Source organism: Coffea arabica, chromosome 1e (assembly GCF_036785885.1).
Source record: "Coffea arabica cultivar ET-39 chromosome 1e, Coffea Arabica ET-39 HiFi, whole genome shotgun sequence".
In the NCBI taxonomy this organism is placed as follows: Eukaryota; Viridiplantae; Streptophyta; class Magnoliopsida; order Gentianales; family Rubiaceae; genus Coffea; species Coffea arabica.
The window spans coordinates 11,551,280-11,623,368 of record NC_092311.1 but is presented as its reverse complement, the minus strand read 5'-3'; the positions used below and the strand labels follow the sequence as shown (position 1 = coordinate 11,623,368).

Genomic DNA, 72,089 nt, shown 5'->3' with positions numbered 1-72,089 from the left:
ACAAACACGGGAAATCCGAGGAGAGTGAGATTTAAAGCTGAAATTTGAAAGCTAAGATCTTTGCTGCAGAAATTTTAAGGATGACGAAGGCAGCAAGTTCAAGCCCAAATTTGAAGATGTTGCAGTGATTTTTTTCAAAAATTTTCAACACCAATCTTATTCTTTGATCATTATAGATTACCCAGAAAGCAACACCTGCTCCAGAGAGGCTCTACAGAGATCGAAAGATGACCACGAAACCCCCCTCCCAATAGTCAACCCTAGCTCATGCTCTTCCTAAAACTTTTTCTGCACTTTTTCTTCCATTTCTCCCTCGATTTTCTCTCCTTTTCCTCTGTTTTTTTTCTTTGTTCGCCTCCTCTTCATCACCAATCCCTTTCTTGCGTTTTTGGAGCCTTTTTATAGGCACAAAACTCACCTGCAACCCTAGCATCTAAGGTGCATATTAGCTGCACTTTTCTTGATGGTTTTTGAGCCTTTAGATGGCTTTTGTCTTGGGATTTTCTTTGTGTTTGGATTAAAGCTAGATGGCTTGGTACTGGAGTGATCCAATGGAGCGAAAAAACGGAAGAAAAATGAGTGAAAATGGATCAAAATGGCTGCTGCAATTTTTCTGGTACCATGACTCCGTTCATGGTTTTGTACTATGAAGATGAAGCGCGCCCCCTTTTTTTTTTTTGCAAAAACTGTATTTGATTTTTGTTTTCTTTCCTTTTCTTTTTCCGATTTTTCTAAAAAAAAAAAAAGATTTTTCTCAAGAAATAGAAATGAAACAAAATGAATAAAAATTTAACTAAAATGAATAAAAATAGGAATAGAATGAAGAAAATAAAATGGTAAAATTTTGGTGTTTACACATGTCATAAGCAATCCAAGCAAAAGCAGCCCGACAACAAGATCAAAAGCACCATCTATAATCACCCGCAGTTGAGTATCAGAAGGAGCATTATTATTTGACTCAATTAGCAGATATATATTTTTATTAGTTCCAATAACGCACGACCCCATGGAGATGCTTCTTGCAGAGATATTTTCACCATCTAGAGAAGGATAGGAACCCGGCATTTGATATGAAAAAAAAATAGACTGGTGTTACCACCCCACTGAAGACCTTCCCAAATGAGATTGTTACTAGCCATCTAGACATTCCGTAGAATATAGGCGATAAATTAAATGGTTGAACTGGTGCTGCTTCTCCCCACTGAGCAAGCCATTGCTTAAAAGGTGTAGGTTCCCCAAGGTCAAAATTAAACCCTGACATAGATGCCCGTCAAATGTGTTTAGATGAATCACACGGGAGAAACAAATGATCAGCCATTTTCACATGAATACCACATTTACGACAAAGAGGACTTGCACGACTCCTGCATTTAAACAAGGAAAAATTGGTAGGACACGCATCACGGATGACACGCAAAATAAAGAATTGGATTGGGCCGGTAGAGGAGTGGCCCAAATTCTTTGCAAGATATTCTCCATTTGCATTCGCCCCACTGTCGGACTTACAGCCTGGGGCTGATGAGATAGTTTCATTACCGTTGCATGATAACCAGATTTAACCCTATAGTAACTAAATGTCCCAAAATACCCAACATGGGAGCGGTCCAAGTTACTGGACCTCTTTTAGCATTGTATTAGCCCGATCTCGGCCTAATTGGCCTTATAACTAATTAGTTGGGCTAGTATTGTATAAGGGACAAGTATGGGCTGATTTGAGCCCAGCCCATATTTCTATATGTTTAATGTAAAGAATTATATATAAATTTTTATTAACAAATATTAATATATGTAAATAATTGCTCATTATCTAAAAATTTACTACTATTTCAGAAATGTGTACTAGTAACTATGATTAACCTTGCTCTTAATATATTAAACTTTGATTTTATTTAATTAATTTTTTATAAGTTTATGAAAAATATAATTTTTTAATACAAAGTTACTGAATTTCAGCCAGCTTGTTTAGAAGCCCAAGCCCAATGAAATACATCATGGGCCACAGAATTTGAAATCTTAAAGGACTAGGCCCAAACTCAAATTTTTATAGTTTTAACTAGGCATGAAATTGAGAATTGCATAATCCGGCCCATTAGACCTAATTGACAAGCCTAACAACGTGCATTCTTTTTTTTTTTTTGGGTCAAGAGCCTAATAACATTCATACATTCGTTAAACATTGTCGGAAGATAAAAGATAGCAATGAAAATTATACAAAGTAGAGAATGTGACAACAAGATGAGTTGCATTTCCAGCCAAACTGATATTATTGCAACATATGTTGGGTCGTATCCGAATCAAAATTCGTAATTTTCAACCTAGATCTAACATGTAATGAAAAGCTCTAGATTCGGATTTAGATTTGGATCCAGACAGGTCTCAATGTATAGGCTCGGATTTGGACTCATTCAGATTAGGATCCAGGTCGAGTATTTTCATTTTTTAAAATTAATTAAGTATGATAATTTTATTTACATATAAACTTTATTAGTACAATAGTAAAAATATAATTAAATTAATTCTAACAATCATTTGTTTTATAGACAATCTTTTTAATTTAAAAATAAGTAGATTAGTAACAAATTTTAATGGAATACATAATTTATTATTAAAATAATTATACTAATTGGATCCAGGTTCACCACGGGTCGAAACATGTAAATCCATATCTGGCCTGTTTTGTTTCTATTTAATTTGTATATATTTGATCCAAATTCCACCCTAATTAAATTTGAATAAGAGTGCAAAATCCAAATGTTAAGAATAGTCTTGGACATTGTTGATTATTTTATATATTCTTATTGTTTCCATCATATGTAATTATGCAATTGCTATGTTATTTTTATAGTTTTTTTTGGTAGTAGTTGGAGGTATTATAAGATGTTATCAGTTTTTCTTTTGCATTTTTAAATGCCAATGCTTGCAACCATTATGATCAATTTTTAGTTTTATATGCTTTTCATATTCTGAGAGGTAAAGTTAAATATATTGTAAAAATGTTAAATCAAATTGCAAGTTATGGTTTTCTTTTTTTTTCTTTTGCTTCAATTTTACTTTTCAAATTTATTTTGAAAGTAGAAATATAAATATATTTTAAAAGCGTAAAGCCAAATTGCAAGCTATGGAATTTTTTTTTGCTTCAAATTTTAATTCTTCAATTTGGAGGTTGAATATATATTCAACAACAATATTTTTCCTTCAAAATTTGAAATCATTCAATTCAAAATTAATATGAAAAATGACTAAATTTGGTCTTTTTATACAATTCATTTTTATATTTTACTAGTAAAATTCACTTTATAATAGTGTAACATGGACAATATGTTAAGTTATGTTTTGAATAAATAATAGAGAAATTAGAACTCTCTGACAACAAAGATGGGAAATACCAATTGCAATTGCTACTATTTAAAAAAGAAAATCCCAACACACACATCATGTTATATGCACATGTATATATGCAATTCTTATAAGCATATAAGTGAAAATTATAGATTTTTTATAGCATAATTTATCTCCAATGAAAAATCGTGATATTATTTTATTCTAATTGGCTAGGTAGAAGAAAAAAGGAGGAGTAGGGGAAAGAGAAATGGAAGAGGTTGGGTGTGGGAAAGAGAGGTTGGGGGTGCTATTCCAAGAGTTTCGGTTCCGAATGGCCCCGGGGGGGATGAAGGATAGGAAATTGGGTGGCAAGAATAGGAAGCTAGATACTAGCCATGGGTGAGGGAAAGGGAACACTGGGGAGTTAAAGAGTAGCGGGAAAAGTCAAAAAAGGGAAGGTGAACTACTATAAAACTGGACGGAGAGAGAAGAGAAGAAAGGAGGAGATTGTGGGGATATAACAAGAAGATAATACTGTGGTAAGAGATCTAAAAATCATAGAAGTAGCAGATAACCACTTAGCAGGTAAGAAAGGATAAAAAGGGTGACAGTTTATAACAATTTTGAAAACTTTAAAACAGATCAAAGATTTTTTAAAATCTATATTAAAGTTTATGAAGAGCACTATTCTATAAGCACTATATAATTTTAGGATTACTAGATGGGAGAAAGATGCATGGGTTAGTATATACATTAGTATAGTTTTGAATTGAAATATGCATGGTTTGAATGCTAGTAGATATATAGTTTAGGGTCAAAAGTTTTATATCTTTTCTTTAAATTGCATTGTTATTTTTTTAACTTTTGGTAGAGTTGGTGTTATTATTATTTTTAATCAAAAATAGAGATTTCAAATAAAAATTTTCATGTTAAAAGGTTAGTAGCACTTTGTTTTTTATTTAGTAATTTCATAATTTAGGGTTCACGAATGGTACCATTCCTGATTTTTTAAATCCATGATCAATGAATATTGTTTGCTTTTCATTTTCTATATGGTTTGTCATTTTAGTTAGGATTGCTAAGTTGAAGGGTAAAATATTGTTATTTATTTTTTTTACTTTTAGTAGGTTTGGTGATGTTTCCTCTTTATTTATTTTCACATTAATAGATTTCAAATTAAATTCCTAAGTAACTGGAGACACTTCTTAATTTTTAAATTCAAAAAAAAAATTAAAGGGTGTATAACAATTAAAAAAATTCAAAATTCTATAAAAACAAGTATGAGGTGTTAGATGCATTCTGATTTAACCATCCTAAAAACCCTCCCTGCAATACTAAACCAAAAGCAGCAGCAGCAACCCTTCAAAGGAGGTCAAATAAACTAATGAAAGATCAAGTTAACTAAGAAAAGAATCAAAACAGCCACAAGCCTCAATCCGCAAAAATCGCACGATTTATGTACATGCCATGTCTTAAAGAATTTTGTAGCCAACTTTTCTCTTCCAAATATTAAAAGATATGCGGAAGGAAAATTTCATTAAAAATCTCAGCTGAGAAATTCCCAAAAACTTAGCAAAAGAACGAGATGTGAAGACAAAGGAACTTTTCGTCCATTTTGAATATGAGACCTTTTTAAAGCTTTAATGGCCGTTTTTATTCCCAACGAATCTTCTGTCCCACATCCTATACAACTCTTTGTCTCACTTTTTATTATATTGATATTTTCCCTGTATAAACATCACGTTTTAGTTCTTTTTTGTTTCCTTAAGATCCAATAACTATTAATAGAATAAAAAATAAATACAGGAGGTTCAAAAAAGCAATATATAATAGAAAATTAAAAAATACAGCATAAAATTCATAAAAAATCTCATTTTTTATGCATTTTGGTTTTTTGAGTTTGTTAAATTTTGTGTATTACTCAATTAATAGTTATTGGATCTTAAGGAAACAAAAAAGAACTAAAACGTGATGTTTATACAGGAGAAATATCAATATAATAAAAAGTGGGACAGAGAGTGGTACAGGGTGTGGGACAGAAGATCCGTTGCGGTTTTTATTCTTATCTTGTGTTGTTCTCACAATTTTTGAGCCACGAAAAAAGTTAGTTATGTGTTCAAACTAAAATCCATACATTAAAGAACACTTCAGACCGTGTCTACAAAAATTTTTTAATCAATTTTGCGTATGAAAAACTTAAACCTCGTTTCAAGAAAGCATATATTGTGATCATATAATCATTCATTATAATTCAACTAACTCACTTTGATACTACTAGTACAATGAAACAAACATATGAGCACAAATTTACCACTCCAAAAGGAAAAAAAATCTCCTGCCTTCCTATTCCCTGCAATCTTTTCCTGCTTTCAACTACTCCTTGTACCCAAATAAAAAACAATTAGTAGTTCAAAGAAAGCAAGGGAAACTGGAACAGCGTGCACATAATGCACTTTCGTATCAATAGACTATCATACATACATACATATTCATACAAATATATACATATATACGTACACACATACATATATATATATATATATATATATATATATATATATATAGCTAACGATTGCATTGGGCTTTTTAGAGGCATAACAATTTTATAATCCAAGTTTCTGTAATGACTTGTAGATTGTCTTCCAAAAAAGAAAGAGAAAAAAAAAGGCAGATTGTCTCCCTCTTGACTGTTTCCTAGTACCGTCCGCACTCAAATACAAAAGGAACAACTGGAACTAAAATAGAAAGTAACAGAGACTGGATCCTTCCCTACCAAGTCATCAACATTTCTTTATGCTCCATGTGGCTCTCTACTAGAACTTGCCAATTACTACTGCCCATTAGGGAATCAGAGACAAAATCTTTAGGAAGCAGACAAGGAGAAAAAACTACATTCCTCCAATATGCACAGAATGCCAACTACATAACATATGCTATATTTTCAGTATATAAATTCAATGATCAAGCTATTGGGAGGTAAATTTATGTGAACATGGAATTCCTGACTCGCCTTATTCTTCTATGCCTCTTGTTTCTTGCAAAGGTAAATGCAACCGATTACAGTTCTGAACCTTTTTCTCCTATATATCAGATAGGTAAGTTCAATAGAAGTAGTTTTCCTACCGGGTTTTTATTTGGGGCGTCATCTTCAGCTTATCAGGTAAATTATTTGCTCCTGATTTCTTGGATTTGGTATTGATTATTTTTATTTTTTGGTGGGCGGATTATTCTTCATCTTTGGTTTGACCTTTTTTTTTTTGGGCTTTACTGTTTCTAATAGATTGAAGGTGCATGGAATCTTGACGGCAAAGGACCTAGCATTTGGGATACCTTCACACATAAATTTCCAGGTTTACATTAAATCATTTAAATCAACTTGTCTCAAAATGAATAAATGTTTTGATATCCCGGCAAACTTTCGATATTGATAGCATAACTACATCAACTTAAATACTCAAAAAATGGGTACCTTCTGAACATTATCGTCCAATTTCATCCTGGTTAGTACCCTCAGTTTATGGTATACGATCTAAATCATTGGAAGGCAGAGTACAGTTGTTCTTGATCGAACTTCATGCAAGTCAGTATAGTGGAAAGAGGCCTTATATTGACATTATTTTGCAAACTTATGTGCAATGTCATAAAGATTGAAGTTCTCATGTTAATAATGGTATTTTCTGAAACCACAGAGAAGATAAAGGACCATAACAATGGAGATGTGGCAACAGATTCTTACCATCTCTATAAGGTAATTGGATTTGTTTAACAATTATGCTTCACGCTCTCTTCGATCTCTATTCCCTAAAAAGTATTTCACAGACTAACCTTCCATAAAAGATAAAATGAGACCCTTAAGAGTATGTTTTCTATACATTGTCAGTGTACAATTTTTTTTTTTACATTAATAGGTTTAAATCATGCTTTATAACATGAATTCAAATTTGAATTTTAAATCATGTCCATGTGGCATATATTCATAATTGTTAATGTAAAAAAATCATTATACTGTTAGTGCATGAAAAGTTAATTTAAACTTAAAATTTTTTATTAACAATTTGATCAGCTTTTGTTTCATGCTACAGGAAGATGTTAGGGTTTTGAAGGAAATGAGCATGGACTCTTATCGCTTTTCAATTTCTTGGTCAAGAATCTTACCACGTAAGATGTTACTTTGCATTATTTCTTAAAGGAGTCCAAACTTATTATTTTCCACCGATCTATGTGCCTGGAATAGGATATACTGAAGTAATTGTCGTACTCAAATTTGAGTATAAAATTTCTAGAAATAGAGGTCAAAAGTCTTCTGACAAATTCTTGCATAGACTCTAAAAAAAAACTAATATTTGTTATTTAATTTTTCTGCATTGTGCAGGTGGAAGATTAAGTGGAGGTGTGAACGAGAAAGGAATTCAGTACTACAACAACCTCATAGATTACCTTCTTATGAATGGCATGTTCCCTTCTACGTTCTAAAAATATTTATTAATGATAAATTTGATTTATTGAATTAAATCAATTATCAAAACTTTCTGTCACGCTTGCAGGTATATTGCCAACCGCGACTCTTTTTCACTGGGATCTTCCTCAAGCCTTAGAAGATGAGTATAGCGGATTTTTAAGTCCTTTGATTGTGTAAGTACAGTTGAATATTGTTAACTACTTCTTTATGTCTCTTTTTATCATATTCTATTTCTACGATTGGGTTATCTGACAAACAAATGAGACAGAAGAAGTACACATAAAAATGCAAAAGAAGAAATATCTATGAGCATTCCATCAAATACTTCTGTACAAAAGTGGAGGACTGCAGAAAATTTAGGTTGTGTTTGGATTGCATTTTCCATCATTATTCATGAAAAAATTACTGTAGCGATTTGATAAATGTGAGGAAAAAATGTGATAGGAAAATGTGATCACGGAAAACGACAATATTTTCTGACGAAAACAAGCAATCCAAGCAAGGCTTTAAATGAGATACTTGACTTTAAATTAAAGTATCAACTTGAGAAACTGGGGTTCGTCTACACTTTTTTTTCCAGCAAGCGAAAAGTGAGATTTAAAAAGTGGGGGACGGAAAAAGGCTATTTGAACCCACAAAATCAAAATTCTAGGGAGAAAGCCGTCTACATCTAATTTCATCATTCCGATGATTTGTGTATGTCAGACAATAGAATAAGACAAATTTGCCATTTTGAAAAACACTGAACTTTTACACCTACACCCACACAAAAGCACCTATTTCGTGTTCATGTTACGTATTGCACATTATAGTGGAAAAAAGATTGGCAATACTGATGCATACGCAATCTAACATACTTGTAGGAATGATTTTCATGACTTCGCAAATCTTTGCTTTGAGAGATTCGGTGATCGAGTAAAACAATGGATTACCTTCAATGAGCCAGCTTACTTCAGTCAATTTGGTTATGATATGGGGATACATGCACCATGTCGTTGTTCTTCTTGGATGAACAACAATTGCACTGGTGGAGACTCCAGCACTGAACCATATATCGTTTCGCATCATCAACTTCTGGCTCATGCAGCTGCCGTAAAATTGTACAAGACAAAGTATCAGGTTGCTTACTATTTATTCGTGCTAGAAACAAACACATGATTAATCTGGACTTTTCATCAGTGTAGCACTTATAATTTGAATAAACACAGGAGTATCAAAAGGGAAAAATCGGGATAACGCATGTTGCTTTATGGACGGTGCCGCACTCCCATTCTCTTGATGATCGTCGTGCTTCAATTCGATCTCTCGATTTTTCGCTCGGATGGTGTGTATTCTTTCATGTTATTAAAATCGTGAATAATATTTGATCTTGACGCTCTTTAGAAAATTCTGATATAGACCTGTTCTGTAAATCGAATTCACATGAACTATCTCAGTCGACATAAACTGACCAATTTATGTCACACTTTCTTAAGAATTGAAAGTATGTTATTATAAGCTAGTAATCAAGTATCCATATTACTTCGTTTAAGAACAAAGTCTTGATTCTTGCCCGTATAATTCACACTTCGTCCTTCTCTTTATTTTTTTTTGTTTGTTTGCTTAAAAAATTTTCTTCCTATTGAAAATGCAGGTTTATGGACCCTTTGGTTTTTGGAGATTATCCTTCTTCAATGAGAACTCTGGTTGGTGATCGCCTTCCACAATTCACAAAGGAACAATCTGAGCTCGTGAAGGGATCTTACGACTTCATTGGCTTAAACTACTATACTTCTTTTTATGTGGTTGATACTGGTGTCTCCATTAACATCAGAAACAAAAGTTCTTCGATAGATTCTAGAAGTAGTATCTCAGGTATATACTTTAATCATGTTGAGCTAGCTGTTCTGCCAAAAAAAAAAAAAAAGCTTATGGTTTATAGAATTTTTTTGTTAACCAAATCTATTGGAATCTTCTTTAATCATTGTAGTGGAGCGCAGTGGCAAACTGATTGGTGAACATATTGGTTCAAACTGGATTTATTATTATCCACGAGGACTTTGGAAGATGTTGCTTTACGTAAAGAAAAAGTATCAGAATCCCATCATTTATATTACAGAAAATGGTAATTCATTTATTTGCCAAAAATTTCTACACCTTAATTTCTTATCAATGTTCGTTTATGACAGCCATATATTTGTTTCCCTATATATTTATCAAAAAAGTTTTATAAGTTTGTAATTTTTATTTTTAGGATATGTTTCTAATTTTTATTTCTGACCTTCTATTTATACCCATGCACACTTAGTTCATAAAACTACGTCATTAAACAGTACTCAAATTTTCTGCATTATAGATTTAGCAACAAGACATATGCCAATGAAATACTCTATTTCTCATAAATATATATTTAATGAAGTACAAGGGATATAGGTTGGCTAGCAACCTTTTGAGTTTAATATCTATATTTTAGAGAACTCAACTTGGTAAGACATTTGAATCTCAAGTATTGTTGAGTCTCGATTTGAACTTATCAGAGATCGCAAGCACCGAAGGAGCACTCGAGATGTTGAGCTAAAGCCATTGCCAAAGAACTACAAAGGACACCCTCTCCCCCCACCCACAACCAAACACCCTTTCCTCAGCCAACCCCAGCCCCAAGACAGCTCAAGATAGCACTACTCTCTTTTTAGTCCCTAATTTTCATCTGCTTCTTATTCTGTGGTCATTTAAATTTGTAATTTGGCATTGAGTTCTCCATGACGAATTTAATCGCCTTTTTCATACTTTTATATTGTCCACTGAGACAGAATTCATTAATGTTTCCAAGGAAGTTGATCTTCTTAAACATGTCATTTTAACTGAACCCATGGTAGCTTTAATTTGGCTGGGGATGGAAAAGCATTTGATAGAGATTTTGATACTTTACTGCAGATGAAATAGACCCAATGTAACAATAGAGGACAGACTTTCTCCAAGAAATCTGCTACTGAAACAATGTTAATCCCTTTGTTAATTATTCCTGCATTAATAATGTATTAGCTTCAACAATGTGTGAGCATTGACTTGTATCGTACACTGATCTTGTTAGGTGTTGATGATTCAAACAATTCTACAATGCTACTCAAGGCACTCAATGACCATTTCAGGATCAAGTACTACCATGGCCATCTTTCTTTCCTGCATAAAGCAATCCGGTAAGTATATATCTCTAACTGAAATGAAATAACTGTAAAACTCTTCTAAATTTATATTCACGCGAAGGAAGAGCACTATCTTCTAGGGAAAGTGGATAAAAATGGGACAAAGTTTCTGCACAGGGCACTTTTGGACGTTAATTTCATAACGAATGCACCATTTCAGTAAATTGTTATAAAGCATATTGCATTTTTGTACAAAATCCACTCCTTTTGCGTACATTTACTAGTACATTCAACGAAAGAATTCAAAAAATATAGCCTATGCAATACCTAGACCTGAATTGTGCAGCCTTCGTATCAATAAAAAGGACAAGTTTTTTTTTTTGTTGTCCCCTGCTTCAAGAAAGCCCTTTTCACAATGTCTCGTATCGAAAAATTAGTTCTTGTCTTCCATGTAAATTCTTCGTGTACATATATAAATTGAAACAAGAATTGCCTTAAATCAATGAGTCAATAAAAATTAATCAACTTTAACATCACACGTAAACAACCAATTTGTCTTAAGTAAGTTGGCCATCAAAAAAATTTTAAAATCCCTCTTTTAATTATAGATCGAGAGGTCAAATCTCACAGCGTATGTTTAAAAAAATCCAAAAAAATATGCCAAACTGTTATACGACCTGACATCTCTTTGATCTAGATAGACCCTCTGGGTTGTAGAATAGCATAACAGACATGCATGTTGTTGATTGACAAAAAAAAAAAAAAAAAATCATACATAAATGCTTTTTTCTCTTACAGTGATGGCGTCCAAGTCAAAGGATTTTATGGATGGTCAGTAGTGGATAATTTTGAATGGGCTTCTGGTTTTACGGTTCGTTTTGGACTCAACTATGTGGACTTCGAGAATGGGTTGAAAAGAATTCCCAAGCTCTCGGCAAAGTGGTTCAAAGGATTCCTCGAAAAATATTAGTTTGGTACAGTTGATAACATTCAACACGATGCAGCACTGCAGTCTTGATCATTCGGCAAAATATGCAATAAGATTTATGCAATTCTTGATCATTCGGCAAATTATGCGATAAGTTGTTTTTTTTTTTTATTTGCGATAAGTTGTTTGTTGCATTGAATTTGGAAAATACTGGCTTTTTGTAATTATATTGTTTGTCTTTTGTTGCAAAGATTTGATATTTATCCTTAGCCTTTCTTTTAAGAAGGAAAAAACAAAAAAAAGAAGGACCATACATGAAATAGCAAATTCAGATTGTGAGGTGCCTTCACAAATCTCCCCTGAGGTTTATGATAATTACAACTTAATCCCTTCACATTTCAAAAATTATACATTGCTCCCGTGAATAGTAGTTTCTAAAGTATCCCTTTTGTAAATGGTTCAAAAGATTCATCCAAAAATAATAGTTTGAAATAGCCGCAAACATTGGATACAACGAAAGCTACACTCTTTGATCCATTCGGGATACAATTTATCAAAGTCTTGTAACTCTAGTAATGTCTCATTTGAAACCTGTTTCCAGACTAGAAAAGTCTTTTATGAAGAACAAGAAGGAAATTCATTTGAACAATCTCTAAGTCGTCTCTTTTTTTGTTTTTTTGTTTTTTGAATTTGTAAGGTACTGCATTTCGTACTTATTGATGATATACAAAAACTAACAAAAAAAAAAAACAAGTATACAAAACTGGATCTTGGATGGGAGCAAGAAGAAAGAGTCGTTTGGCTCAAGATTGCCATATTTCAGGCTCCATTTTTTTTTTCTTATTGTTGATTATTTTCATAATTAGTTAATGCAAGACATTAACTATGAAATAAAGCGTTGTTAGAAAAAATTAGCTTCGCCTTCAATGTCTCATGTTAAGAAAGATTTTTTTTTTTTTATGAATTTTGTTCTTCGCAAATATGAAAGATGAATGGCACCATAGCGTCACAACGTGACAACAATAATTTTACAATCCTATCTTGTTTCGCTTTGTACCTTAATTAGCTATTAAAACAGATGGTTTAGTAAAATATGAAATTAATCCAGAAGTGGATCAATAGTTTATTTTTTTTTAAAGAAAAAGTAATACCCTATTTTTCCTTATAAAAAGTAAATTTCATTAATGAAGTTGTTAGAGATCATCATGTACGATTTGTTTTACACCGTAAAATCCTATGGTAGAATGACATACACTAGAAATGGTAGATCTATAGCTTAACAAATACAAAGATTTGAAAATTTATGAATAGTTGTGAAAACTACAAGGTTTGGAAAAAAAAAAAAGTAATACCCTAATGGCGGCTGGTAATTGTGCAAGTCTGTGAGTCTTGCAATTCCTCTCCCCACAATTTTTCCGCCTTCCAATTCCCCTTTTTTCGCCCACAACCCCGTCCCGCGCGGAAAGGGAAAATACAAAAAGGGAAAAGAAAGTGTGAAAGCTAACTTAAAAAGTGAAAACACACTTTACCCCTTAACGTTATCTTTTAGTCGTTTTACCTCCAAGACTAACAGTCAAATTTAACGGAGTTTGTTAATTAAAGTGAAAAGACATGTTTAACCCTTAAAATTATTATCACTTTTGACGGGATTTTTACTATCAATGCAAGTTTAATTCCGAATTTACACCCGTTGGACTGCAAGTATACAGGTCGCAATTGTGGTACAAGATGTGTATCGGGTCGATCCCACGAGGAGCAATTTAAACAATTACTAAGCCCTTGTTTTCTCTATTATTTAGACTTACAATTAATTTGAGCAGAGAAAATATAATGCTGTAATCTACAAACCTGATCTACAAATCTAGTTTAACAAATGCTAAATGCAAATAGCGAAAATTCACTTAAGGAAGATTCTAGGGATGTAGATTCCACTTATGGCAATAAACAACACAAATTAATGGATTTACTTCTTGCTATTATTCTTGTTTAACCAGAGATTCATTTCCAAAATTACCAAGTCTCATTTTCATGATGAAATGGCTTAGAGCAATATAGATTTCCCTATTTTCATGGTGAAATACTACTACTACTCTGTTTTATTTCATGAAATGCTAAATAATCCACCTAAGTGTATCTCTATTCTCATGAACATACAACTCAAGTTCTACTCATGTGTATCCATTGTTATTACCAATCCTCATTGAACAATAACAACTAATAACAAGCTATTGGTGATCAATCAACAACAAGTAATCACAGCTACACAAGTAGACAAGTTAATAAAAGATCTAACAAGTGTACATCACCTTCAATTCATATTATTTAGCCATAAGTTTCATCTACTCCCTAGATATAGAAAATTAGCTACTCATGAATGATTTAACAATCAAACTCACAAGTTTATTAATGCAAAACATCATGAATTACAAGTATAAGAAAGGTAAAAGAAAGCTTAGCCACTTGAAGGTAAAGCTCTCCAATTCCTGCTATGTTCTTGTACAAGATGGTTACAAGTGAAAAACCAAATGCTTCTCTAAGAACTCTTAACTAGAGAGAAAACTTGTTGCAAGAAGGAAAACTAGCTACGTATGGTAATGCCAGGCTTCTCCCCTGTCTTTCTGCATAAAAGGTGGTAGAAATTCCATTCCTCTCACTTCATAATTTCCTCCACTCAGATTTTGTAAAAAGAAGTCAAAGATATGATGTTTCTTTTTGTCCACACTCATTTGGTCTTTTCTTTTGTTGCAGAAGCATGTGCCACCGATTTCTGTCCCTCAAAATAGCTGGAAAAGTTGTGAGAAAGGTAAAGAAAAACGGCTGTGCCACTTGCTGAAGAGAGAGATTGATCCGAGCCTCGGATCCGAGGACTGAAAATTGATCCGAGCTCGGATCAGTAGATCCGAGGACTTCCCATGATGGATCCGAGGTCGGATCGTCCTGACCTCGGATACACTCCGCCAGAAGTACAGACGAGGTCTCGGATCTATCTTGTACACACGGATCCGAGCTCGGATCCGTGTTGAGCAATTTTTCAGTTTTTCACTTCTTCCCATGTTCTACATTTCAGCTCCCAATTTCTTGTGTACTTTGTCCTATGGATAACCCTTACATTTCTTTCAGCTTGTGCATGAATTTCATACATCAATAACCTTCACAATTTCACCAAATTAACGCATTAATCCACTCATTTATCAAGTTTTGAACCTTTAAACAATATTTAAGCAATTATCACCAAAAGAGTCCAAATATGGCTTTAATTTTCTCAAAACATACCAAAAATTCATGCCAAATTTGTACAAAATGTACGCTAAATATTCACTTATCAAATTCCCCCACACTTGAATCATTGCTTGTCCTCAAGCAATTTTACACAAAACTTACTTCAAATATCCAATAGAGATAGAAAAAACAATATGCGTACTCTTGTCAAATTTAATTCCTCAAAAACCTAGAAACCAATTATTATGCCATTTCTCAGATTACACTAAATACTCATAATATTCAATTAAATAAAAATAATTATGCCTAAAATTTGACAAATTCCAATCAATTCTCTCATTCTATCCTAATTCCATAAATAAGTAAATCACATAGTCAATTTTATGGCCTTCCTCATCCCAAAACTTAACAATTTAGAGGGATTTATTCACATTTCATCTTATTTAAATAGTGAAAACGTCTTTTTACGCGAAAATCAACACTTTTAGGTGAAAATTCCCGGTTACTCAACATTTCACTTTTTTAAATTGCTAATCATACTCTTAATTCCAATACCTTTTTACGCGAATGTCGACATTTGTAAATGCGAACCCCCAGTTACTCAGTATGTGAATCATTGGAGTAGAAAATTAATAATATATATATATATATTTTTTTTTTTTCTTTTTCTTTCATTTTTTTTAATAAAAGATCTATTTCTTTTTCCCTCTAAATATAATTAAAGGAAGAATTTGGCCTTGTTTTTGACTATATCAATCACTTAGCTATAAAATTAAGTAAAAATGAGAAATATCATTAATCTTGCAAAATTCTAAGCATAATTTTTTCTCATTTAACCAAATATACTTGTTAAAATGTAAAAAATCCTAATTGCATAATAATTCATTCCAAGTCAAATAAGAACTAAACTTTTCCACAATACACATAGCATTTTATCCAATGGAAGAATTAAACACTTAAAATTTTAACCTTTTGGCCATTTAATTGGAAGAATTGCAATGAAATATTGGAAATTATTTTAGAAAAATTTTGACAGAGTTTCCCCATAAAAATAGATGAAACTCCCTGCCAACGACCTCAATTTCACAAAAATTATCCTCATGACAATATCTCCAAATATAATTCCAACATTTTTAAGCTATAAACAACTAAAATCATGCATTTCAAGACACAATCACCCATAAGATAAAGTAATCCCTCCCCCACACTTAAAATCTACAATGTCCTCATTGTAGAGGAAGATAAAAGAACTGAAACTTCCCTCAAATAGGTGGTGATGCAATTTGAAGCCCTTAATCATCACGATCATCCATTTTCTGTCCAAAATGAGACAACAAGGGTACCAAATACCATAAGTAGCACAAGATGATTCAACTAAAAGAAAAATAAAATCTACAAGTGTGTCTTGACAAAAGAAAAGAAAAATAAATAAAGACAGAAAAGATCAAATCCGCTAAGTAGCGTCATGGCTGCTCGGAACGAGGGTCTACTGCCTCCTCGGCTCCATGAGGACCCTGTGAGGTACCAATATGGCCCTCCTCCTGATGAGGTGTCAGAGTAGGGGACCGTCGGATATGGAAATGATCCTCGATCGCACGAAGACGGCGATCATGTCGGTCGAGGCGCTCAGTCATCATCCGCTCCGTCTGGTCAATGCACTCGACGACTCGCGTCTCCATACAGCACATGGCATTGAGGAGCTCTTGCCACTTGGAGCGCGGTTGAGGAGGTGGTCGCGGAACCGGAGGAGGAAGAGTCTGCTGTGCCTCCGTCTCTTGAGTTTCCGCTTGTGGTTCAGTGTGAGGCGGAGGCTGAGTGGAAGTCGATGCTTCTCCTGTGTCCCGGACCAAAGCAGCTCCAAAATCCGTAGAAATACCCAAGGATTTGAGTATAGAAGCGTTTACCTCTTCGGCCGTCCTAGTTACCACCGCTCTCTCGGTTCCAAGAGGAACCTTGAGCTTCTCAAAAACGAGGGATAACAGTCAAGGGAATCCGAAGCAAGTCTCGCCGGCCCTCATGCGAGCTGTGGTCCGCATATAGCTGATGATAATGCTGGGTAGAGGAATACCGGTCAACTGTGCACCCACACCATGCATCATCTTGTCCAAGAAGTAGAGATCACTGTTGAGGAGCTCCCGTTTTCCACTTCTTTTTGGTACCACATTGAAGGCAAAGAGGTAGAAAATCAAGTGGTACCTATGCTCGAAGGAATCGGCGTAAACTGTAAGCTTCTTCGCAGTTCCTCTCTCTCGATACTGGCCCTTTAGGCGTCCAACCGCCTCTCCCACCTGCCAAGGGTCTCGAGCCGTGAACTCCTTGGTCAATTTGACATCTTCGCCTGCGTCTTTGAGTTGGACGAAGCGTCTCAGTGTATCTCGATTGAGAGCCACTCTCCTGCCTCGAACCCATGAGACGATGAGGTTGCCACTGTGGCTCTGTTTGTTTTCTACATTAGCGTAGAACTCCCGGACCAAATTGGGATAGTAGTGTTTGGGCAACTGAAAGATGTTCTCCCATCCAAGCCTCTTAAATGCTGTAGAAATGTGATAATATGCGTCCACCTCCGGTGCCAAATGCTTTTCTATTATGATCTCCTTGTCCAGTCCGGCTTCATACCACTGTTGGTTTTCAAGCGATGTGAATCGTGTGGTATCGTAGTCCGGAGGTGGCTCGGCACGGCTAGTAGACGCGGTCTTCCGGCGAGAGCGAGGTGGCGGCTCCGGCGAAGGAGATTCTTCCTCAGGTGACTCCTCATGCAAAGAGGGTGTGTGTTCCTCACTTGAGGAAGGAGTAGGAGTACGAATGCGAGCCCTCCTTGTGCGAGTCATAGTTCCTATACAAAAATAAGATGAACGTTCATTAGAAATCATAGAAACTTGCTCACATATGTGCAATGAGAATTTAAGAAAATTTCGGCAGAGTTTCCCCTTGAAAAAGGGTTAAACTCCCTGCCAAAATGTACCCAAATTTAAACAAATAACTTCCTAACAATTCTCAAATCCAATTCCCACATTTAGAAAGGATATTACCAATAAGGAAATCATTTCATGCATATTAAGTGCAAACAATTGAAAATTATATCCATTTGCAAGAATGAACACTCAAACACTTGAGAATATCTCCAATCCAATTCATAACACTCATAACACTCATAACACTCAATTTACATACACATGAGTTCCAATTCATCCAAACAAATACTAATTATCTCAAGTAAAAGTGGTTCAATGTGATAGCATATTGCTCTAATGATAGCATATCATTTTCAATTGGTATAACAGTGATGTATACTCCTCGGAACAAGTTCATATATTCAATGAGAGCAAAATTCAAGAGTATAAATCACTAAAATGCTCAAGCCCAAAAATTGAGAAAAATTCTTAAAAATATCACCAAATTCACAGTTTTCTCAAAAATGAGCATGAAAATAGTTGTAACAATCTAATTAAGCACAATGTAGCACAATTGTATCAAGAAATTCCAACAAATATGTATTTATCATAATATTCCCACAAACTAGAAATATGTAGAATAATAAATTATAAAATGTCAAAGAAATTCGCAAATTGTTACCTCAAATGTGTAGGAAGATGATAGAGGATGATAATGATGAAGAATGAGGAACAAACAAGTCCAATTTCTCTCAGAAATCAAAGAATTTCCGTGCGGCCCAAAATCCCCTTTTTAAGATCAAAATCCACTTTTGATGATGTGTCGTGGTGAAATAGTTTAGGGTTTCTGATCATACAAGGGTTGTGGAGGTGTTTATGATGAAAGATTGGAGATTTGATGGTTAAAATGGAAAATTGGAGGGAAGAGGTAGGGTTTCAGTGAGAAGAGGGAAGAAGAATTTTGAAAAGGTGCAGAAACGAAACCTCGTTTCTGCTATATCCGCGAACGGATCCGAGGTCGGATCGTTTCTGGAGGGCCTCGGATTCGACAGGGCTCGGATCAGTCCTAACAGAAACACAGACGACCCCTCGGATTTGTCTGGGTTGGAATGGATCCGAGCTCGGATCAATGGATCCGCGGTCGGATTGGTCTGGGATTTTAGGATCCGAGCTCGGATCTTTTTTTCTCTGCACTAATTGCAGAAACTGCAATTTTTCAAACTTTTTCTCCCTTTTCCGACCAATTCCAAATCACACATTGGACAAACTTTTTATCAATTCTAACCTCCCACACACATGTAATATACCATAAACACAATATCCAACCTCTCAAAACACATCAAACACATTTTCATTGAAAATCGAGGTGTGAGGTTCTTTGATCATTTTTGCATTTTTACATCAAAATGGCACTTTTGGACATTAACTATACATCAAATGAGTCGATGAGCCTTTATAACCATGATATCACCAAAACTCACTTAAATATACTTGAAATGCACAATGTATGTATATGCATGGAGATTTTAAGCACTTAAAACAAAATTTGGTAAGAAAGACTCCCTTTTCACACATGTTCTTCAAGTGCACCTCCAAGATGGATGATAAAACTCCCGTACCTCCTACAAACAAGTGAAATACATCTAATTAGTCAATTAAATTACACCAAAATGTAAGAAACACAAAAACACACAAATACACTATTATTATTGGGTTGCCTCCCAAAAGCGCTTTTGTTTATAGTCGTTGGCTCGACTCTCCTATAACTTCTTTAACTCTCCATTGCATTTCCTAAGGAGTAAATTACTCCTTTAGGAACTTTTTCTCCGGCCAAATAGAGCTTCAATCTTTGGCCATTTACTTTGAATGGAGCGCCATTTTCTCCTTTTATTTCCACTGCTCCATAAGGAAACACTTGAGTAACTTCAAATGGTCCCGACCACCTTGACTTCAATTTTCCTGGAAATAACCTCAAGCGTGAGTTGAACAGAAGTACATTTTGTCCTACCTGAAATTGTTTAGGAATAATATGCTTGTCATGCCAATATTTGATTTTTTCTTTATAAATTTTGGCATTTTCATATGCATGTAGTCGGTGTTCCTCCAATTCATTTAGCTCAAGTAATCGCTTTCACCTGCAAGATTAAAATCCATGTTAATAGATTTAATTGCCCAATAAGCTTTGTGCTCAATCTCTACAGGTAAGTGACAAGCTTTTCCATAGACTAAACGATACGGCGACATCCCTAGGGGTGTCTTAAATGCCGTTCGGTAAGCCCATAGTGTATCATCTAACTTTGTAGCCCAATCCTTGCGTGATTTATTCACAGTTTTCTCCAAAATGAGCTTTATCTCTCTATTAGCTAGCTTTGCTTGCCCATTAGCTTGAGGATGATATGGAAGTGATGTCTTGTGCCTACAACCATATTTAAACAATAAGGAATCCAATTGTTTGTCACAAAAATGTTTCCCTTCATCACTTACTATGGCCTTGGGTATACCAAATCTACTGAAAATATTCTTTTTAAGGAATCTAAGTACAATCTTAGAGTCATTAGTAGGTGAAGCGATTGCTTCTACCCATTTAGAAACATAATCCACTGCTACTAAGATGTACTTATTATTAAAAGAACTAGGAAATGGTCCCATAAAATCAATACCCCATACATCAAATAACTCAACTTCCAAAAATGTAGTTAGGGGCATTTCATTTTTTCGAGATATATTTCCAGTTCTTTGGCATGCATCACAATTTTTAACATATTCCCTAGCATCTCGGTACATAGTTGGCCAATAGAACCCTGATTGCCATACCCTTGCCACGGTCTTGGAAGTACTGAAATGACCACCTGTTTCAAGGTTATGACAATGATATAAAACATTATGTACCTCATCTTCGGGAATACATCTACGTATCATACCATCGGCACAATGTTTATATAGCAATGGTTCCTCCCAAAAGTAACTTTTGACATCATGTAAGAATTTCTTCTTTTGATGATAATTAAACCCCTTTGTAATCTCTCCACTGACCAAATAGTTAGCAAAATCTGCATACCATGGAGAATTTCTAAGTGTTAGGACAAACTCATCCGGAAAATTCTCTTGAATTGGAACCTGATCTTTGATTGGAATATATTCCAAACGTGATAAATGATCTGCAACTAGATTCTCCGATCCCTTTTTGTCTTTTATCTCCACATCAAATTCCTGCAATAAAAGAATCCACCGAATTAGTCTAGGTTTTGCATCCTTCTTATGCAGCAAATATTTAAGAGCTGAATGGTCTGTATATATAATAACTTTAGATCCTACTAAATAGGATCTAAATTTGTCCAAAGCAAATATCACTGCCAATAGCTCTTTTTCTGTCGTTGCATAATTGAGTTGTGCCTCATTTAGCAACTTGCTAGCATAGTAAATGACGTGCAATCGTCCTTCTTTCTTTTGTCCCAAAACTGCTCCAACCGCATAGTCACTTGCATCACACATCAATTCAAATGGTAGTGACCAATCGGGTGAAGTTATAATTGGGGCCGAAATCAATTCCTTCTTCAACCTTTCAAATGCAACCAAACAATTGTCATCAAATTGAAAAGGAGTATCTTTACATAATAAATCACATAATGGCTTGACTATTTTAGAAAAATCTTTAATAAAACGTCTATAAAAGCCAGCATGTCCTAAAAAGCTCCTTATCCCCTTGACATTGCTTGGGGGTGGCAATTTTTCTATAACTTCTATTTTGGCTTTATCCACCTCAATTCCCATGGAGGAAATCTTGTGTCCTAAGACAATTCCTTCTTTTACCATAAAATAACATTTCTCCCAATTTAGTACAAGATTTGTTTCCTCGCATCTCTGCAAAATCAATTCCAAATTATGAAGGCAATGATCAAAAGATGAACCATACACAGAAAAATCATCCATAAATATCTCCATAATTTTCTCAATATAATCAGAAAAAATAGCCATCATGCATCGTTGAAAAGTTGCAGGAGCATTGCATAAACCAAATGGCATTCTTCTAAAGGCAAAAGTGCCATAAGGACATGTAAATGTGGTCTTCTCCTGATCCTCTGGAGCTATAACTATTTGATTATATCCTGAAAAATCATCAAGAAAACAATAAAATTCATATCCAGCTATTCGCTCCAATAATTGATCAAGAAATGGTAGGGGAAAATGATCTTTTCTTGTTACCGTATTTAACTTACGATAATCAATGCACACTCTCCACCCTACCACAAGTCTAGATGGAATCAATTCATCATTTTTACCCACGATTGTAGTTATTCCACCTTTCTTTGGTACCACATGAATTGGACTAATCCAAACACTATCGGAGATAGGAAAGACTATACCTGCATCAAGCCACTTAAGAATTTCATTTCTTACCACCTCTTTCATGTTTGGATTGAGTCTTCTTTGTGTTTCCACCACTGATTTGCAATTGTCCTCCAATAAAATGCGATGCATGCATATAGAAGGACTTATACCATTAATATCTGAAATTGTCCATCCAATTGCCTTCTTACGCCTTCTTAAAACTCTTAACAACTTTGCATACTGCTCATCATCAAGGTCAGCACTAACAATTACAGGTAAAGTGCTATTTTCTCCAAGAAATTCATACCTTAGATGAGTTGGAAGTGGCTTAAGCTCTAACCTTGGAGGTTCAATTTCTGAAGGTTGTGAAAACCCTTTTTCTTGGCCAAGACTTTCATACAAATTACTCCTTTTATAAGGTGCTTGAAAATCCAAGTACTTGGCCAATTCTTCAATTTCTTCACAAACATCTTCTTGCTTACCTAAACTCATTAAACAATGCTCAAGAGGATCTAAGTCAAAGTTGACTTGACTCATCTCTTGGGTTAGTTTATCAATTGTGCCAATAGAATAAGAATGATCGGTAAAAGAAGGGTATTTTTCCATTTCATTCAAATTAAATTCTACTTCTTCTTCCCCTACTTGAAACTTAAGCTTGCCATTTTTGACATCAATAATAGTACCTGCAGTAGCTAGAAATGGTCTACCTAGAATAATTGGCATAGATATATCTTCTTCCATATCTAATACCACAAAATCCACTGGAATGATAAATTTTTGAACTTTTATCAATACATTCTCCAACACTCCCAATGGATATCAATAGACCGATCCGCTAGTTGCAAAGTAATATTTGTGCGTTTAAGCTCATGCAAACCCAATTGTCTAGCCACCGTTAAAGGTATTAATGATACACTAGCACCAAGATCACACAATGCCTTAGAAAAATCAACGTTACCTATGGTGCAAGGTATAGAAAAACTCCATGGATCCTTCAACTTTGGTGGTAGCTTATTTTGAATAATTGCACTACATTCCTCCGTTAATGCTATTGTTTCGCAGTCTTCCAACTTTCTTTTTCTAGTCATGACTTCCTTGAGAAATTTCGCATAAGACGGAATCTGCAAAATAGCATCGGCAAAAGGAATGTTAATGTGCAATTGTTTGAAAAGTTTAACAAATTTTTCAAAATCTTTATCAAACTTATTTTGCTTTAATCTTTGTGGAAATGGAACCGCAGGGGGTATTGGAATGGTAGCGGAAGATGATGGTTGATTTTCTCTTGATTCCTCCCGGCTATTTTCTTCCACTATCGCCTCTTGGTTCCTCTGCTTTTCTTCTTGTTTTTCATTCTCATCTTTCTCAACTTCCATCACTGGAGGATCTTCTAATTGCTTACCACTACGAAGAGCAATGGCTTTCACATGCTCCTTAGGATTGGCCTCTGTTTTGCTAGGTAATTCGCCTTGATTTCGATTATTCAACGAACTAGCAATTTGACCAATTTGGACCTCTACATTCCTGTATATTGTAGTGAGTTGGTCCAACCTTCCTTCTACTCGCTCAAATCTGTCTGAAGTAACTTTTGCGAGCTTTTCCACTGCTATCTCCCAACCAGGTTTAGTTTCAGTTTGTTGTTGCCTTGATTGAAATCCCGGTGGATTGGTTGGCCTTGGTTGATTTCCTTGATCTTTCCATCCAAAGTTTGGATGATTTCTCCACCCCGGATTGTAAGTATTCGAGTAGGGATTATTTGGAGGATTTCGGTTGTAATTATTGACAAATTGTACCTGCTCAGAATCAACACACTCATTAATATCATGTTCACCTCCACAGAAAGAGCAACAAGCTACGTGAGCATTAGATGAACTTAGGCTAACTCCACCTTGTCTACTCAATAACTTCATCACGTTATTCATTTGGGCACTCAACATATTGAGAGTGTCCATTTCGATCATACCTGCGTGACGTCTCGTATTACCTCTTTCATTGGCCCATTGGTAGTTATTTGCGGCCATTTCTTCTATCAAATTCTGAGGTTCTTGGGGTGATTTACCCATTAAAGCTCCACCTGCGGCTGCATCAATCATAGTTTTAGTGGAGAAAGATAAACCATTATAAAAGGTTTGTATAATCAGCCATTCGGGTAGTCCATGGTGTGGACATTTCCGTAACAATTCTCTAAACCTTTCCCATGCTTCATATAATGATTCTCCTTCCATTTGACTAAAACCAGTGATATCCATTCTTAGCTTAGCAGTCTTACCGGGTGGAAAATACTTATTCAAAAATGCCCTTGATAAATCATCCCATGTGGTAAAAGTGTTAGGAGCATGAGAATGTAACCACATTTTTGCCTTATCCCTTAATGAAAATGGGAACAACCGTAACCTAATAGCATCATCACTAACTCCATTCATTTTAATGGTATCACATATTTCTAAGAATGTAGCTAAGTGTGTATTAGGATCTTCTACTGCATTACCTCCAAATTGAGATAGTTAAACCATTTGGATAAGTGATGGTTTAATCTCAAAGTTGTTAGCATTTACCGAAGGCCTTGCTATGCTAGTTTGTGAACCTTGTGTTCCCGGTAAAGCAAAATCTCGTAGAACTCGCCTATTTGCTTCATTTTCAGCCATTTCTTCTTCAAATGGTAGTTCTATCAAAATTTCCTCTATCGGTTGCCAAATCTCTTGTTCCTCTTGCTGTTGTGTGTGCCTCCTTTGTCTACGTAGTGTCCTCTCAATTTCTGGATCGAAAGGTGCGACTTCTCGAGACTCCCGGTGCATACACTACAAACAGAAATAAGGGATATTATGCAACTTCAATGGTAAAAAAAACTGATTACAATATAAGATTAAATATAATCTAAAAAATAAAGCTGTCTAAATTAATAAAGATGATTAGGCTCTAATATTGCCGCTCCCCGGCAACGGCGCCAAAAACTTGACGGGATTTTTACTATCAATGCAAGTTTAATTCCGAATTTACACCCGTTGGACTGCAAGTATACAGGTCGCAATTGTGGTACAAGATGTGTATCGGGTCGATCCCACGAGGAGCAATTTAAACAATTACTAAGCCCTTGTTTTCTCTATTATTTAGACTTACAATTAATTTGAGCAGAGAAAATATAATGCTGTAATCTACAAACCTGATCTACAAATCTAGTTTAACAAATGCTAAATGCAAATAGCGAAAATTCACTTAAGGAAGATTCTAGGGATGTAGATTCCACTTATGGCAATAAACAACACAAATTAATGGATTTACTTCTTGCTATTATTCTTGTTTAACCAGAGATTCATTTCCAAAATTACCAAGTCTCATTTTCATGATGAAATGGCTTAGAGCAATATAGATTTCCCTATTTTCATGGTGAAATACTACTACTACTCTGTTTTATTTCATGAAATGCTAAATAATCCACCTAAGTGTATCTCTATTCTCATGAACATACAACTCAAGTTCTACTCATGTGTATCCATTGTTATTACCAATCCTCATTGAACAATAACAACTAATAACAAGCTATTGGTGATCAATCAACAACAAGTAATCACAGCTACACAAGTAGACAAGTTAATAAAAGATCTAACAAGTGTACATCACCTTCAATTCATATTATTTAGCCATAAGTTTCATCTACTCCCTAGATATAGAAAATTAGCTACTCATGAATGATTTAACAATCAAACTCACAAGTTTATTAATGCAAAACATCATGAAGTACAAGTATAAGAAAGGTAAAAGAAAGCTTAGCCACTTGAAGGTAAAGCTCTCCAATTCCTGCTATGTTCTTGTACAAGATGGTTACAAGTGAAAAACCAAATGCTTCTCTAAGAACTCTTAACTAGAGAGAAAACTTGTTGCAAGAAGGAAAACTAGCTACGTATGGTAATGCCAGGCTTCTCCCCTGTTTTTCTGCATAAAAGGTGGTAGAAATTCCATTCCTCTCACATCATAATTTCCTCCACTCAGATTTTGTAAAAAGAAGTCAAAGATATGATGTTTCCTTTTGTCCACACTCATTTGGTCTTTTCTTTTTTTGTAGAAGCATGTGCCACCGATTTCTGTCCCTCAAAATAGCTGGAAAAGTTGTGAGAAAGGTAAAGAAAAACGGTTGTGCCACTTGCTGAAGAGAGAGATAGATCCGAGCCTCGGATCCGAGGACTGAAAATTGATCCGAGCTCGGATCAGTGGATCCGAGGACTTCCCATGATGGATCCGAGGTCGGATCGTCCTGACCACGGATACACTCCGCCAGAAGTACAGACGAGGTCTCGGATCTATCTTGTACACACGGATCCGAGCTCGGATCCGTGTTGAGCAATTTTCCAGTTTTTCACTTCTTCCCATGTTCTACATTTCAGCTCCCAATTTCTTGTGTACTTTGTCCTATGGATAACCCTTACATTTCTTTCAGCTTGTGCATGAATTTCATACATCAATAACCTTCACAATTTCACCAAATTAACGCATTAATCCACTCATTTATCAAGTTTTGAACCTTTAAACAATATTTAAGCAATTATCACCAAAAGAGTCCAAATATGGCTTTAATTTTCTCAAAACATACCAAAAATTCATGCCAAATTTGTACAAAATGTACGCTAAATATTCACTTATCAACTTTACTCCCATAAAATATAGTCTCATTATCAATTTACCCCCTAGAGTTATTTTTTAGGCAATTTATCCTACCATTAAACCAATTTAGCCAGCTAAAAAATTTTAGAAGAAAATATCCTCCTCTTTGCATAATAAAAATAATAAAAAATTTAGAGTGACTCTTCTCTTTTTTAGTATAAAAAAAAGTTAAAGTATTAATTTCTTTCTTCTTGACAATCTTATTAATATTGAAAAAAGATAGAAAGATGGAAAGGGGGAGGGGGAGAGAGAGAGTTCAATTATTTTAATTTTTTTTTTACCACCAAATGTCAATTCTAATCCCGACAACCTTAAAATAATACAATAATGTTAGACTTTTCTTTTTTTGTAAAATCTAATTTTTTGTCTCCTTTTTTCCTATCTCCTTTTCTTTTCCTAGTATTAATAAGTGTGAAAAAAGAAATTTGGGAAAACCCTTTTATTTTTAAGTTTTTCGATCTCTTAAAGTGAAAAAAAAAGGAAGAATAACCATTCCAACTTTTTTATTTTTAATTATATATAAAAAAGGGTAAATATATTTAAAAATTTTTGACCATACTAGTTAGATTAATGATGAGGTAAAATACCTAGATAATAATATTAGAAAATAATATTAGAAACTAAAGTGATTGTATCACTATAATTCAAACGAATAAAATGATAATAACAATGTAGTAATGCTATAAAATAAAAGTGTATTTTTGTCCAAAATTTCTTAACATATTGAGTTAAATTACTTATGGGGTAAAGTGACTAAAAGATAATGTTAGGGTATAAACTGATAGTACTGATATAATTTAATGGGGTAAAGTGATAATAACCCTAGATTACCATTTACTGCCAGCAGGTTCTTTTTCTCTTTGTTTCGTTCACTTGGAACGATAAAGAAAGACAATGGGTGGAACGGATCGAAATCTTCTAAATTTAGAATTTCTTGAGAAATCAATATGGAATTCAGTCTCTTAATATTTTTTTTGCACACATGACGTGACTCCTTGACTCAATAAAAAAGAGAGACCAGAACTAATTTGTGAACTTATTGGGAAAAACTTGAAATAAGAGTGAATGCATCTGATGAGGAGCTCCCCTTTGCAGAAAAAAATGTTTCTCTCTAGGGTTTCTCTCTAATTGGAGGCGCCGCCAACGTTTGTGCGACCGCAAGTTCTCCATGGACGCCCTTCAGCCTAGGGCTGGAGGGCACCCCCCCTTCACCATCGGCAAAGTTGTTTGCCTCCCTTTTTGCAAAAGAATCTTCATCTCCAATTGATCTCAAGAAGCTGGTAGCGCATAGAGGTGAGCCTGCGATTTTCTTTTCACGCGAAGATATTGTAAAGCTGGCTGCTCCATATAAATTTGCGGTAGTTGGTAAATTTTCTCACGGTAGGCCGAAACTGGATGAGGTTCGCAGATTCTTCTCCAAGTTGGATTTGAAAAATTCTGTCACCATTGGGCACTTAGATGCTTGACATGTTCTACTGAGATTCACTCTTGAAGCCGATTTCTTGCGTGTTTGGACTCGGGGGCTGTGGCAAATTGGGAGGTTTCCAATGCTAGTGTTTCGCTGGTCGCCAGATTTTTATGTCCATCGGGAGTCCTCTCTAGTTCCAATATGGATTGCTCTTCCATGTTTACCAATACATTTTTTTGATAAACACAGTCTGCTCTCAATTGCAACTGTGGTTGGACGGCCGTTGTATGTCGATGCAGCTACTTCATCACTGATTCGCCCCAGCGTGGCTCGGGTGTGTGTGGAGATCGATCTCTTGCAGCCTCTGATTCACTGATTTACCCAAGTTATTTCAAAGAAAGCGAGGAAGCAACTCTCAAAAACAGGTAAAATAATGCAAACATGTCAAGATGTTAAACCAAATTCCCATGCTCACTCACAATCCCACAAATGTGGGGCACCCTCATGTGGATGATTTCGTTCGATTCATGTGCTATGTGTTTATATTCGCAGATTTTTCCATATGTGCGTATTATTGTTGATCCTTAGTTTTCCCTCTTTACTTAACAGAGGTCAGGTTTGGCCCCCCTCTAATTCGCTGTACTATTTTTGGTTATAAATAAATTAAGGGAAAAAAAAAGAGTGAATGCATCTCCCAAGCGATTTGTGAACTTGAGGTATGGGTGAACAGAGTCCTGAAACCCTTGAAACCGGTAAACGAAGGAATAAGACATGGGGTAAATGGTTGATTAATAAATACAAGACTTACCTCTGATATCATGATAAAGAAGTAGATATTCTATTTCAAAACCAATTGAATTCATGGAGTGGCCCTGTTGACAATCCATATATTCCTTATATATAGACTTACCACTGTTAGTTATCGCATAAATTTCTTATGCATGTGAAACCTACTTTCATAGTAAATCAACTATACCTCTAACTAATCCATACCTATTCTCGTGATTATAAAATTAGTTACAAATTTATGAACTTCTATGAAATTACTATAAAACAAACCATAAAAGTGCACTCCCACTTTCGTGAGTATGTTCCTTACGTTTAGCACATTTTTGAACTAACATTGAATTATAACTTTTATTAATAATCCAATATTTTCAAATAATCACAACTAATGGCTAGTTAATTATGATTGTAGGAACAAAAGGGCTAAATAACTAACTCAAAGTAATAGCATCAACCTCCCAAGCAAATCTCACAAACAAATCATACCAAGTTCATCCAACCCCAAGGCATGAAACTTTAGCTAAATATAAAGGAAATGAAAATACAACCCAATGTTGTATTATAACTAATAAAGAAATCAAATACAAGAGTTAAAATGTTAGGATAGATCAAACCCTTGTCACTAGAGCTCAACTTCTCCATCTTCAACCTCAATCCTCATTCAAGCTACCTAATACAAAGATAGGATGATTAATCTACTCTGACACTAACCTAGTCCAATCTAAGATCTACATTTTTATGTTGATTATTCTCCTTGTTTTCCTCTCTTTTTTTTCCAGAAATTTCGTTCATATCGTCCCTTATTTATAGGAAAGAGGAAAGACTTCAATTATTGCGCAAGTTGTAGCTTTTCTCAGACTCGAATCTGGCTAACAATCCATGTATGGATTGTTCACCAAATTGCTTCCATGTTTTTGCCTTGAAAAATGCTCAAGCATAGCCTTCAAATGGGATCTGCGAGGGGATCCGTGGACTTTAGGTCTGCGAATCTATCCACAGATTCCCCATTTTGCTTTGTTCTTCATTAGTCTTTTACTCTCTGCCTGCAATCTATCTAGGAATTCAGACCCAAATTGATATGAACATTTCTCTATAGAGAAGGCTAAATTAGCTCTTGTACAAAATATATAAATCTTTGAGATAGCTTTCTAATGGCTCAAGAATCAAGTCATTTTAAGATCTGAGGACTGAATTATGGCAAAAAAAAAAAAAAACTAATGACTGGTCAAATAGCATTGTGGGAGAAAAATACTTCAGTAATTTGGACTTGTGGCTAAGAAAATGTGAGAATTGGATCTTGGTGTCTCATAAGAATTGTAGCCCTTCCTCTTTGCTTTAAAATGGTTTAAAAATCATCTCAATCCAAGTTTTGTAACTCAAGTTATAGCCAATGTACCAAAATATCATTGCTGCCAATGCTTTTCTTCTTGTTTCTTAATTGCATTTCATCCCTTGGTCCTTCATGTCACATCACTACAAGAAAATTTCCCTATTATAGCATACTTGTTAGGGCACTATTAAGTAAATGCCTCAAATAAACACTTATTAAGGCATTAGGTAGTTTTTGCCATACTAACACTTATTAATTAAATAAAAAAAGATAATGTATAAGGGACAAATCTTATAAGAAAAAATGAAAATAAAAGAATATAAAGAAAATATTTGTAGAGGCATTTTAGAGATGTGCCTCAACAACTAATAGAAGGAAAAACAATCCCAAATTATCCATGAAAAGAAGCGGCAAATTGTTTCATGAGAAAACAGAAAAATGCTCCAAATTGGCGCCTAAGAGCACCGGCAAAATTGTCCCAATTCCCAAATCCCCAAATCCCAAATCCCAAATCACAAATGCCGGTCTTTCTCCCTCACTCTCCCTCTCGGTCCTCTACCAATCTACCATCTCCAAAACTTTCATTTTTCATTGACCCATCTCTTTCCCGCACTCACTCTCTCTCGGTCCTCTTCCCTCAAATTTTCCCAAAAATCATTGCCGGCTCTCACTAGCTCTCTATCCTCCCAATCTCTTTTCTTTTGATTTCTCAAATTCATGTTGATTATGGTGGATCCTAACTCAATCTCATGAAGTTGTTCCTGATTTTGTGGATTGCATGTTGTCTCGATTGAAGGATTGTAGGACTATCATCACTCACTCTATTGTGTTTGAAATTAGAGGTATGTTTATATACTCATTAATTCTAAAATTATTGATTTTGGGAATCTTCAATGCATATCGGCTTGTTTTGAATTTGTCTTCCACTTACATGTATATTTCCATTTGCATATGAGATATGGTACAGCTCTCTTTTTTTTTTGGTTAAATTTGGGTCCTGCTCTTTAATAAGTTATGCCCGCTGTTAAAACTTAAAAGTGCCAGTTTGCAGTGTGGAAATTGAAAAATGTTTGATAGTCTTCCCTTCTTCAGTTGGCCTTATTGTTTGATATGTTCAGAATTACTGTATTCTCAAGTTGTATTGAAAGATTTTAGAACGTAATGCGCTGGGATTAAAATTTAAAAAAAAAAAGATATGGCAAATAACACTCCACTGAGTTTGATGAATGGATGGATGGATGGATGAAACAAAAGCCATCCGTTCTTTTTGGAAAAAAAAACAAGCAGACAAGTTACTTGTGGTCCTTTGTTTTGCTGTGAAGGTAGCTCTTACACAGCGGTTTCAGGGTTGGGATCTTTCTATATTTTACACATATTTCTAAAGCAAAATACGTATACTTTTGTACTAAAAACCAGTCAACTTTTTTAAATTATAATTTTGGAATGACAGCCAGTATATTCTATTCTATTCTTTTTTTTTTTATGAAAGAAACAAACACAAAAAAAAAAGAATTCTGTTGCAATCAGACTTGACTTCACAAAAACTCGGTATTTCTTGACCAAAGTGTATAAGAGTGGACATCTTTATTTATTTTTTAGTAGGAAAGTTATGGGATTTATGAAATAGGGAAGAAGAAGAAAGATTTGATCTCAGAATCTCTAATTCTTTGAGTCTTTAACATTAGTCATCAGATCAAGACCTTCTAGGCACTTAAGGTGAATGTCACTTAAAGAAAATCTACGCCCATTTTCTAATCTGTTAGATCAATGAGCGAATATATTTCTTGAGCAAATGTATAAGAAGTGGGCGTCATAAATAAAATTTTGCCTTCATTTTCTTTTCTTTTGCTTTTGCCATATTTAAGAAGTGTTGGCAATTAAATCAATACCATATAAATAATTAGTCAGTGGAGTGGTATTTGATTATTTGGATGTTGTGTTATATTTGACTTTATTTTTATTGGGATTTCTTTTTTCTGATGCAAATGCGGGTTCCTGGAATTTCAGTCTCATGTCATTCCACGACTCATTTATTTATTCCAGAGTTCTTTTTAAACAAAATGTTAAAATACCGGGAAGAAATCATTTGCCCAGATTCGAGCAAACATGGTAAACATTTCTGGCTATTCTATTATGCTTTATTTAATATTATTTCAATTTGTTTAAACAAAAAATTCTTTTTGATACAGAAGAAAAAATTAGGCCGCAATCCTTCACGAGTTGAAATGTTCAATCACTGCTACACTGATAACAAAGGAAACCCATCTAGTAGTGCAGCAGCTAATATTATGGTAAGTAAAATCTTTCATTATGCTGTTTACTTGCTTTAAAATATATTAGAAAGATCTATCCATTACTTTCTAATCTATATTAGGATTGTACAAATATAATCATTGTCTTACTCTTTACACTTTTGCAGCTTGCAATGAATGAAAAGGTTAGTCAATTGCCTCCTGATACTGAAGATCCTATTGGAAAAAATGATGTATTTGCACAAGTAGTTGGGCAAGACAAGCATGGGCATGTACGGATGTATGGTTTTGGTATATGTCCAACTGATGTGTGGGGTGATGAACCTAGTTGAAGTGGATCTCAGCGACTAGTGTTGGATCAAAAACATGAAATATTAGAGATGAAGGCAAAATTTGCTCAGCAAGAGGAACAAATTAAAGATCAAGCAAGAGAACTTGCTAACCTGAAAGCTTATTTAGAGCAACAAAATGGTCATAACTTGCTGAATCAATCAAGAATCACTTCAACATCATCTAATCATATCTCAACCTCAAGTTCCAGTCTTAGACCTCTTAAAGTAAGTTTTTTAATATATTTGTTCGGTAATGCCAGTCCTCTTTGCTTGATAATGATCTGATATTTAGGCATGTTGTGGTATTACAATATGAAAGCAATTTTAGTTTATTTATTTTTATTTTTATCTCATGTTACTCTTTGCATGAATGACCAAAGATTACTAAGATGATGCTGACCAAAGATTTCATTTCTCTGTGCTGTGTTTATTACTTGAACTGTAATGTTGAAGCTTTTAATTTCTCCAATCTGACTGAAGCGTAGAGTTGATGGAAATATGCTAACTGAGTATCCCAAAGGCTATTCGATAGACATTTAATATGCGCTGCTGGCTGTATCAACATTAGTAACACTTTTGCTGTTTTGCTTGAAAGGGATTTCCTTGAAATGGTCCGACCATGTAGATATGTTTTGCTATTACAGTTTGAAAGCAATTTTAGTTTAGTTATTTTTATATTTGTTACATGTTACTCTTGAGTAGTTGTGGACTTTTGTAGAAGTATGGACTGGAATTTTGATGTGACTACTTTGCATATGGTTAGTTTTCTGATGTTTCGAGTTTTGCATTTTCATGTAGGAGGGAGACTGGATTTCTCTTTTTAGCTTAGATGAGCCAACAAAAGTTGTGGCAATTGGACGGCTTCAATCCCTTGATCCTTCTACAATAGTTGGAGGCCAACCACTAGGTTCGAATTGGTGTGAAGTGCTAGTTCAAGTTGTGGTTGAACGTGATGAGCATTTGATTAGGCCTTATGTGCCTTTGCAGACAATTGCTGATTCAATTGGTGCTCCTATAGCTTGGCCAACAAAACTAGTATGTTTTTCCTTTTCTAGCTTTCAAATTATGTTAACTGTTAATATCTCATATGTTTGTTTCATTCGATAATTACGATAGATTTTAATACATAATATACTTATGCTATAGGTAAAAATTTGCGAAGATTGATGTGCTGAAATTCAAAAGTGGACAAGGTGTTGCAGCATATGGATACTTATCCACTTATATGGAAGTGCTCTAACTGTAAAAGGACAAAGTGTTGCTGCACATATTACAAGAAGTTGGTCTACTAGCGGTTTAGTTGATTTTAATTTATCTGGTGCTATTTAGGTGAAATCGTGGCAAACAATTAGTAGGACATTCTAGCTGTTTGATGAATGTTAAAACAAATATTATGTTTTTTTTTTTTTTGCAAGGATGAAAGTTTAATTGGTTGGTTGGAAAACTACCAGGAGTTATAAGTACTTTAATTGTAATCATTGGTTATGGTGACAATTTGAAAGTGGATTTTCAATCAAATATTGCTGGTTTTGGTCATTGAATGTGAGATGTCCAATATGAATGTACGATTATATTGACACAATAGGAATGTTATATTCACAGCAGTACCTGTGGCTGGGCATAAAAAAGAAAAAAAAATCCAGTCTATTGAGGCACTTGAAAGTGTCACGATAAGGGTTTTTCGTAGTAGAAATTTTCTTGTTACATAGCAGGTTTTTGAGGCATTTTAAAACACTTTTAAAGGTTGATATAGAGGCATTTGCCAGTATCTACATTAAGCTATATAGTGGCATACTTGCATGCCTCAATAACAACCATTTTAAGGCATTTTTAAGTGTCAACTTAAAGTTAAGATGGCATTGTTTTGTGCCTCTAAAAAGTTGAGTTCTTGAAAGTTAAATCCCAATTAAGGCATTTTTTGGTGTAACCATTATAACCTTGTGTTGGCACTTCTAAATGTCTGAATTGTTTCTTGTGTCGTGGCACTTAATTGTGCCTTAAAAAGCTTTTGTGACATAGGTTTTACATGGCACACTAAGTATGTGCCTCAATATATTAAGTGCCTCAATAAAGCGTGACTTGTGACATTTTGATGTGCCTCTATAAGCAGTTTTTCTTATAGTGCATGATTTCCACTTCAAATTATCAGCAATCATGCAAGTATTTTCTCACTTCCCTTCAATTGATGATTTTATTTTCAAAACCTATAAAAACATGAAATTTTTGCACTTAAGTCCATAGAAATGCAAGTTTTCTCACTTAACCACAAAATGCAAAACTTAACTGAAAATCTAGTTATTCAACTGGAACTTAAATGAAAACACACATAAATACACATAAATAACCATACACAAATATGCAAAACAAGCACTTATCATGTTTAAATATTAGTATTGAAGTAGGTTTCACCATATATTTTTCTACATATGGACTTGAAGTCCTTTAGTTGTAGTTGAGGAAAATTAGTGAATTGATTGAAAAAAACTTTCTTTCCTCCCGTACCTTCCTTCTAGTTTCAACGTGTGATTTATCAGATCATCGGAAGTCTTGCAACTTTGAGAGTTTATCATATATATTTTGAGTTCCTTCTTGTTTCTTAATTTGGCAAATTTTGATATGATATTAATACTTCAACTTCGTGATTTTTTATTCTAACAAGTAGTATTAAAACCATAAGTTTAAGAAATTGACTTTGGGGCATCGAGAGTGCCGTGTTTGTGGTAGAGCATTTAAAAATTGAAGAATTAGACCACAAGAATTGGTCTCGGGTACTCATTCATTGGTTGACAATTAGGGAAAAATTGAATCTAATTGGACAAAGGCCTAAGAAAGGGACCTTGTCAAAATTGTGGGTGTTGATAGTGATAAGATAATCCTATCAAATAATTATGTTGGTGTTGTGCAACACTAGAGAAAAAGATCTTGCCAAATTATTGATTGTAGTGGTCTTTTCTGTAGTGGAGAGGCTGAAGCCAGGAAGGCCAAGAAATTTAAGTAGGGAAGAAAAAAATATTTGTGAAGGTATGTAAATTATTTTCAAGTTGCAATAATGAATAGAAAATTTGTCAATGGTAAAAAATTTAAAATTTTGCAACATTGACTACTAATGAAGAAAGATTAGAATGGGTTGCAATAATGGAGAAATATTTCAAAAGGTGTAAAATGGTTGATATTGTCAAAATAAATTTTAATAATGGTTTGTTAAAAGCAAATGAGAAAAAGAAAGCAAAATTGTTCTTCAAGATTATGCAGAAATCTATATGACTGGAGAATATTATATGAGAGTTTTTTTATTAATTCTCAACCACCTTAGTGATTTTGGTTAGATCTTTTTTATATTTCGGTAGGGTTTGCATATGAGTCTGATTATGAGTCAAAATTTGATTTGATATGGGAAGTTGCTTTGTAGGAAGATGTATTTGTTGATGATGGAGAAATTTGTAAAATTTTTGATATGGTTGAAGATTTTAGTTGCATCTTTTATTTAAGTGATTGATGAAGAAGTATATGTTGGTGAAAGTTTTGATTTGAATGGAAATGTGTATGAAAATATCAGTGGAGTGGATAAATCTATTGAAAATTTTTGTAGTAAAAATTATTTTTAAAAAGAAAATATGATGCCAAGATTTTTGTAACTTGTGTGGATAATTATCAGGACTACAGTGGCCCTAATAGTGAATGGGTGAACATTGAGGAATTTTTATCAAGTAGAATTAGATGCTGAATTGTGTGCAAAATACAAGCATGTCCCGCTCCTGCTAGCGAAGATAAAAATAAATATTAAATTGGTGTTGCAAGTAAGTTGTACTACTATAGAGGCTGTAATGGCAATTGAAACTCATGATAGCATTAGAGATGATAACATTCGAAAACTTGTTTTAAGGGAGGTAATGTTGAAAAAAATTTAAACAAAGGTCATTTTAGTTGATTTAGAATTAGATTTAATATTTGGTAACTAGATTATAATTGATTGATGTCAAAGTTAGTTTAGGAAATATAATTGAGTTGTATATAATTAGATATTAGTATTGGAGTAGGTTTCACGATTATATTTTTCTATATAAGGACTTCACTACAAGAAAATTGTTCATCAGTGACAACACAAAGTCATCACAGAACATACAAATATCGTCACAAATACCTTTTATTGACGACTTTTTAATCGTCACAAAGTCGTCACTAAATCCCCGTCGGTAAAAGTAAACAGTGACGACCTAAAATGTCGTCACTAAATAGTTCTCATTAGTGACGACTTTAAGTAGAGCATTTTTGACAAAAGATCAAGTCGTCAATAAAACACTTCCAGATTGTCGTCACTAATGACAACTATTTAGTGACGACCTAAAATGTCGTCACTAAATAGTTGTCATTAGTGACAACAATCCGGAAGTATTTTATTGACGAATTGACCTTTTGTCAAAAATGCTCTACTTAAGATCGTCACTAAAAAGCACCGAAAGCCATTGTATATAACTATTTTACTGACAACAATTGTCGTCACAAATTTAGCTTAGATTTAGTGACAGTCTCTGTTATGACAAGGAGTTTTTATTTTCTATTTTATGACAACTTTTTTTTGTCATTAGATAATTTCTCAATAGCTTAATAGTCATAATTTGGCCTGTAATCATTGCTAAATCATTGATTTTAAACAAACCATACAAATAAACATGAACGATTGATAACCAAAAGTATTTGCATTAGATTACATGGTAATAATATAGCATTCTCAAATGCCAAATTCAAGTGTACATTACCCAACTAATGCCTACAAAAATAACATTTGTCCAAAATATCACTTGTACATAAGGTACATTTACAAAAGCAATCACAGTTTAAGAAATTGAAGAACATTTAAATGAACCACTCCATGAGCAAAAGGCAATTTTGTCTTCAACATTCTTCAACCATAACCATAGATATCTTCCAAAAGCTAGTATGAATAGCATTTATCTGTCATAAAAGAGTAAAAGAAGTAGGTAAGGGGAGGAGTACAATAATAAAGAACAAGTAATGAGACTTAGATTATTAAGACAAAAATTACAATTCATTAAGAACCTCATATAATTTGGGCCCACATATTACAACACCAGCAAGAAGTTAGAAATCACAGTCCAATCTATACAAATACTAGGGTCTGCTTCCCACGCAAGGCGTGGGAGCTTGAGACCTGTTAGTAAGGTTCCCTCCCATGCAAAAGCAGTATATATTAGTTGATAAGAGCAGTTAAGTATTGATTGAAAATATCCTTGGTTAACACGCAAAAGCAATATACATTATTAGTTTATAAGAGCAGCTATGTACTGATACAAAAAATGGAGTAACGGCAGTTGATTCTGTAGTGAATATTTTCTCCTGAATGATAGCCTTTGGCTAACATTTTCTATTGAATAATAACTACAGTAGCGCGATGCGAAGGCACGTTAAAAGGCATAAATCAATATATCATGATGCATGCTTTATAGAGGGTTATAGAAACCTAAAAAGCAAAGGATAGCAATAAAGAATAATTAGGTTCTGTCTTCTTTAAAAATTGTTAAATCAATATAACTAAGGCTTTTGCTAAATTTTTACCACATCTTGACATCATCTCTCTTCTAATATACCACAGTACAGATTATCCAAATGTGAATGTTGAAGATCTTGCAATTCTTCGAAACTAATATTTGTTGCACTTAGTAAAATGCTACCAAAATCCTGCAACACAGCTCTTGAAAGAGGGGAAAGAGGAGAAACAAAGTCCGCCTGATATTTGAAGTTAACCAGAAGTTGTAGCGTCAAAGCCCAAAGTGCCCTCAGAAATGTTTATGTGATACCCATTGAAGCAAACCATTATAACAGCAGGGTAATTAAAGCAAAGTCCATGTCCCATGGAATGAATTAAAAAGAACTAAAAGAAAGACACTTACCATGTCATCCTTCGCAAGGAATGCAGTTCCGATGAAGTATACGCAACAAATCAAAGCAGCAGTGACAAAGAGGCTGCATAAATATGATCTAGCTTTTGGATCTGGCATGAGTGAAACCTGAAAAGGCAACAAATTAACTATCAGTACCCTAGAGACAGAAAGGTATCATTTCCATTTAGAGTTAATAAGAAGGTATCGAATTGTAACATCATATACAATTTCTTCAGCTATAACAAAAGTTATCATTGTCAACCCTCCCAAGTAAACTTCAGAGAGTCCAAAAAACCACTCTGGCTCCAAAATTGTTAAGGCCAATAAAAAGTTTCTGAAATCCTCAAAGACAAAGGGGACCATCAAACAAGCATTCAGAAAATGACAATTTTACAATATACTTACAGATGTAGCAATACGTCCCACATTACCAAAGGCAGCATGGCCAATATCCGGGTAAGTCTCGAGCCCAGGTTGACTGTCCAAACAGGAATGCAGGAGAATCCCAGTGTAGTAAGAAACAACAGCAAAGATAAACAGAATTGAGAGCCCAACCCATCCACCTTCTTTGACAGCACAAGTAGTTGAAAGAATTCCAACACCACAAAGAACATTTATGCCTGTGAAAAGTAAATGTACATAATTTTTATGTGTCTTCATTCACCATGAGCACATTAGCAGCTAAATGCAAAGGCAAAATCAGAATTGTCAAGGCCTTCAAACGGTTCTAGATGTTTCATGATAGTTTCTGATTTGATATTTTATTTCATTTTGCAAGGAACTGCAAGGACGAACTTCCTTACATCAGTGAAAAGGGAAAAGGATCAAATGTATAGGTAGAATATATATCTACAGATAGAAGAAAAGGATTTAGAATATTATGCAAGCCATCAAAGTTCTCAGTGAGTGAATAGATTATAGCAAATTTAGGCTTTTCTTTTTAATTTACAGTAAAGCGAGCAAGTTCATATTCCTACATCTAGAAGTTGAATAAGGACAGATTACTGAAGTACGAATCATCAACATTCACGTCAACATACAAGTTAATTATGCAGTTCCTCTGATAAATGCTTCTTTAATATTCCTGCATTTCTATGTAGATTGATGGATGTTCAATCAAATAAACCTACCATTCACCACAGCTTGTCCATATGAACTCTGGCTAGGAAGAGAAACCTCATGTGAGACCTTGGATGATTTCTTGTCAGCAGTTGCTTTTCTTAAGGAAGGCCTCCCTTGAATGGAGGGCAGCAGAGAATGTGAACTACGCCTTTCTGGTGGCCGACGTGCATCTGCTACTGGTGGTAATAGAGGTTTTGCGAAGAAGGGAGTACTTCAGGAGTGTATCTTCTTGTTAATGAATAAGAGATACATGAGCTGCCTAAACATGATAACGTAGGCGTCCCCAGGAAGTTAAGACTTGGAGATGGTACACTACTGTATAAATCGATGGACTGCCTGATACAAGGATATGAGATACCAAGCATTATCAACCAGAGTTTGAACACAGTCCAAGTGAGATGACTAATGTAACCATTTCTCAAATATATAATCCAGTTATGCAAGTTTAAAACAAATTAACAAAGAACCATTGGAATTGATTCTAAATCTTAAAAGCTAAGAGCGAAATTATTTGCAGCTGGTAGAATTGCACATGAGGGAGTGATGGTTGTACTTTTGATCAAACCAGTATTTTTTATCCTCTCCAAAAACAACTGAAAACCGATGCAAATAAGAAACGCTGGTACATGATTGGAGGAGGAGAGTGGATCTCTGGCACTTATTTCAATCAAAATATCTAGCAGACTGTCTAAAAGTTGGTATAGTTCTGGCCAGATGTTATGACACACAAGTTATGGAAATTGGTTCAGTCTTCCAGAATCAGCCGTTCGATGAAAGGTAATATCCAAAATATGGTTTCTACCATTGATAAATGTAGCAAGGACAAATACAACTCCTTCACTTCCAAAGATGGTTCACAGGGATTAACCACCAATCCCTCATGACGAAGGAAAATCTTTTCAATAGAGGCAGTACTCAGCAATATAAGTGCATCCTACCAAGTTCCGCTAAGCTGAAGAAGGATCCAGGGAAGACATAAAATGCTCTGGCCTTTTGATAACATTACATAGCCTACCTTAAGCCCATAGCTATCCTTTACTGATGTTACTGGATCCATTCAAACTCATAAACTATTGATATTCATGGCCGAAACAGAATGAAAAAACTTGAAGAAGCTTCAAAATATGAATGATGAAAGCATTTCAATCCCATTTCTAAATATCTCTCCTAGCCAAAAATGAATAGGTAAAGCTAAATATCTGGTACCATATAAATATAACAGCATTCAAGAAACCAAGTGCTTCACTGCTAAATACAGAATCTGCACAACAAGAACAGAACAAACATAGAGAACACCATAGCTAGATGTAGAAAGAAACAAATATAGATATGTGCGATAAGATGATACTACCTGTAACTTTGAGGCCAAGAGGTGGTGATAGATTTGCTCTCCGGCCTTTCGTCCTCATTATCATTAGAATAACTGCTAGAATCAGAATTATTTCCATCTTCACTATTTTCTTTCTCCAGTGCCTAAAATCATTGCCAGCTGCAAAAAAGCTAAGCTCTTGAGAAGCCTAAAATCAGAACAAAATCCGCTTAGCATCAGAGGCAGCAACTAAAGTACAGAACAAAAGAGAGGGTTGCCCCTCTAGAATTCAACACTTCTATCTGTAACATTATTCAGCAATATAGCAGGTTGTTTACAGAATTTGGAATATTAAACATCTTTTATTGCTAATAACAACAAAGAAAACAAGATTGAGGCAACATTGGGAACATCTTATGTTTCACTTCTCATGGCTATATACTCTCATTCACGGAAAGAAAACAAGATTGACCAAGAAAACCGAAAAGTAGCATGTCGAATTCTCTCCAGCGGTGGATTTGCATATTTACCTTATATATGAAGCTTCATATTAACATACGAATGATGTTGAAAACTCAAAAACAGTGAATAGTATGTTATGCTCTTTCTTGATAAATAGCTAGAGAAAAAAAACTATTTTCCCAATTGTTTTGTCAAATAAAATCAAATTTCTCGACACAAGGGGACATTGATTCCATATTTGGAAAAATATATGCTTTGGACTGGCCAGAGTCTCTCTCAAATTAAAAAAACATAAAATCTCCTCTTTTGGTTCAAGATTTCCGTTCGGGCATTTTATCAAACACTAAATGGGCGTGAAAAACTTCAGCATATTGTGCTCAATTGAGGTTATGACTAGCCCAAAATTTGTTATAAACACGAGATAAATCAGTCCAATCGACACCTAGAGCCTGTATATTCTAAAACCATAAACAATCAACAAGAAAATTGTACTAACAGAGACACGGAAAACATGCTTTGGGAGCTCAGACGTTTGTGCTTGAATGGGAACTGAAGTTCAAAGAGGGAAGACGACTTACAAGGCTTTCTTGGTGAAATTCGCAGGCGGCAATGGATATCCGATGGGTGGTGACGGCTCGGTGAGTTGGAAATCTCCGCTGCTGTTGCTGCTCAAGCCATCCACGGAAGAGGAGCAGGTGGAGAAGAATTTGATGAGAGTCTCGACGTCGTAGCTGTTCTTGCCCTTTTCACCGAGAACAGAAAGGTTGCTGAGGATGAGTTTTTTTTTGGGCTTGGCGCGGATAGAGACGGCGGTAAAGGGGAAGGGCTGTGGTGGAGGCGTTGGCAGAAAAGGCTTGTATTAGAAGTGGGGAGGAGCAGAATGGGAAATGAGGGGTTTTTGTGGAGGATTCGTTTGGGGAAATTGGGGGGAATTTGAGGACGGAGGGTGGAAAGAGAGTGGTGGCAGCCGGCAGCCGGTTGAGGTGGTGGGAAATTTGGCAGTGGTGATTGGAAAAATTTTTATCGGATGATTGAAGCTGAAACCCCCATTTCCCTTTTGTGTGTTTTTTTCGTTGCTTGTTTCCTCCATTTTTTGCTCAGCCCGCCGCCTGGTTCCTCTTTTCCCTCTGCTTTTCCTTTTTATCCCTCGCGCTCTTCTTCTTTTTTCTTTCTTTCCCAGTTCGCCGAAGCTTTCATGCCCAAAACCTAGCCGCCCCTCTCTGTTTTTCTCCCTCTGCTCCCTTTGCTTAGCTTTCTTTCCCCTTTTTTTTTTTTGTGTCCGAAGCCTCTCCTTGCTCTCTTTCTCCTATGGCCCTAAAAACTCCATCTTTTCCTTTTTTCCTTTTTTCATTTTTTTCCCCCAAAAATTCCTTAAACTTACCAAGTGTCCCTAACATAAAAGAGACACTTGTCCAAATGCATGCCTCCCCACTTGTCACTTTCACTCTTTTTTTTTTCTTTTCTCTTTTTCTCCTTTTTTTCTTTGTTTTCTGAAATTTAGTATGAAGACAAAAAATAAAATAAACCAGAACAAAAATAAAAAAAATAAAATAAAAAATAAAAAAACCCTAGAATTGAAACAAATAAACCTATTAAATTAATTAAACAAATAAAGTTAAAAAATCAAAAATTTGGTGTCTACAATGTAATTGAAAATAATAAAACTCAAATTATATGAAATATTATATGGGGTTTGTTTGGATAGTGTGTTATTTGAAATATTATTTGGAATAATTACTGTAGCATTTTTTGTGATGTGATGTATGTGAGATAAAAAGGTGGTTGGAAATATAAAAAGGTGGGTTGGAAAATGTGTTTATGATGCAAGCGAAATATTATTTGGGATAATCATTTTCCCAACATTTGAGACCAATCATCATGCTTTTTTTTATTTTTAATTTGGTTTGAAGCATAGATTTTATTGCTATAGTATTATTCTTTATTTTTTAGTACAAAAACACAAATTTTCATCAATATAGGTGGCAAAATTTGTTAATTACATATAAGTGAAAATATACTTTTATAATTTGCAAATATTTTAGCCCTGCAATTTTTTATAATTGCAGCACTAAAATACATCATTAATTGAAAATAACGAAAGTCAAATTCTATGGTTATAACAGACTTTCATTAAAAATAATCAAATGCTATTAATAAGACATTATTGTTAAGTCAAAATCAAAGAAAATTTAGTGATGACATAATGTTATCACTAATTTATTCAAGATTATAATGACAAGGAAAGTCGTCACTAATTAAATTGCTAGTTTTTAATATTGTCAATTGCTAGTTTTTAATACTTTTGTGAAAATATTGATAATGGTTGAGAAAATTTTGTTACATTACTGCAAGTGATAAATGTACTTTTGTTCTTTTTCAAACATTTATTTTAATGTTTAATTTTGTTTAAAACTATTGTACTAGTATAGATTTGCAAGACAAAACTTAAGTTCTCAATAGTTAAAAAATTCATTATAGAGAAAACACAAAGTAGTAGTTGCAAAAAGTGTATAAATTACAGATATTTTAATGTGTATAAATTACAGTTTATTTTAATGTTTAATTTTGTTTGAAACTATTTTACTAGTATAGATTTGCAAGACATAGATTTATGGGTAATTTCTTTTTTTTTTTGCTTTCACATATTTAATTTATGTTAAATACAAAACCTACCAGTTTCCCTTTCATAAAAATATTAGTGCAACACTTTTTGAATTTTACTTACAAACATTTATGTATTTAACATAAATTAAATGATTTAGAGTGAAATGCCCATAAAGAGCAGAATATTTGTTCATGTAATGGAAGAAACCCACAAAGAGTTGGTACTTTATGGGCCATTTCTTTTTTTAAAAAAATTTAATTTATGTTGAAAAGATAACCTGTCAGTTTTCGTTTTGTAAGAAATCAGTGTAACACTTTTTGAATTTTACTTACAAACATTTATAAATTTATCATAAATTATATGTTTGAGAGTAAAATGCCGAATAGATAATGCTCATTTGCCCATAAACTACACTCCCTGAAGGCTATTTTGTTAATTACTTTGTAGTACTTTGTTATTCCTTTGCTAATACTACTTGGCATGTAGTACAAAGGATAAATCTGGCATAAATTTCTTATTCCATTGATAAAAAGACCTGCCTGCCTTATAACTATTATAATGAAAGATATATCTTTAGAGTTTATAACAAATTATTACTTAAGTTTGAGAAAATTATAAAATATTTATGCATAGTTTATCAAGATACCATTCGCAATTTCCTAATAAAAAAATAGGGGCTAAATTGTAAAAGTTAGGGTGCCATAATAGAAATAATAAAATTGGTGTATTACATATGGGGGTTAAATTGCAAAAGTTAGAGTGCCATAGTAGAATTAATGAAATTGGTGAATTACATATGGGGCTAAATTACAAAAGTTAGGGAGTAATAATAGAATTAAAGAAATCGGTGTACTACATATGGGGCTAAATTGTAAAAGTTAAGGTATTATAATGGAATTAATGGAATTTTTTACAACATTTAGGGCTAAATCGCAAAAGTTAGGGTGGCACAGTAGAATTAATGAAAGTGACTTAGAAATAAGTACTTTAAACAGTGACGATTAATTCTTGTCACTAAATCCGAATTGGTAGAGTGACAGTGACGATATTAGAAGTTGTCACTATATAGATCATTTTAGTGACAACGTTTTTCAAGGTCGTCACTGAAGACTTAGTTGCTTTAAGCAATTATGACAACTTTCCTTGTCGTCACTAAACACCCACGTTTTGTGACAACTTTTGTCGTCACTAGAAAATGTTGTCACTAATGACCATATTTCTTGCAGTGTAGTTTGTGACGAAAATAACGGGTCGTCACTAAACATTTAGTTACTTTGATGCAATTGTGACAACTTTAGGTATCGCGACTAAAGAAGCTCCTTTTGTGACGACTTATTGTCATCACTACAAAATGTTGTCACTAATAACTTTTTTTTTAAGTGATCAGTGACGACAACAAAAAATGGTCTGTAAATAGGCCAAGCAATAGTGATGATGTTCTTAATGTCGTCACTATTGTGTGTTCTAAACACTCCCGCGCTCTTGCTAAATCTTGGCGGGAATTTACTAGTGACGACTTTTCTAAGTCGTCACAAATGAGTTGGCTCCCATTAGAGGTTTGTGACGAGTTAGAAAGTTGTCAATAAAGGATCTCCTTTTGTGACAACTTTTTTTCGTCACAGAGAAAAGTTGTCACTGATGACCAATTTTCTTGTAGTTGAGCAAAAATAGTAAAATGATTGAAAAATGTTTACTTTCCTCCCGTACCTTCCTTCTAGTTTCAATGTGTGATTCATCAGATCAGCCGAAGTCTCACAGCTTTGAGAGTTTATCAAATATATTTTGAGTTTGGTGGAGCTCTGGGGCATGTTGTATGGACTTCAGTTAGCATGGACAGAAGGGTACAGGAGTGTGGTATTGGAGTCGGATTCTTTGATTGGTATTCTTCAGTTAATCAAAGAAGGTTCAGAAGATGGTCCATATGGCAACATTATCTACAGGATTAGACAATGGATGAGGAAGGAGTGGCAGTGCAAGCTCAACCGCACTTGGAGAGAAGGGAATGGATGCGCAGATAGCTTGGCAAAGTGGAGTCACCAGCAAGAACTTGGACTAACAGTACTAGATAGGGCACCTGATGTTGTTAAGAGGTGCTTGAATGAGGATGTAAGGGGAGTTGCATCTCTCGCTATATTACTCTGTAAATGGCCTGTTGGCCTCCATTGCACCAAAAAATATATCTATAAATATATATATATATAGACACATATATATAATTTTTTTTTGAGTGCTTTCTTATTTCTTAGTTTGACAAATTTTGATATGATATTATTACTTTCACTGCATGATTTTTTTATGCTAATAGGCCCAATATCTTAACAATTTGGGTGGAATTCTTCACGAAATCAACGAAGCTGGATATTTATTTGTTTTAACACGGAAAACATATACATAAACTCTTTTAAGTTTCTGCAAAGAAATCTAGATTGGCCCCTCTTGACTTCTTCCAGGCCTCCGGCCCTGCACGTAATTTATAATATTAGAACAACTAAAAGTGACAGAATTTGACTTCTTCCAAGTCATCACCAATTCCCTTAATGCTGCTCCATGTGGCTGTCTACAAGAATTTGCCGAAAATCCGGCACAAAAACCATAGGGATCAGACAATGCCAGCTTCATATGCTGTGTGTATAAACCCATGATCAAGCGATGCAAAGGTAGATTCACTGTTGATCATGGAATTTCTGATATGGCTTATTCTCCTATGCCTCCTGTTTCTTGCAGAGGTGCATGCCATCGATCGCAGTGCTGAACCTTTTTCTCCAACATATCGGATACATCAGTTCAATAGGAGTACTTTTCCTACAGGGTTCTTATTTGGGGCCTCGTCTTCTGCTTATCAGGTGCATAATACACACCTAATTCTTTTGCTTTGTTACTGAACTATTCTTCATCTTTAGTTTGGTATTTTTTTCCCCTTTACCGAATTATCTTCTCCAACAGATTGAAGGCGCATGGAATGTTGATGGCAAAGGACCGAGTATATGGGATACCTTCACACATAAATATCCAGGTTTATATTAATCTTTTTTTTTTTGGGTGTCAAAAAGTTTACAAGAATCATTCAACTCAATTTGTCTCAAAGTGAAATAAGAGTTTTGATGTATCCAGAAATGGTCAGAGTCTTTTCTGAAAAATGGATAGGAATATACACATTTAGGCATGTGGATTTTTTCTTGTTTATTTTATTTGACAAGAATGGTTACTTAGGCATTTTCATTCATTTCCGCAATTTGCAATGGCATAAAATTTGAAGTTCTACAGTTATTAAAGCATTCTTTTCTAGAACAACAGAGAAGATACAGGACCATAGTAATGGAGATGTGGCCACGGACTCTTACCATCTTTATAAGGTAATTGGAATTGCTTAAACAACAATTGCTTTAATCTTTCATTAGTCTGTATTTCCTCAAAGGCAATTCAAAAACTATCCCTCGCCAAAACAAAAAATAAAACACACACACACACACACACATACATACATACATATATACATACATATATATACATACACACACATACATATACATATATATATATATATATACACACACACATATATGTGTGTGTACACACACTCAAATCCACCAAGACATTAACAATATTATGTTTAATGTTACAGGAAGATGTTAGACTCTTGAAGGAAATGAACATGGACACTTATCGGTTCTCAATTTCTTGGCCAAGAGTCTTGCCACGTAAGATGTCACTTCCAATCTTCTCTAATCTCTACTGACCAAAATTTATCTTTAGGGGTGCCTAAAAATTATTTTTCCGTTAAATCAATGCACCAAAAAGAATTCCAGATATGGAAAAGAAGAGTTGCAGAGACTTGTAAACAAGTTAACAGCCTAATTTTTGTTATCCAATTTTTCTTCATTGTGCAGGTGGAAAATTAAGTGGAGGTGTAAATGAGAAAGGAATTCAATATTACAACAATCTCATAGATTACCTTCTTATTAACGGCAAGTTTCCTTGATTTAAAAATATATATTAAAGATAAATTTGTGAAGAATTTTTTTCTCTCCTCTGATTTATCATTTGAATGCACACATTCACATTTATTGTACTCTTGCATTTAGATATTTTCTCAATTCAATTATACTGAAACAAAAAAATAAACACTCTTAACTAGTTCCCACTAACACTCATTAGCCGAACCTATTTGTTAATTAATTGAATTGAATTGAATATCAAAATTTTACAACATGCCCGCAGATATATTGCCGACTGTCACTCTTTTCCATTGGGATCTTCCTCAAGCCTTAGAGGATGAGTATGGCGGTTTTTTAAATCCTCGAATTGTGTAAGTATAATTTAAATAATCAACTACTATTATCTATATGTCTAATTTGTTTAACCGTCTTTAACATTTTGGGACTTCCCCAAATCAATTCCACAATTTCAAACACTAAGTGCTTATCATGCTGTCTTTCAAACTCTACCTATATACTCGAACTAGCAAACTTTTTGTCATATCCCAAAAAAAAAAAACCGTTTGTCAAATTCATTTGGATGACAAATATATCTAAGATTTGAATTACTAGCCGTGCCCAATCCTACGGTGACAGATTATTATTTCATGAAATTTTCTGCTAACACCTCTGTCTTAGCCTGTGAAAGTTTGTACCCTGGAACAAGAAAATAACATGAATTTGTGATTTTAACAGTCAACCTACTATAACTTTTACTTAAAAAGAAAAGAAAGAAAAAAAAAAGTTAGTTTGTCGCCAAAGAATTCGCCATCATTGATGCACATGTTATCTTGCGTACTCGTAGGAACGATTTTCATGACTTCGCGAATCTTTGCTTCGAGAGATTTGGCGATCGAGTAAAACATTGGATTACCTTCAATGAGCCATCCATGTACAGTATATATGGTTATGATTATGGGCAGAGTGCACCAGGTCGCTGCTCTTCTTGGAGGAACAGCAATTGTACAAGTGGAGACTCAAGCACTGAACCATATATTGTTTCACATCATCAGCTTCTAGCTCATGCATATGCCGTAAAGTTGTACAAGACCAAGTTTCAGGTTGCATGTTTACCATTTCTTCGTACCAAAAATAAATAATTACGAGATTGTTCAGTTTCCATCGTAACTCCTACAATTTGAATGGACTTAGGGATATCAAAAGGGAAAAATCGGGATCACGCATGCTGTCATATGGTTGGTTCCATACTCCCATTCGCTTGATGATCATCGTGCTACTGTTCGAGGCCTCGATTTTTCATTTGGATGGTAGGTGTTCGATCTTCTTGTATTGACTAGGAAAAATATGGGACCTTGATTATGTTTCGAAAATTCAGATAAAAATTTGTTCTATGTGCAACATGTCTCGTTCCACGTAGACTGGGCTTGTATCAAAACCTCATTGTGTTTCAGATAGAGGACATAATATTTTAGTTGGCAAAATCATGGATAAAATAGTCAGTAGTAATCTCCTCTTATTAACTGCGAATGTGTTACTATAATCCTGGAATCAAGCATCTAAGTTCATGAGCAAGGTTTTGATTCATGCCCATCTAGATTTATGCTTCGTATTTTCCTTCTATTTGAAAAAAAAAAAAAAATCTACCTATTGGCTCTACAGGTTTATGGACCCTTTGGTTTTTGGAGATTATCCTTCTTCAATGAGAACTCTGGTTGGTGATCGTCTTCCAAAATTTACAAAGGAACAGTCTGAGCTCTTGAAAGGATCTTATGATTTCATTGGCTTAAACTACTATAGTTCTCTATATGTTGTCGATGCTAGTTTCCCCATTCACATCAAAAACAAAAGTTATACGACAGATTCTAAAACTAATACCTCAGGTATATTCTATTCTCATTTTGAACTGCTTTCTTGAAGGAACAAAAAAAGTATAGTATTGACCAAATGCATCCGAAACTTTTTTTAATCATTGTAGTGGAACGCAATGGCAAGCTGCCTGGTGAACAAATTGGATCAGGCAGGGTTGTTTATTATCCCAGAGGACTTTGGAAGATGCTGCTATACGTAAAGAGAAAGTATCAGAATCCCATTATTTACATTACAGAAAACGGTAATCCACTTACAGAATATGTGCCAACCATTTCTACACCATAATTTCTTATCAACAATAGTTTACAGTAGTCATAGGTTCGTCAACTAATTTTCAACTTTTTTGGAGTTTTGGGTTTGATATTTATTATAGCCTCTATCATATTTTGTTGAACATTGGGTGTTCTTGTGAGTAGAACTGTCTTGAATCCAACCCGTAGGTCTGTTTTTCTTTTTCTTTTTTTTTTTAGGCAAACCCTAGGTCTGTTAAGTACAGTTTAGCTTTTAAGCTCAAGCTTGAACATATAAACTCAAAACTTAGCTAAAGTAAAATTCTCTTGTAATCATTAGACATGACTTCGGCTAGAAAATTGAGCGTCCTTACCTTTTTTTATTATATATATATTTATAGGTTTCTAGTTGTTTATATGTGAGAGTGTGTGTGTGTGTGTGTCATAAGCTACAAAGGAATAAAAGGTTATTGACCTGTTGAGCTTAAATTAAAGAGATACTTTCACAAACCTTCCCTGAGATTTATGAAAACTACAATTAGCTCCCTTCATATTTCAAAAATTACACATACCTCCCCTGAATAGTAGCTTTGAGTTTCATTTGGATGATGTGTACACAAAAAATCATACTAATGTCCCAAAATTTTCTTAAGGAGTTTATTTTAAATTACACCATTCAATAAATATAATCATTTTTTCCCTCCTAGTCTCAAACATCTTGCTTTGCCTAATGTTTAAATCACTTCATATTCCTTTAACCCAATTTAACATTGTACAATTGTTTTATAATTGTTTATTAAACTTTGGTAGAAGGAAAGGATGAGAATGAATGAATGAGAAAAATGAAAGATGGGTGTATTAAGGGCGTGATAACACCAAAATGTGTGGTATATGAAAATTGGTATTTTGGAGAAGAATGAAAAACTTGAATGGACGAAATAGATGAGTCAAAATTGTTGAAAATAAATGTCAGTGCTGATGATAAGGCTATTTAGTGAAGAGAAATACATGTCAGTGTTGTCATAGCCATTTTTAATTTTTTTTAGTATATTTTTAATGTTTTTCCACTTAAAAAATTGGCCTATATTTTTACTTAGGAGGAATATCATTCTTTTATGAAGGCTGTTATAGTCTTTTTGAGTTATGAAGGAAGGTAAGTGTTATTTTTAAAATTAGAAGGGTGCTAAATGGAATGTTAGAAACGATGGGGGAGGATTCTGAAATTATCCCTAAATTAAATAGCTATAATCACAATCTGATTTGACAAGACATCGAATCTTAAGTGTCGTTTGATCTGGATTTGATGTTCGCCAATTAAAAGCCCCAAACAAGCCCATAGGAATTTGTGCTGAAGTTATTTGCTGAAGGTTCACTTGGATCTGGGCCCTGCTAAAGAATTTTAACTAGGGCAAACTACACTTTATCCCTATGTAATTTAGCGATTTTTACATAATTTTCTATGGTTTCAAAAGTCATACATAATTCTTTCATGGTTTGGATTAAAATGTCAAAATGATGGAAATGATCATTCGTAACGGAACTTTTAAAAATGTCGAAATTATCTGTATAAATACATGGCACACTAACCCCGTATGATTTTATGTTTTACCATATAACTCCCTTATGGTTTAATACTTTATCATATAACTCCTTTATGATTTTCAAAATATACATATAACCCTCTTTGGTTAATTAATAATTTTCAACTTTACATAAGAGTATTTTTGACATTTTAAGTGACTCCATTACGAATGATCATTTCCATCACTTTGACATTTTAATCCAAACCATGAGGGGGTTATGTATAGTTTTTGAAATTATAGAAGGGTTATATAAAAAAATACTAAATCCCAGGGGGGTAAAGTGTAATTTGCCCTTTTAACTATTTGTAGTCTCTCATCTGAACTATTTTCTACTGTACATCTTATTGACATATATTTGGGCAAATAGAGCCAGAAATCACTAAACTTTTTCAGAAAGTTGATCGTCTTAAACATGTTGTCTTCATTGAACTGAAGGCAACTGTAATTTGGGTCGGCATCCTACAACCATTTCTGAAACTTTTTGATTGGTGAAATAAAACAATTAAGTGTACTAACTTCAAGCATGTATGAGCACTAATGTTGTATGCATCCACTACTAATCTTGTTCTTAGGTATTGATCAGAGAAACAATTATACAATGCCATCGGAGGCAATCAATGACAATTTCAGGATCAAATACTACCATGGCCATCTTTCTTTCCTACGCAAGGCAATCCGGTAAAGTATACATTTCAAACTGAAATGCCTGAGAAATTCTTCCCAATTTGATATTGACCCAAAGGAAGAGCACTATTTTCTATGGAAAGTAGATAAAAATAAAGGTTTGGGAAAAATATTATCTGCAAAGGACCGTTTGGACGATAATTTATAAAGAATGCCCAATTTAAGTTAATTGTTGTAAAGCATATTTGGTTTTTGTACAAAATTCACGTTTTTTGTGTACATTTACTAGTACATTCAATGAAAGAATCAACCAAATAATCTAAGAACAGCTAGAGCTGAATTGTGCAGTTTTTCCTTTCAATAAAAAATAGTATTCGTTTTTTTTTCCCTTTTTTGGTATTACTCCAAATGTCTGGTAGTACCTTTGAGCCATGCCAAATTCGGAGTCAAGCCGGATTGGATCCACGAGGGCAGTATATATATATATATATATATATATATTTTTCATGAAAGCCATTTTCACAACCTCTCTTATTAACCCTTTTCTTGAAAGTAAACTCTTCATTTATGAATGTACACTCATGAGTCAGTCGATATTCAATCAATTTTAACATCATCATGTGGATGCTCTATTCTTTACAGTGCTGGAGTCCAAGTGAAAGGATTTTATGGATGGTCAATATTGGATAATTTTGAATGGGGTTTTGGTTTTACGGTTCGTTTTGGACTCAACTATGTGGATTTTGAAAATGGGTTGAAAAGAACTCCAAAGCTCTCCGCAAAGTGGTTCAAAAGGTTCCTCCAAAAATAATAATTTGATTTGGCAAAATATTCGATATGATCTATGTAATTCTTGTACTGTAATAATGTTTCATCTCTTACTTGTTCCGAGAGAAGGAATAATTTTTGTTTTAATGAAGATCAAGAAGGAAATTTTATGTTTACAGTCTCTAAGTTGTTTGTTTGAATTTGGAAGATACTAGCATTTGGAATTTATTGATCGTCTTTTGTTGCATGATTGATATTTATCCTCCCTATTTCCTTTACAGAAGAAACAGAAAATCGGGATTATACACGCGATTGTTATGTGCCAACTTTTGTAATAACAATTTTTGGTGAAAGATTATAAGTAGAGGTGGCAAAATGGGGGTATGGGCGGGATTTACTTGGATTTGAGATGCGACCGAGTAATATAGGTTTAGGACCAATCTTACCCATATGCATTTTGGAACTAATTTGGGCGGGATCACTTTGGTATAGGTTTAAATTGATCTCCCCAATATCCAAATCTATTTGCTGTATTTTTTTCCTTTAATTCTTTTTTATTTTTTTTTATATAACTTTAATATTTTTTATTTATTATATTTCTTCTCATCTTATTGTGAATTTATATTTTCTTGAATTCTTTTTTCCCTCAAATTTTCTTTTATTTATTTTTTATGCATATATATATATATTAATCTTTGATTTCCAATGTTGTTAAATGTTAGTTGAGGAAAAAAACAGTCCTATAAAAACTTAAAAGTACTAATACAAATAAATGGCGTTTGGAACTACGAGCCATCACAAAACTACCAAGACTTGACAAAAGCATTTCTAATATGATGATATATTAATTACTTTCATATTACTCCCAACATTCATTTTGATTAGTATTCTACTAGAAAAGGAGTTCAAAACCATTTACAAGCCTAAAAGAGCCTCCACCAGCCTTGTTTAGGCCTTTTTCGGCCTGACTGTGTAACCATTGAGTTCCCGTCTTAAAATAAAATGTTTCTTTCGACATTTTTCAAAAAGCATTCTGAATTGGGACTGGCGATAGAATTTTTACGAAAAAAGAGAAAAAAATTAAAAAAACTGATTTCTAAGGAACAAAAGAGTTCAAGAAAGTAGACGGGATTTTAATCATAATTACAAGGAAAAAACTGAAGGACCTATCTGAAAGAATAAAAATGGTTCACTTGAATCATTAAAAGATATATAACAATTGATAGGGTAAATTTTTGGTGAGATCTTTGGGCCCCAATGGTACCCAAGTATTTCCCAAAACTTCCCATCAATTGATGGGTACAAATGAGATTAGTACTATTTAAAACCCAATTTTAAAATTAGAATACCCATCCTACCCAAAGTCCCTTTGGGCATAGATGACTCATTGAGATTTAGGACAAATTGCCATCTCTAACAATTAGTGATGAGATTTTTACTTCACACCAAATTTTAAAAAGGTAAATAACCCATTATCTACAAGTGTACAGATTATTTGTCGAGTATAACGGATATTAGGTGTCGATCTCAATGGAAAGATTGTCAACTACCGATAGTATTCGAACTTCTTTATTATTTAGACTATCACAAGTAGAGTACATAAATCTATACTACTAAAAAACAAAGAGATTCCTAGAGTCAATGAATTCCTAAATACTCTTGTAAGTGAATATTACTGGTTCATTGAGTTTATTATCTTGGCTAAGTCATGACTAATTTCCTAATGTACATGATACTCACTTTCACTAGTGCCCCAACTATACCTATAACTATCCCTCACCTATATTTAGTGGTGAAAAAACTAGCTATAGATTCATTCAATTCTTTGAAATTACATGGTTAAATCCACAAAGTTGTTTCCCTACTTTCATGAGAATGCTCCCTAGATTCAACACTTCCATAAACTAGTGTTAAATCACAACTTTCATTGATGATACAATACCTTTAGATATTCATAATTAATGATAAGTTAATCATGATTGAAACAACAAAAGTGCTAAATATGTGAGGACTCGAAAATTTTGTGTAAATTTCATACTTTTATTTTAATTATATATATATATATAACTTATTATTAACGAATTTAAGTGTTTAATTGTTTTACCACTTGAGAGGTGAATAATAGGAGTTTGTAATGTGAGAATCCAAAATTTATATAAATACTCTTCACCTGTTACTTAAAAATTCGAACGTGTTATGTTACTTATCTATCGATTTAATTACGTGTTTAATTGCTTTTGTGTAACTTATGTGTTCAAGTGTGTTTTAATCCACTGCAAGATTAAATCCTAGGGATATAATACTAATTCAAACAAATTAATGGGGCAATAGTGTGACCACTAAAAATTATTTGGCCATAGTTGAATAATGTCTTGACACAAAATACATGCATTTGACAAATGTCAAGATTCTTGCCAAGTGTTAAAATTATTGCCAAATGACCAAATTGCTATGTGAATATACCTAAACTACCATGCAAGATATGTCAAGACAAAACCTCCCAAACACCAATTTTAGTTCATTCTTGTCTCGATCACTTCTAAAACTGAGAGAGAAAGAGAGAGTTGAGAGACCAAGAGAAAACGTGAAGCTTCCATCCTTCTTCAACTGTGGAACACCAGCCAAGAAACAAGAAACAACTTCAACTCATTTAGCTAAGGGAATCAAGAGAGAGAGACCAGAAAATTTTCCAGCCCAAAACCATGAAGAAATAAGAGGTAATTTACTAAGTTCTTCGTCTTTTTCCTTCTACTTTTAGTTAGTTGTGTCTTAGATTGAATTAGAACCAAGAAAAGAGGTTTAGTTGGAGAAATTTCATCCAAAAGCTGGAAATTTCTGGACAACTTGCTGCTTGAAAACTGAGAGGGAAAGGGGTGAAGCTGATTCTGCATTTCCAGCTTTTATTGGCAGGGGAAAAGAGTTAAAATTTGCTAACCACACCCTCCATTCTCTCCATATACCTAGGTACTTGTTGCATGTTGAATTTGAGTGAAGAAAAGAGGAGTTTTGCTAGAGAAAACCTTACTTGAAGACTGATTTCTTGCTAGAAATTTCCAGCTTTGGCAGAGGGGAAAAGAGAGCTTAGTTTCACAGCTTTTCATTCTAAATTTTGGAGGAATTTTACTAGGAGTTCATGATATATGTCTTATCTATTTCTTTATATGATATATAGAATGTTTTACCATTGAATCTAGTGGAAAGTTGGTGACTTTGGATGAAAGCTTGAAGAAACTTGCTAGAATTTTCTGTTGGAACTCGTGGGAGAGAAGTTGGGATTTTTCTAACTTTATATCTAAAACTTTGGTTGTAAATTGACATATCGTGACTCCATATACCTTCTAACACTTCAATCTTAGCAAGCATGTGAGTTTTTATGGTGAAAATCTTGACTTTTGTGACTGGAATTCTTGTTTGGAGGATTGCATGGCTGCTGGAAAATTTCTAGCTTAGCCGATGATGAATCTTCTAGTTTTGAATGGGTGTTTTGGAGGAAATTGGCTGGAAAATCATGTTATGTGCTCTGTATATGCTGTATTTGTGGTTGCATGCAAGTTTCTTGGTAAAAATTGGATTTGCAGGGGCTGAAATGATCATACAAAGACTGCAAGGCTGTGAGATAGTTTGATAGTTTGTCCAGTTAAGCTAGCTGAACTTTTGGTTTTAAAAACTGAAATTTATTGGAGAGTTTTGTTGAATTTCAAAATTTCATGACCTCATTTTAGTATATAAGTGAATGCATGTCGAATTTGGTTATGTTTGATACATTGAATGAAAATTTGGTGAAGACATATGGCTGGAAATCCCAACTTTGAACCCGAGAATGCTGTTGTGTTTTCTCAAGGTTAGATTTCATCTTGTAACCTGAAATTTATGCATATATTGATCAAAAACAACCTAATCCTTTGTTTTACTCTGTATATTGTGGTTGTCCTGATTTAGGAGGAAATAACTGAATCTTAGAGAAAGAAATGGGAGCCGGTCTAGCATGCGAAACTGTTTTGACAGATTTGAGTTGACTGGATGATTTCGGTTGAATTACTGAGTTTTTCTGGAAATTTTAGTTAAGTCTTAACAAAAAATAATCTATAACAGAATGATAGTGAAATGTACCTTGAATTTGAGGAAGTTTAACCAAGAATATAGCAAATTAAAGGAAGAAACTTGACTACCCATTGTTGCAAAACTGTTTCGAACCATTCTAAAACAAGTGTTTAGATTTTAACTTTGAATTCTAAAATGGAACTTGAACCAAAATTGATCAAAACCTCTTCAAACTATCTTATAACAGTTTTACTGTGAAAAATTCATCCAAAAATAGGATGAAATAAAGAAAGTTCATAGGAATACTAAGCTGCCAATCTCTAGGAAATTTATCAACTTTGAATTTTGATTTCTAAAATGACCCTTAAGACCTAGATTCCAACTTTTATAAGAAAGTGTAAGTTGTAGCTACCACTTAATCACCTTAACTTACTATATTTCGATGAAACATAGAATTTTAAGATTTAAGTGGGTTAAGTTACCTAAACTTTGGAAATATAAGGTTACTAGAACAAGATAAGTATTAAGATTACCTCAAAACTCTATGCATACATTTAAACATCTTGGATCATACATATAGGTATATATACACTTTTAGCCAATTGTATCATATTAAGTTGAGTTTAGTTAAAAGAATCAAGTAAGCCTAAAAAGCTAGAATAATCACTTAGACCCTTAATATCATCAAGTATTACACTTAATCATCACTTTACGAAATTTAACAAATAATCTAATAAATTTACAAATATCCCGAAGGCTGAGGGTGAACCGGAGGACGGACCGAGCACCGAGGAGTGAACTGTAACTACTTTGAGTGAGTGTTCTACATTTGTTTGTAGTGATTGAATAATTGATGAGTGATAAATGTTAAGTGCCTAGTTGACTGATACTTGTTGGATTATTGACGTTTGAATAGTTTAGAGTGAAAAATTGGTTGAAAAGCGAGTGTGTATTCTATTGCACTCGACCTAACTGCTCTTGGAAGCTATTAATTGTTTAACTGCTACTATTAACTATGCATGACTGTTTTGGGCCCAAACCCTATCGATGGTTGGCCTATTCGAGCCAACAATGAGTTTGGTCGAGTAGGTCGATAGTCCTTGGGTATTGTTTATTGGTATACTCGAGTATAACCCACTAAAGTGATCATCGAACATTGGAAGAAAGGAGAATGTTGGTTACTGTTTAACATGGGAAATGACATTGAATTACTAAATGGAGCTAAGTGCTACGTCTGAAAATGGACGAGAGCCACCTCTAGAGTCCGTATCAGTACCGTATCCTTTCATATTAACTGTGTTACTTGTTTTAGAATATTAATTGTTGTAATGTGTTGTTTTGTTGGGTTGTGAGCTATGTGATTCTATTGGACTACTGGATGTACTTGGAACCTCACTGGGTATTAGCTCAACCCCTTTAGTTGTTTTCCTTACAGGAGTGGAGGACGCCGGGGGGGGGAAGAGAAGAGGCCGGTAGTATAAGTTGGAGACTTGAATTTGTGCTTAAATGAATTTTGTAATTAACGTTAAAGCTTTGCACACTTTCTTTTGAGGGATGTACATATTAAATAGTTTAAGACAGCTTTTGTTTTGATGGAATACGTACTTGAGAGTGAATGGTTTATTAATAGTTTGGTCTATATAAATGTTATCTCTCATATGAGTGAGTCCTGACGCGAGTGATAAGTGTTTATTATTAGTATTATTAAGTAGTATTTTGTGCTTATTTTTTTATACAACTTATGATGATTTAAGTTGTAATTGCTCCCTAAGTTTCTAAAATTTTGTGAATTTCATTTGGGCAACCTAATGTGCAAATATTGGTTATATTTACAGGAATTGAGAAGAGTTATTAAATGTTGGATCAAGTAGTACACACTTCAAATCTATTAGAGCTTGATTTAACGATAATTTGGAAAGAAAGTTGGTTATTCAAGGCAATCATTCTTGGAGCAATGCATGAACTCAACGGAAGACATCTTGTTTTGAGTCTTAGAATTGAATTGGAGTAGAAAAGAAGCAAGAAAACGTATTTGAAGACAATATGCGACCTTAGAAAACACGGGTGAAAGTCGCATATTGTGCACAAATTTTCTGCAACTTGCTCTATTTTCGTATTACTTTCCAACTCAATTCCAGCTCAGAATTTCGACTGCACATGTTCAAGAAACCCTAGGGGAGTGGAATGGAAGCTTCATGTCTTGTCATTGGACATTTTTTGACTCTCTTAACATTATATATGTAAGAATCATTAGACAAGAGAGGAGTTAGTCATTAGGAAGAGTTCTTATCAAATTTTAGCATTTAGAGTTTAGTTTTAGTCTTTTCTTGTTCTTCCTAACAAGAAAATTGTGAAAACAATTGGAGATTTCATTATACAACTCATTTTTGTTGAAGAAATAGAAGATCATTGGGAGCTTGTTCATTATCGTGACTAAGCTTTCTTATCTATCTTTTTACTTGTGATTCAATATGTGTTAATGCAATGAAATTATATTCTTTCTAGTTATATATCAAATGAGTAGCTAAATTTCTAAATCTAGGGAGTAGATGAAACTTGTGGCTACTTGATATGAGTTGAATATGATTTACACTTGTTACATGTATTAACTTGCTCATTTATGCATGCTTATTACTTATTGTTGCTTGATCACCAATAGCAAGTCTTTAATTGTTATTAAGTAATGAAAGTTTGTAATAATGATGGAACAACATAAATGGAGCTTAAGTAGTGGGCTCATAAGAATAGAGATATACTTATGTGGATTAACTTTGCATTTCATGAAGAACACACGAGTAGATCTAGTTATTCACTATGAAAATAGGAAAAACTAGTCTAGTCTAGGCCATTTCATTATGAGAGTGAATTTTGGTAACATTGGAAATGAATCTCTAGTTGAACAAAAGTAGTAACAAGAGATAAATCTATTCACTTGTATCTTTTATGCTATAAGTGGACTCTACATCTCTAGAATCAAGTATTTAGTGAAATTTCTCCATTGTGTCTTGCAAGCTAATTAGTTAGGTAACTTAAGTTGTAAGTAATTGTCATTTCTCTTACTTTTATTGATAGTTGGTCTAAATAATAATGTAAGTAAGGTCTTAGTACTTATATAAGTTGTTCCTCATGAGATCGACCTGATATATGTTCTAAACTATTATTTGACCTGTATACTTCTAGGGTATATTTTAGAATTATACTTGTACTCATATCTAGAACCTGTCAAGTGTTTGGTGCTGTTGTCGGGGAGCAGCAATATTAGGACCAAACAAACTTTATTAATTTAGATATTTTCTTTTAATTATAGTTAAAATTTTAGTGTTTCATTTTTATAGATTTTTTGGTTGCTATTTAGTGTAAAACTACCACTTTTTTAATTCCCTTTTTATTTGTAGTGCATGCATCGAGTTTTATGGGTAGTCGCACTTTTGATCTGAAAATTGAAAGAACACTACGTAGACAAAGAAAGTGCACACCACAACAACAACAAGAAGAAATTCAACACATAGAGGGAATCGCTATAGAGTTGTCTTTTGAACAAGAAATGGAGAAAAACGAAGCAAATAAGCGAGCTCTTAGAGATTTTGCTCTACCAGGGATACAAGGATCACAAACGAGCATAGTACGGTTGACGGTAAACACTAACAATTTTGAGATTAAACCATTACTCATTCAAATGGTTCAACAATCTCAATTTGGAGGTAATGCCGTAGAGGATCCAAATACACATTTAACCATATTTTTGGAGATATGTAATACTATTAAAATAAATGGAGTTAGTGAAGATGTTATAAGGCTAAGGTTGTTCCCATTTTCCTTAAGAGATAAAGCCAAAGTTTGGCTACACTCTCATGCTTCTAATACTTTCACTACTTGGGATGATTCATCTAGGGCATTCTTGAATAAATATTTTCTACCGGATAAAACGGCTAATTTTAGAATGAATATAACTAGTTTTAGCCAACAAAAGGATGAATCATTATATGAAACGCGAAAAAAATTTAGAGATTTGCTTCAGAAATGTCCACACCATGGACTTTCCGATTGGCTCATTATACAAACTTTTCTATAATGGTTTATCTTTCTCTATTAAACCTACTATTGATGCAGCTGCAGGTGGAGATTTAATGGATAAATCACCCCAAGAAACTCAAAACTTGATAGAGGAGATGGCGACAAACAACTATCAATAGGCTAATGAATGAGGTAATTCTAGGCGCCAAGCAAGTATGATCGAAATGGACACTTTTAACATGCTAAGTGCCCAAATGAACAATGTGATTAAATTGTTAAATAGACAAGCCGGTGTTGGTCTGAGTTCTTCATCTAATGTACATGTGGATTGTTGTTCTACATGTAGAGGTGACCATGATATTAATGAGTGTGTTGATTTTGGGCAGGTTCAATTTGTTAACAATTTCAATAGAAATGCTCAAAATAACCCCTACTCGAACACATACAATCCGAGGTGGAGAAATCATCCAAATTTTGGATAGAAAGATCAAAACAACCCTCAACGGTCAACTAACCTGCTGGGATTCCACCCAAGGCAAACACAAGCGAATACTAAACCAAGTTGAGAGATTGCGGTGAAAAAACTTGCCAAGGGCACTTTGGAGAGATTGAGCGAATAGAGGGGAGATTGGACCATTGATCAGGATGTATAGAAATGTAGAGGTCCAAATTGGTCAAATTGCCAATTTGATCAATAATAGAAATCAAGGAGAATTGCCTAGTAAAATGAAGGTGAATCCGAGAGAGCATTTAAAGTCATTAATTTTCATAGTGGTAAACAACTAGAGGATCCTCCGATGGTTGAAAGTAGGAGCAAAAGTGAGAGTGAAAAACAAGAAGATAAGAGAGTGGACCAAGAGGTAAGTGTGGGGGAATGTAGTAAAGATAAACTAAAAGAAGATCAACCTTCATCCTCCACTACCATTCCAATACCTCCGGCGTTCCATCTCTTAAAAAACTCAAGCCAAATAAGCTTGATAAAGATTTTAAAGTTTATTAGAATTTTTAAATAATTGTGAAACAATAACATTGACGGAGGAATGCAGTGCCATCATACAAAACAAGCTGTCGCCAAAATTGAATGATTCGGGAAGTTTTTTTATATCATGCACTATTGGTAACATTGAATTTTCTAAGACATGATGTGACCTTGGTGCTAGTGTATCATTACTTCCTTTAACGGTGGTTAGACAATTAAATTTGTATGAGTTAAAATGCACTAATATGACCTTGCAGTTAGTCGATAGGTCTACTAGATATCTATTGGGAGTGTTAGAGAATGTATTGATTAAAGATAAAAAATTTATCATTTCTGTGGATTTTGTGATATTAGATATGGAAGAAGATATGTCTATGCTAATTATTCTTGATAGACCATTTTTAACAACTGCAGGTACTATTATTGATTTCAAAAATGGCAAACTTAAGTTTCAAGTAATTGAAAAAGATGTGAAATTTAATTTGAATGAAATGAAAAAGTATTTTTTTTTACTGATCATGCTTGTTCCATAGGCACTATTGATAAGCTAACCCAAGAGTTGAGTCGAGTCAACTTTGACTTCGACCCTCTTGAGTTTTGTTTAATAAGTATAGCAATACAAGAGGGAGATTGTAAAGAAATTGAAGAATTGACCAAGTATTTGGATTTTCAAACACCTTATAAAAGAGGTAATGTTTATAAAATCTTGGTCAAGGAAAAGGGCTCCCACCACCTTCGAAAATTGAACCTCCAAAATTAGAACTCAAGCAGCTTCCAAATCATCTAAGGTATGAGTTTCTTGAAGAAAATAGCACTCTACCGGTAATCATAAGTGCTCGCCTAGATGAAGAACATTGTACAAAGTTGCTAAGAGTTCTAAGAAAGTATAAAAAGGCAATTGGGTGGACAATCTTGGATATTAAGGGTATAAGTCCTTCTATATATATGCATAGCATTCTATTAGAAGACAATTGCAAACCGGTGGTGGAAATACAAAGGACGTTCAATCCAAATATGAAAGAGGTGATAAGAAATGAAACTCTCAAGTGGCTCGATGCAGGTATAATCTTTCCTATCTTTGATAGTATTTGGATTAGCCCAATTCATGTTGTTCCTAAAAAGGGTGAAATCACAATAGTAATCGGCAAAAATGATGAAATAATTTCATCTCGTCTTGTGGTTAGGTGGAGAATGTGCATTGATTATCGGAAATTAAATGCAGTTACTACAAAAAATCACTTTCAATTACCCTTTCTTGATCAACTATTAGAGTAAATAGCCGGCTCTGAATTTTACTATTTTCTTGATGGCTTTTCAAATTATAACCAAATAGCTATAGCTCCAGAGGGTCAAGAGAATATCAAATTTACTATAAATATGGTCATATTTTATGATTATATTGAGAAAATTATGGAAATCTTTATGGATGAATTTTCAGTATTTGGTTCATCTTTTGACCGTTGTCTCCATAATTTAGATTTGATTTTGTAGCGGTGTGAGGATACTAATCTTGTGCTAAATTGGGCGAAATACCATTTTATGGTTCATGAAAGAATCGTCTTAGGGTACAAGATTTTTTTTAAGGGAATTGAGGTGGACAAGGCAAAAATAGAAATTATCAAATGAATACCACCTCCAAACAATGTCAAGGGGATAAGAAATTTTCTTGGACACACTAGTTTTTATAGACATTTTATTAAAGATTTTTCTAAAATAGCAAAGCTATTGTGTAATTTATTATGTAAAGATACCCCTTTTCAATTTGATGACAAGTGTTTAATTGCCTTGATAGGTTGAAGAAGGAATTGACTTCTGCACCAATTATAATTTCATCGGATTGGTCACTTCCATTTGAATTGATGTGTGATGCAAGCGATTATGTGGTTGGAGCGGTTTTAGGGCAAAGGAAGAGAGGAAGGATGCATGTCATCTATTATACAAGCAAATTGCTAAACAAGACACAACTCAATTATGCAACCACGGAGAAAGAATTATTGGCAGTTATATTTGCTTTAGATAAATTTAGATCCTATTTTGTATGATCTAAAGTTATTATCTATCCGGACCATTCGACTCTTAAATATTTCCTTCATAAAAAAGATGCTAAATCTAGTCTAATCCGATGGATTTTCTTATTACAGGAATTTGATATTAAAATAAAGGATAAAAAGGGATCGGAGAATCTTGTGACAGTGTGAGGACCCGAATTTTTTACTTATTTTAATCTTATTTTAATGGCTTAATTAATTATTTACTCACCCGTTTTCTCTGAATATTTTATTCCAACCTCTTTATACTCAATTACATGGAACTATGACCTACAAGTATTTTAAAAGTGCCTTGATTCGAAAATTTATTTTTGAAAGCTCGTTTAGAGTGAATAGTGGATGCGCGTTTGGAGACAATAATCGATTCGAGAATACAATAGACTTGAAAAATTGGAGACTTGTACATTAGTTTTGAAATAGGTATTTTTATGTTTAAGTGTTCAATTATTAGTTAGTGATACTATCATTATAAGAATTTCTTGGAAATTCCATTTTATCACACACAAATCGGAATACGCATTTTCGCTCGCGCGATTAATTGAGGAACTTTAGACCCTTATTTTTAGACCACTAAGAGTGAATAATAATAGTATGAATAGAAGTGCATTAGAGGTTTAGTGCACAAGTGAAATAAACTCGAAAGGAATCGAGCACAAAACGCGCTTGTGTGCACGCGGGGAGAGAGTTGACTTTTGAGGCATTTTTAGCCACATATTTTAGCTTCTCAAGGAAGCTTCATTTTTCATCAAACACTGTCTCTCTCTTGCTCTAAGCTGGCAGGCCATCCAAGGGAGAAAAGATCCAAATTTCTTCATCAAGTTCTTCTTCATTTCATCACTAAATCTTCACCAAATCACCCCAAAATTTACATACACTTTGCTAACCATATGGAGATCACCTCAAGCTAGGAAAAGAGCTTCATCTCATGGTTTTTCTTTAGCTCCAAGGGATCGAAATTTTCTGCCTTGCTCATCTAAAGAGGTAATGAACGATCAACCTCAAAAATCTTAGTTTATGGCAGTTATCTTGCACTTGTGAGCTTATAAATTCATATGGGTAGCTTTATATTGTTGGAAATTTTATGTGTGGGCTCTATGAAATCCCACTATGGCTTGATGGACTGATTTAATGAGATTTGATATTTTTTATGTTGGATTAGTATTTAATCTAGTGGAAATGAGTTGCATTGTTGAAGAAAGTTCAAAGGAAGTGAAGAGGAAAATTTTACCCGTTCTGCCCTTGCCATTGCCATGACCCTTAGTGCATTTTTTTTGTGGTCAAATTGACCTTTTTTTGATGTAAATGTGTAATATAGGTTGTGTATAAAGTTTCCTCAAAAATTTACATGATTTGGATGAGCAAATGTTGAGATTTTGAAATTCTACCAAAACTGGAATTTTGTCTCGTATTGCTCTGGCAGTGATTTTGTTTCAGCCATAACATTTTGCTCCGACGTCAAAATCGAGTGTCATTTGTGGCACTAGAAACTAGACATTCCTAGTTTTCTAATGGTATAAAATGCATGCCCTGATTCTACCTGAGTGATCCGTACCACCCTTGTAAAGTTGCCTGTTCTGTTTCGCGTCTGTACTAGAAGCCCTGTTTTGAACTGCAACTTGATGCTCAAATATGAGCTAGTTGTGGACAGAATTTTAAAATGATTCCTTCTAAAAAATTGTAGCCTTATGAATTTAGTTTTCAACGCCACTGATCACACTCAATTCTGAGTTGAATTGAGTGAGATGTGGTCAAATTTCAGAACTGTCTTCGTGAAAGAAAACCCTAATTCTAGACTGATTTTTAGCTAATCTTGATTTGGGACTTGTTGTTAATCAACTATCAAACACATCTTGGATGTTTCTTAGATATTGTCTACACAAATGGACCGTATTTGAGAAGATTTCGTTGGCCAAATGTTTAGAAAAGGAAAATTTACGTACGAGGCAGATTTGCCTTGGAAATTCTTAGAACTTTAGTGGCTTTGTTAACTGACCTTCCGTACGAATTTTTGCATGAAATTTGACAGAGGAATAGCCCTTATATGGTAGGGTAATACTACCAAATTTGGTGCCATTCCAAGTCCTTCTCGATGCCCAACAGATGTCCCAAAGTCTGCTTTTCAAATCTGGAAAACTTTTCCTTTTCTCTTGGCCGAATGGTCAAATCTGATTTGGGGAGTTATATTTCAAAAATTGTGATGTTCATTACCTTTAAATTGTTTAGTGGATGTTTATGGACTCTTGGTTTCGAAAATGGAGTGATTTAGAATTGATTTCATTGCACAAAATGTTTGCAAGCAAAAGAAAAGTGAGAAGGCAGATTAGCCTTGAAATATTTCTTGAACTTTGGTTGTTTTAATGACTACCTTCCCGTGGGAATTTTTGCTTGAAACTTGGTAGAAATGTTGTTCACACATGGAAGATTTAGTGTACCAATTTTGGTGTATTTCTAATGCCAAATCGATGGCCAAATGATATTTCAAAAATAGTCTTTAAATCTGGAAAATGACTGAACAGTTTGCGAAATGTGACCAACTTTGGACTGATGTCTCTCGATACTCAAAACTCCGATTCCTGTTCCACCTATTGTGTTTTAAACTTTGATTGTAACTCTAATTGAGTTCCAAATTTTAGACGCTAGTTTGCATTGTGTGAATTTTGCCGAATTTCCAAACTTTGCCGAAAATCAACCCAAAACTGTCTTAATGGTCCAAAACAGTCACTTTGAGCCACATTTTGAATGTCATCCCTTTGGAATCATGGAAAAGTGTCTTCTAGGAACTTTTAGTACTTTGGAAATAGTTTCCAACGGTACCAAGTTTTCCAATTTTACACTTACCGAGAGTGAGATACAATTTTTCAAAGACCACTTGTTAAATCTGAAATTTCCGAACTTAAGGGAAATTGAGGGTTTCTAACTCTCCATTTTCCTTCCATATCACTCCAACGTTTTGCACTTGATTTTTAAAGAGGAAAATCAGATCTCTCTTGTACTTTTAAAACCCTGCTTTTTAGTCTAGATTTACGAGTAAGTAAAGGTCGTACTCGTGAAATTTTCTTAGATTGTACAGGTGTGCAATCTTTCTTGATAATTAGGGGTTTTAAGTGATGTTGAGTGATAGTTCATTATTAATTGCTCAGGCACTCAAGAGGTCCTTCAAGAGGATCTCACGGGAGACGTCTAAAACAAACGTTTGTGCATTGCTACTTGAATTATTTGGTGAGTGTCAAGTACATGAATATTTGAAAATTATGTGAATTGCTCATTATGAAATAGATGGGTTATAACTGCTGAGTCGAGTGTGTACTTTATAGAATGCATTCTCAATAAAATGAATTGTAATTGAATTGCCTGAATTGAATTGCATTATATGCTATGGCTGTATATGTCGTTGGAGTGATTCTCCTCGATTCATAATTGAGCTGTATGACTGCCGATTGGAGTGCGCTCATCGGTCTATAACGGTATTTGTCGATTGGACTGAATGTCATCAACCCTTACAATTATAATCGTATAATTAGGTCTCTGAGCGATAGCATGTACCACACCGATTCGGGTGGGAGGTATCTCTCATGTCGGCTCAAAACCCTAAATAAATGATCGGTTCTCTGAGCGATAGCATGTACCACACCGATTCGGGTGGGAGGTACCTCTCATGTCGTGTCAAAACCATAAATCTTTTTAAGTCGATTGGAGCGATGTCTCATCGACTACTGGGCGATAGTATGTGCCACACCGATTTGGGTAGGAGGTACCTCTCATTCGACTCAGAACTATAAGCAAAGTATAAGTTGATTGAAGCGATGTCTCATCGACCACTGAGCGATAGTATGTACCACACCGATTCGGGTGAGAGGTACCTCTCATTCGACTCAGAACCATAAATGTATAATCGACCAATGAGCGATAGTATGTATCACACCGATTCGGGGTGGGAGGTACCTCTCATTTGACTCAGAACCATAAATGGAATAAGTAAAGTTCTATAGACTTTTGGATTGAACTTTGGCAAAGCAAGTGAAAATGAGCTCCTAAGAGCTCCCGTATTCTTCTTGAATGTGTTTTGTGAATATTCGGGAATTGCTTGAATGTTATAGCTTTATCTCTCGTACCAGCTTTATTGCTACTTGAATTACCTGCTTGCATGATTTTTCTTGGCCTCACTGAGCGTCAGCTCATCTCATTAGTATTGTTTTCCTTAACAGGAGCCGAAATGGAGGGAATTATGGAGAGGTCGATTTGATGGCCCTTTTGATTAGAATTTTGAATGTATTTGTTTAGACAACTTTTGGAAGCTGTATATTTTGGGAATGTAAGATATTTTTGGTAGCTTATGATGTAAGACTTGAACGATTATTAAGGAATTGACCTTTCTTCATATCTTCGACTTGTAGTATCGATTGGTTATTCTTAAGTTTGAATTGAATTTGTACCGAGTCCTGACGAGAGTTGGGCAGGCGTCTCACGGATACCCTTGGATTCGCCCTTGGGAGAAGTGGGGGCATCACAGACAGATCATCTTTCGAAGCTAGAATATATCCCTACAAATGATCAAATTCCAATTAAAGAGAATTTTTTGGATGAACTTGTCCTAACAATTATCAATTCTCCATGGTATGCGGATTTTGCTAATTATTTGGTAAGTGAAGTAATGCTAAAGGGTTTAAATTTTCATCAAAAGAAGAAATTCTTGCATGATATCAAAAGTTACTTTTGGGAGGAACAGTTGCTATATAAGTATTGTGCTAATGGTATGATACGTAGATGTATTCCCAAGAATGAGGTACGTGATATTTTATATCATTGTCATAATTTAGAAAATGGTGGTCATTTTAGTACTTAAAAAATCATAGTTACGGTGTGGCAATCGAGATTTTATTGGCCGACCATGTATTGAGATGTTAGAGAATATGTTAAAAGTTGTGATCCTTGTCAAAGAACCGGAAATATTTCTAAAAAAAAATGAAATGCCATTAACTACCTTCATAGAAGTTGAGTTATTTGATGTATAGAGTATGGATTTTATGGGACCATTTCATAATTTTTTAATAATAGGTACATCTCAGTAGTTGTAGACTATGTTTCTAAATGGATAGAAGCAATTGCTTCACCTACTAATGATATTAAGGTGGTACTTCGGTTTTTTAAGAAGAACATTTTTAGTAGATTCGGTATCCTGAGAGTTATAGTAAGTGATGAAAGAAATATTTTTATAATAAACAACTTGATTCCTTATTGCTTAAATATGGTTGTAGACACAAAACATCGCTCCCATACCATTCTTAAGCAAATGAACAAGCAGAGTTAGCAAATCAGGAAATCAAGCCCATCTTGGAGAAAATGGTGAACAAATCGAGAAAAGATTGGACAAGAAAACTCGATGAAACACTTTGAACTTATCGGACGACATTTAAAACACCTTTAGGAATGTCATCGTATCGATTAGTTTATGAAAAAACTTGCCATTTACTTGTTGTGATTGAACATAAGACATATTAGACTATTAAAGCAATTAATATGGATTTTAATCTTGCAGGTGAAAGAAGATTACTTGAGTTGAGCGAATTAGACGAACACCGACTTCATGCTTATAAGAATGCCAAAATTTATAAAGGTAAGGTCAAATATTGGCATGATAAGCATATTATCCCTAAACAATTTGAGATGGGGCATAAAGTGCTTCTACACAACTCATGCCGTAGATTGTTTTCGGAAAAACTTAAGTCGAGATGATCGGAACCATTGAAGTTACTCAAGTCTTTACTTATGGAGTAGTTGAGGTGGTTAATGTAAGAAATGAGCAGTTCAAGATCAATGAATAAAGATTAAAATCTTACATGGCGGGTGAAATCATCCCCAAGGGACTTATATGTCCTTTGGGTGATTCTTCTTCAACCTAAGGAGCCGAGGTTTTTGAATCGAGCCAACGACTATAAACAAAAGCACTAATTGGGAGGCAACCCAATGTTTTTATTGTATATGTTAATTTGATGTGATTTTGTGTTTAAAGTATGTATTTAAATTAGTTTTTTGTTTTTATATTGTAGGAATTCAAAATGGAAGCAAATATGACCATTTGAGACAAAAAAGACGAATTTCGATCAAGGAACTCAACCATTCTATTTGAGCAAATGTTGTTTTTAATTCGTTAGAAGGGGGTAAATGCATGTTTTGATCATTTTACATACGCGCATATTAATTATTTTCACAAAGAAATTATCCAGAATGTATTTTGAGCAATTGGGGCAAAAAATGTGATTTTTTGGAAAGTTAGCATTTTCTGCAGAAAAATTGCAGAAATTGAAAAACGTGGCATCAATACACGATCTAAAGTGGCTTTTCCCAAGCCGCATTTTCAATTCTGCGATTTTAAAGTAGAATACGTGAGTATCAGAAAAACGCGACTTGAAGTCGCGTATTCACTAAACTCGCGTATTGTCTTATATGAGTATAACACATAAAAAGCGAGTAAGCAAAATACGACTTAAGGTCGCATTTTCCTGAAGTCGTGTATTGCTCCTTGGTGTTAAAATCGAAAATGTAGCCTGCATTGTTTGCTTTTTTTCCTCTTCTTAACCTGCGTATTCTTACCCCCACACAGACATCTTCACAAATAATCAATTTTACTCCATTTTCTTGTAAGAAATCATCAACCCAACATTATTTGACCTCGATAGAACCTTTTTAACCAATTAAAATCCAAGAAAAATATCCAAAAATTGGGTTTCAAGAGCCTGAGGGCTAGTGTTCTTAGTTCTTTAATTTTGCAATTGGAAATCAATTGGGGTGTTTTTGATAGGGTTTCTTTTTTTTTACATATTCTTCATCACCAAACATCATTCTACGTGATTGAGATAAGTTTCTTCATCAAATCGTTGAATTTTAGAAGTTGGTATTTTTCAAATTCCTGAATTTTTTGATATCTTCTAATTTTGAATTTTTGATACCTTTTTTGGATGTTTATGGTCTCTAATATACTTATTGAGATTATTTAAGCATGATTACATGTTCTAATGTTACAATTTGATGTCTATATGGTTGTTTAATTTTTAAGTTGCTATATTAGGATAAAATTAGAAAATTAGCCTAAAATGATATTGAGTTATTTTCATTGATGTTTTTGACTAAGAATTGGTTGGTTGATAATGTTTTCCCATGTACATTGCTGTTAGAGAGTAATTTTAATGGATTTTGTGAATTATGGGGATAATTTTTGCCTGACTAAGTTTATAGCTACATTTTGATTATTATTGCTAAATTATGCTTGCTATAAATATAATTATTGCTAAAATCACTAAATTAATCTTCATTGTCACCAATTTTAATAAATTGGAGATTTTGACAATTTTTGACAAATTTGACAATTTTGAAAAATTTAACGTCAAGTCTTATATGTCATAATTTTGTACATTTTAGGGCTTTCATTGCTTATTTATGACATTAAGATGTGCAATTATGGTTCATTGAGTCAATTGTGATCCCTACAATTGGAAGATAATCCTATAAAATGCCTACAGTTACTATAATTGGAAAGATTTTCTTTAGGCATTTTATAAGACTTAATTCTTGT

The 72,089-nt window shown here is 34.1% G+C and overlaps 4 protein-coding genes and 2 non-coding genes across 6 annotated transcripts; 4 read left to right on the top strand and 2 right to left on the bottom strand.

Moving 5' to 3' along the window:
- Positions 1–6,313: 6,313 nt before the first annotated feature.
- On the top strand, positions 6,314–12,037 carry LOC113691713 (beta-glucosidase 12-like). Its single transcript, XM_027209990.2, has 12 exons — positions 6,314–6,481; positions 6,602–6,671; positions 7,011–7,069; positions 7,404–7,479; positions 7,694–7,771; positions 7,866–7,953; positions 8,644–8,899; positions 8,989–9,104; positions 9,414–9,634; positions 9,750–9,884; positions 10,851–10,956; positions 11,701–12,037. Exons 1-12 carry the CDS (start codon positions 6,314–6,316, stop codon positions 11,870–11,872), a joined length of 1,545 nt encoding a protein of 514 aa, XP_027065791.1. The 3' UTR covers positions 11,873–12,037.
- Positions 12,038–24,417: 12,380 nt separating this feature from the next.
- On the top strand, positions 24,418–24,524 carry LOC113719630 (small nucleolar RNA R71). The gene has a single exon (XR_003454943.1). It is a non-coding gene; the product is annotated as a small nucleolar RNA R71 (small nucleolar RNA).
- Positions 24,525–32,518: 7,994 nt separating this feature from the next.
- Positions 32,519–34,314, top strand: LOC140021293 (uncharacterized). Its single transcript, XM_072072060.1, has 5 exons — positions 32,519–32,555; positions 32,636–32,737; positions 32,866–33,255; positions 33,829–34,065; positions 34,177–34,314. The coding sequence occupies exons 3-5, from the start codon at positions 33,079–33,081 to the stop codon at positions 34,195–34,197; spliced, it is 435 nt and encodes a 144-aa protein (XP_071928161.1). The 5' UTR covers positions 32,519–32,555; positions 32,636–32,737; positions 32,866–33,078; the 3' UTR covers positions 34,198–34,314.
- Positions 34,315–37,708: 3,394 nt separating this feature from the next.
- Positions 37,709–47,068, bottom strand: LOC140016129 (uncharacterized). Its single transcript, XM_072069380.1, has 8 exons — positions 46,955–47,068; positions 41,404–41,569; positions 41,259–41,313; positions 40,061–40,263; positions 39,336–39,550; positions 38,940–39,056; positions 38,605–38,775; positions 37,709–37,983 (listed from the first exon to the last, which is right to left on the bottom strand). The coding sequence occupies exons 1-7, from the start codon at positions 47,066–47,068 to the stop codon at positions 38,617–38,619; spliced, it is 1,029 nt and encodes a 342-aa protein (XP_071925481.1). The 3' UTR covers positions 37,709–37,983; positions 38,605–38,616.
- A 23-nt stretch (positions 47,069–47,091) lies between these two features.
- On the top strand, positions 47,092–53,712 carry LOC140008572 (beta-glucosidase 12-like). The gene is made up of 12 exons (XM_072053343.1): positions 47,092–47,271; positions 47,372–47,441; positions 47,723–47,781; positions 48,051–48,126; positions 48,316–48,393; positions 48,647–48,734; positions 49,208–49,463; positions 49,555–49,670; positions 50,023–50,243; positions 50,339–50,473; positions 52,618–52,723; positions 53,312–53,712. Exons 1-12 carry the CDS (start codon positions 47,104–47,106, stop codon positions 53,478–53,480), a joined length of 1,542 nt encoding a protein of 513 aa, XP_071909444.1. The 5' UTR covers positions 47,092–47,103; the 3' UTR covers positions 53,481–53,712.
- Positions 53,713–61,409: 7,697 nt separating this feature from the next.
- On the bottom strand, positions 61,410–61,516 carry LOC113719285 (small nucleolar RNA R71). The gene has a single exon (XR_003454813.1). It is a non-coding gene; the product is annotated as a small nucleolar RNA R71 (small nucleolar RNA).
- Positions 61,517–72,089: the final 10,573 nt, after the last annotated feature.

Coding starts and splice junctions, on each gene's coding strand:
- LOC140008572 (XM_072053343.1), top strand. CDS start 47,104: ATGGAATTTCTGATATGGCTTATTCTCCTATGCCTCCTGTTTCTTGCA. Junction 49,671..50,022: donor CTCGATTTTTCATTTGGATG/GTAGGTGTTCGA, acceptor TTGGCTCTACAG/GTTTATGGACCCTTTGGTTT. Junction 50,474..52,617: donor TATTTACATTACAGAAAACG/GTAATCCACTTA, acceptor TCTTGTTCTTAG/GTATTGATCAGAGAAACAAT.
- LOC113691713 (XM_027209990.2), top strand. CDS start 6,314: ATGGAATTCCTGACTCGCCTTATTCTTCTATGCCTCTTGTTTCTTGCA. Junction 6,672..7,010: donor CTTCACACATAAATTTCCAG/GTTTACATTAAA, acceptor CTGAAACCACAG/AGAAGATAAAGGACCATAAC. Junction 7,480..7,693: donor TTGGTCAAGAATCTTACCAC/GTAAGATGTTAC, acceptor TGCATTGTGCAG/GTGGAAGATTAAGTGGAGGT.
- LOC140016129 (XM_072069380.1), bottom strand. CDS start 47,068: ATGGGTTTATACACACAGCATATGAAGCTGGCATTGTCTGATCCCTAT. Junction 41,570..46,954: donor GAGCAGCATTAAGGGAATTG/GTGATGACTTGG, acceptor TTCTGATTTTAG/GCTTCTCAAGAGCTTAGCTT. Junction 39,057..39,335: donor TGGGACGTATTGCTACATCT/GTAAGTATATTG, acceptor TTGCCTTTTCAG/GTTTCACTCATGCCAGATCC.
- LOC140021293 (XM_072072060.1), top strand. CDS start 33,079: ATGAAGGCAAAATTTGCTCAGCAAGAGGAACAAATTAAAGATCAAGCA. Junction 33,256..33,828: donor CCAGTCTTAGACCTCTTAAA/GTAAGTTTTTTA, acceptor ATTTTCATGTAG/GAGGGAGACTGGATTTCTCT. Junction 34,066..34,176: donor TAGCTTGGCCAACAAAACTA/GTATGTTTTTCC, acceptor CTTATGCTATAG/GTAAAAATTTGCGAAGATTG.